Source organism: Haplochromis burtoni, unplaced genomic scaffold (assembly GCF_018398535.1).
Source record: "Haplochromis burtoni strain Fernald_Lab_line unplaced genomic scaffold, NCSU_Asbu1 Contig_136, whole genome shotgun sequence".
NCBI lineage: Eukaryota > Metazoa > Chordata > Actinopteri > Cichliformes > Cichlidae > Haplochromis > Haplochromis burtoni.
In genome coordinates this window covers 393,725-465,813 of record NW_024582497.1, presented here as the reverse complement: position 1 = coordinate 465,813, position 72,089 = coordinate 393,725, and the positions used below count along the sequence as shown (strand labels likewise).

At 40.5% G+C, this 72,089-nt stretch overlaps 1 protein-coding gene across 6 annotated transcripts; it reads left to right on the top strand.

Annotated features, from left to right (window-relative positions):
- Window positions 1–36,568: 36,568 nt before the first annotated feature.
- Window positions 36,569–67,332, top strand: elavl2 (ELAV like neuron-specific RNA binding protein 2). Of its 6 annotated transcripts, none has more exons than XM_042224369.1 (8): window positions 36,569–37,052; window positions 50,769–50,859; window positions 51,915–52,155; window positions 57,735–57,838; window positions 59,998–60,151; window positions 61,944–62,169; window positions 62,734–62,772; window positions 64,571–67,332. In XM_042224369.1, the coding sequence occupies exons 2-8, from the start codon at window positions 50,788–50,790 to the stop codon at window positions 64,899–64,901; spliced, it is 1,167 nt and encodes a 388-aa protein (XP_042080303.1). In that variant the 5' UTR covers window positions 36,569–37,052; window positions 50,769–50,787; the 3' UTR covers window positions 64,902–67,332. The 6 variants fall into 6 exon arrangements, with proteins under 6 accessions (XP_042080303.1, XP_005930941.1, XP_005930937.1 ...); XM_005930875.3 differs by having other exon boundaries at window positions 36,572–37,052; window positions 51,912–52,155; XM_005930876.3 differs by lacking the exon at window positions 36,569–37,052 and adding an exon at window positions 37,082–38,483.
- The last annotated feature ends 4,757 nt before the right edge of the window (window positions 67,333–72,089 follow it).

Below are 72,089 nucleotides of genomic sequence, written 5' to 3'. Positions count from 1 at the left end.
TTCGAAGAGTGCTAAAGCATAACGCGAGTCACTCCATTTGAACGTCGCACAAACAAAATGAAGATGACATCAGCATTTACAATTTGATGCCAGCACATGTCAGAAAGTTGGGACAAGGGGCACGGTTGCCGGTGTCTTGCATCAACTCTGCTTTTAACCACACTCTGTAAGCATTTCATTTCACAATGCGTCAAATGTTTGGCTGACAGGTCTGTCAGGCCAGTTTAGCAGCTGGACATTTTTGAAATATTTGGCTGTAAAGTGAGCAGAATGCAGTCTGGGATTGCCTTGATGAAGTAGGCAAAACCTTAAGACTCTTAAAAATCTCATCTGGATGGCAGAATACGTTGCTGTGTATCGTTCACCTTTAAAGGTGCCTTCACAGATATGCACTAATGCACCACAGTATATAAAATGCAACAGCCATTATTTCATAAAAATGTTTTGTTTTTTGTTGACTCAGTCAGGCAGACCTTGAGACCAGTTGGTAATGAAGCACCACTTGCTAGGAAGAAATGTGTATTCCCTGATTGGTTGGGGAGTGGTTGCGAGAGATTGCTTGCTATCAGCAGGTGACATTAATTCTAAAAGGGTTAGTGCTGCTCTAAAAAACACACCTTGTGATTGCTTTGGTTGGTTGCAGATTGCAATGGTCACTGTAGCCTGCTCTGCAGATGCTGACTTGTCTGCAAGTGCTTGGCAAGTACTCGCTAAGCAGTAGTGATACAGTGAAGAGGGTGATGCAACCCAAAAATGGAGATCATTTGCCTTCAAAGTAAAAGTTGTGCCTTTTGAAATATGTTAGTTGCCGCAGAAAAGCACAACTTTTTCTGAATTTGGGAGTAGTCATTTCTGAATTGCATCCAACTCAGATAGTTGGATAGTTACCAAGTGTTTGCAGGCAAACGCAGTGTCTTCCATAGAAATTACAGGCGATCATGAGGAGGTTTTTGGTATAGTATCCTCTTTATGAAGAATTTCCCCCAGGCAGCCTTCTACAACCACTTGCATTGTTGGGGAATGCAATTTTTTTTGTCTAGGAACTGGAGTTTGCCAGGTGGTTGCTGACCGGTCTCTAGGTCTGTGCGACTGAGACCTGATTTGAGCTCAGTCCCAGACGAGGTTTTGGACAACAATGAAGTTTGTTCACTGAAAAGGCCGTGCAGCAATTTCCTCTTTGGATTTGTTCAAGCACAGTGCCACCTGAAGACCTGAAGCCATCTGCCATTCAATACTGGTTTTAGTTTCAATGCGATTATTATTCTTAAACTGCCAAGCTAAGTTTCAGTGACATCTCTATTCATTGCTTTCTGTTTCTTGTCTTTGTTTGTTTTTAATATACATGTTGGAAGAAAAGACGCACACATGTATGTGTGTGTAACATTTAGTATGGTTGATGCTAAGATATTTACCTGTAGAGTTATTTTGTAGTTCTCCAAGTTTGTTTGGTTCCACTTAAATCCTCAGGAAGTTCTTATGTGGTAAAAGTCATAATCTGTGACGCGAACATCTGACTCTGGAATAGATCTTTAGCTCTTTAGTCTCTGTATGTCCACCTGTTGACTTAGATATTGTGCAGATGAATGTTTTAGGGCCACAGTACATTTTTTTGATCTTCTTCTCCACGACGAGCCGTCAAAGATCTCTCAGGTCATCCAGGGTAGTTCTGCTTGTAGTGTCCTCACACGTGAGATCGAGAAGCAGAATTACTTTTTTATTTTCCACATATCTGGAACAAACTTGCAGAAAACTGCCAGGTTTGGTCCGACTCTTTTCTTTTCTTTCAAAACATTCTGTTTACTATTGGATTTTATTAAGTTAACTTTAAGGCCATTCATTAATGTCTTGCACCAATTCTCCTGACAGCGTTCTTCAGTGATTTCATTTTTTTAAACCTTTTAAAATCTAGTCACGTGTGCTTTATTATAGTGTCTCTTTCATGCGTTCTCTTAGAGGCTTTTATATGTTATGCAAAGCATTTTGTATTGCTTTGTTGAAAGGTGCTATACAAATAAACTTGCCTTGCCTTACCCTTTCTCTATGGAGAAAGGAGTTTGTTGCCATGACAATCGTAATGTCACTTCAGCGGCAGAGATGGTAAGATGGCGGGTGTGTTGCCTTTCATATGCAGGTGCTATGCACAGAGGAGAAGTGATACAGATAATGGAATCAATTTCCTGTGATTTCTGAAGCAGAGAGGTTGCTGAGAAATAATAAAGGAATTAAATGAGCTCGTGCTAAACATCATCCATCGGTTAGCGATGGCTGTTTGACTTCAGATTGCTACTTACTCGCTAGAATTGAAAAAAGCCAGACTTTATTTGCTGTAATTTCTTATGAGCTCCTTTTTTTGCCATAGGAGCAAAATGCACAAGGGGCTGGAGCCTCTCTTTTCAAATGCTGCAGAAAGTGCAGGTATCATGGACAAGCAATGATGTGTGCAGGGGTGGGGGGACTGGAAGAATGAGGAGAAAGGCCTTCAAGACAAGAAACAAAACCACCTTAAACCCCCTGAGCCAAAGCAACGATCCATAATTGACTCCACAATAGTGATAATGTTTCCCATTTAATGCACGGCTAAGTCGCAGGTCTTATTATTGCACATACAGTCGCATGTAATCTGATAGGTTCGGTGCTGTATTTGGCTATCTGATAGTTTGTTGCAGGTCAATAACAACGATTTTTTTCTAACCATCTGCCTGCTCAATACTAACATGCTTATCTTGTACTTTTGACCTGCACGGCCTTGTGAGCAGCAATGTCCCCAGTAAAACAAGCATCTGTCACGGGTTTAATTTTCCGTGGAAAAACGGGGGAAAAACTCTCTAAAGGCTCAGTTGTATGCACTTCTTATTGAATCGGCTGTCAAGTCTGGGAGGTCAAAACATGAGGTATAGAAATAATCGTCGAAATCTTTGGGATAGACAAAACTAGACAAAATACATACTTATCAAACTGATTAGTATGATGGTGGACTTGTTTGTTGGGGGGCTGCGGGAGAGGGGGGGCTGTACTTTCCCATATTTTCCTCTCATGCAGCATCTGTGCTTCACTGCACACCAGCATCCACTTGTGCCTGGATCTGTCTTTAAATGTCAGGCTGCATGCTTGTTGTTGTGGAGAGCTGTCCCAATTGGATTTCTGCGTTCTTGAGCTAAACCAAAGACCATGTCCACCGGATGCTTTCTGTAGTAATATATAGTGAGATAAAACCACTCTTCACTGGCAAAAACAGTTGTACAAAGTTAACAACTTACTGCTTAGCAAAGCGAATATTGAATTTAAATAGATAAAAAGGCTGTTTTTGGTGCTTTTCTTGAAGCTCTATCCTTCTGATAGAAACCCAAGCTGTTGGCATTAGTTTTACTACAGTAGAACAGTCAGTAATAAAACCTCTGTACTTGAATTAATAAGTATTGGTATCGCTGCTTATTCCGACTTCTGGAGTCATGTAAAATGTCATGTATGATACAATGACTTATACCTTTACTCAACAGATTTTGGTCCCATTCAGGTAGACAGTCTACCTGGAGAACAGCACATCGTAGATCTTAATGCATAGATAGATAGATAGATAGATCACTGTTCTACAGCAACCACGTTACTATTGGTGATTTTCAATTTTAAATCTTTTAATTTCTGAGTTTTGCATAAACAGTTTGCATGTAATTGCCAACTCAACTCCATTCAATCCCAGACTAATGGCAGACTGACTCAATTTCATTGCTGTTTTACTGCTGTTTTGATGCACCAAAGTCTTTAGAGACAAGTACATCGGTGCCTGCAAGTGGTTGTCAGTCTGCAATGTACAAATATTATCTTCACAGCTTCTTAAGCTGCCATCTAATGGCTGAAAATATCAATGAATGCACTTTCAAAAGAAATTTGACAGTTACGGTGATTGCGGGTGATATATGAGGAACAAATGAGACGTTTGCGTTTAATGATCAGCACATTCAGTGTATGTCTTAAAGGATAAGTTATACATATGCAGACATGAGCATTCATCCTCATTGGTTCAGTGAATTGTTTTTGTTAAATGTTTTCTCGTTTTTCTCATTAATCTAAACCTTTTGTTTCCAGAAAAAACTGAATGTTTTAGCATCTTTGTGTTTGCACATTTTCCAGCCTTTTCAGTGAACCTCTCAGTTCTTCATTAGCCCAATATACTTAAATCTGTTGTGTTTTCTCGTTGCCAGCATTTTCAATTATGCCCGCACTGTTTGTTTGTAGCTGAGTGAAAGCTATCTGCTTCATCCGTCTCTCAGACTAAAACATGCAAAGACCAAAATCGGGTGCCGTAATACATTTAGCTAACCATTATGAAACACCGACCCAAGGTGGCCCGGTCTCCAATCGCTCGACAATCCCATTGATTGATTCCTCCTCTGAACATAATTTTAGACATGTTGAAAGGGACATTAGCTGTCTGTGCAAGCTGTTCCAGGGAATATTGGCCCCCTCTGCATCAGCTCAAAGAGGCTGGGCAGCTGGGCAATTTTCTCTTCCTATGCAGTGACAGTGAGCCACATTACAGTAACTTAACGTATGACGGTTGCTATGTTTACTGCATACCCACACATGTCACATCAGTGAGTGACTGGTGTGCCAATTAAGCAGCTGACACTAAATGTCGCCGTTGTATGAAGTGCTTTCTTCATGAATATTTTTACTGTTTGCCGCATGAATTATCTAAATTAAATTTATGAGAGGCAAAGTGGGAGGTTTTCAGTTGGAAAGCTCCTCTTGCCTTTCCTTGATCATCCATCAGATTTTGTGTTTACTGCATCAGTCAAAGAACATGAAATATTTAAAAATCCATGTTGTATCAATTGATTTCTGCATCTGGCCATATCCGCCTGTAGAATCTATAATGGGCTTATAGTGTGCTTCATAACATCGCCTCACTCAGTAAGCCGGGGATTATCTTCTGCGGCGTCATATATAGGCTGCTGAAATGTATATGTGAAGAAAATGTCCATTAGCAACACACTTTTTGGTAATGTTAGTATGACCATAACCCTAAACTAAAACCACAGAAGAAAAATGTACAAAAAATGTAGAAAAATGCAAGTTAGAAGAAATTTATACATTTCTAGCAGCAGCAAAAAACTGTTATTGTGCACCGGAATAGTACATTACAGCAGCTGCTGTACTGTAAATTGCACGTAGTTGAAACAAGCTTCTGATTTAGACTAAGTTATCTGCAGCAAAATGACCTTTATGGTATAATCATGTACTCAGACGTTTTTACTGCAAATATAAAGAGAGAAAAACTAGTGGTTTGTTATTCTCTGCAAAAACTGAATGTGGTGATTCACCCGTCAACCACACCCCAGATTAGAGTTAATATAACATTTTCTCGTGGTTTTTTTCTCATGACATTTCTGTACATGATAGACAACAACAATAGCAATAAAAATAATAATAATAATAATGATGATCCTAATAACAATAATAATAGTAATAATAGGGATGTGGATGAATATCACTGTTTGCTATTAATGGCTTTTTAATGTTTTGTTCTTGCTTGAAAATCCTTGGTATTGTGACATTAGACATATTTTAGGTTTATTCTTTTAAGCTCCTTCTGCATGCTATATCCTATCCTACCACACTTAACTACTTTCACACAGACAAAACCTCAAGCAAACTCGAAGTCAACCAAAATGCATCACATCAGAATATTCTGACCACTTCCATTTCTGGAGCAACAAAAATAAATACAGCAAGACTGTGAAGTGTTTGCTAGTAACATTCATATTTATCTATCTTTCACAGTTTGTGCACATGTGTGGTACACTTTGGCTTCCCATAATGCAAAGCACACCCGGCTACAGTAAGGCATTTAGCCATAATTAAGCCAAAACAAACTAAAAACTGTCTGATTGTTATATTTGCAACAATATCCACCACATTTATATTTTTTTATAGTTGCCCCACCTGTCGGATCTGCCGTCAGGAAGATGCATTATTTCCCTGCTTTTCATAAACTTTAAGCCTTATTCATTATTTGGATCTGTTTGGATTAGTTTTCACAAAGTGGCTGCTATTCTTCCAAAGGGAATATAAAATGGTAATAAAAATAAACATCACTGTAAAATGATCCAGAACCAATGGGCCCTCGAAGATCTTTTACACATGGAAAACACATTCCTCTCAGTTAGAACAAGGCAGTCAACGCTACAGTGCAGCTGAGCACCAGGAGGTAGAATGGGTGTCTGACTAATCGGATGAACGCTGGGTATTTGGATCCAATATCAAGTACTTACTTGGCCAGTATTGCCGATACCAATACCAGTAATATTATTAGATATCTTTTATAGTGCATGTTTTAGGTGTATGTTTTCTTTTCCCAAAACGTTATTTGACACAATACAGTGGACTACATCCTGAACTTTGAGGTTAGAAACAAAGTATTGATCCTATCCTGTTAGTATTGATCTGATACCGATACCAGTGTTGGTATCAATACTAACAATGTTGGGCTTGATCCGCCAACCCCTACAAGTAGGCTGACCTCTTGCTCTTCCGGTTTGCATGCTCAAGTATCTTTTGACAAGTTGCCTCCACATTATCCAGTGGAGTATGTGTGAGGATCTTGCACAAAGTATCTTAAAGGCATAGAATAAAAGTGCTGTATGAATGCGTGTGTAAGCGCTTTGAGTGTTCAGCTAGAGTAGAAATGCATTAAATAAGTGCGAGTCTATTTACCATCTCACAAAAATAAACTCAGAGTCAGTCCAATATCAGGGTACCAATGCCACGTCTTTGTCGATGACTATTCTGCTGCTTCTAGCTGGTGTCATTCATGAACTAATGATGTACTTCCCAGCAGAAGCTCAGCAGTTCTTTACTTTTAAGTAATCTTGAGGTAATGAAGCGTTCTCAATAACAACTCACTGAGATGCACTGCTTTAGAAAACGGGACACACACAAGAAAAGAAGCTCGAAACTACTGTGCAGAAGAACTAGTGATAAATCACTTGCAGTTTAGCAGCTGGTTCAAAATAATTGGGGAAAATTCATTACGAGGTTATTCACCATGTACTTGTAAGAAATAATTAGACAAAACATTAGACATTGCTTTGTTAATGTGGTATCTAACAGTCTGTTCTAGGAGTTATTTGCTGTAGTTTTTGATTTAAAAGTTACTTGTTAACCATCCGTCAGTTAGCAGCGAGTTCCCATTCATGCAGATTTTGAATACCTCACTGCAAAAAAAGTTACCTGATCATATCTGACATAAACCATTCCTTGAAATAATCTCAGAACATCTAAGTCAGTGAGAGGGATAACGCCTGCTTGTGCACGCGCTATATTTCCGCGTTTGTGTGCGTTAGCAGGGAAAAGGGGAAGGGAAAAATGGTGAAGGAGAATAGGAGAGATGTGAGTGGCCCATCTATGAAAGCGCCATTAAATTGTCAGTTATGATGGATGTTCCGCCTTTTCTGCATTAACTGGTACATTAGAAGTCATTAATTCTTCAGGATGTGCACTGGAGATCAGAGCCTCCCAGGGGGTCTCACTGCCTTGATAAAGCAGGGAGAGGGAAAGAGAGAGAGGGGAATGGAAGTAGAGATAAAGAGGGTGGAGTGCACCAGCTGAAAGAAGAAAGAACGGGAGAGGCACGCTTGCAGTGGCGGTGACCACTTTCTAGTTCTGATGTCTGCTCGGTTTGTTTCTGTGGCCTTGAGCAGAGACACTAGTGCGATGGTGATTCTTTAATGGACATGTGGGAAGCTGCCTTTTGTCTCGTCAAGAGGAGGCAATAAACACAATTAGCACCGTTTACAGCACTTTTCAACCGACGAGAGATAGCTTTCATTTTGCCTCGAAGAGCTGAAGGATGCTTTAAAGATCGCGTTGTATCCTTGCCCTTTGTTTTGTCGGTTGCACCTACAAATTAAACTTCGAAAGATGGTAAATAACAATGCTGCATTTTTCTCATGAAGCAGTCTTCAATTACGCAGCGGTCCTCTCAGGAATTATGTTTTATTATAAAGCAATACGTTTTCAGAAAACAGCAATTAACTCAGAGAGATTTTCATAAGCATTAGAGGTGGATGCAGTGAAATCGGCAGCGGCGGCGGCGGTACTTCCCTCCTGACATCCTTTGTAAATTGTCAAACCAGAAAACAACATTTCACTGCCAATTAAACAACAATTACTGGACACGGCACACTTTGATGGGCGACTCGGAATTGCTCACAACATTTCTAATGTGTGTGTGTGTCTCTGTCTCTCCCACATGCAGGCCACCAGCAAAGACAGCCAAGATCAAACACCACAAAAAGCAATAAGAAGAAGCAAACGAATAGAGATTGAGCATTTCTCTTGCCCACCTCCGTGCACAAACGGAAAGCTAAATAATATAACACCCTCAGGATTCGAAATTGTTCTCTGGCTCCTTGAGACTTTATTTTTGTGACCTGCTTCGAACAAAGGCAACCCCGCCATCTGTTGTGTTTAAATGCAGCAAATATGTTGAATTAGGGGTCAACGGGGACAAATAGGGGAAGTTAGCCAAGAAGACACAAAGCTCCCATCCGTTTCCCACAGTCTCCCAGTTCTGTTCCAGCAGACCAAAAACCACCGGCAGGTATTTATCATGCTGTGACAGGAGGTCACAGGCAAGTGTCACAACTATTGTTACTATTCTCTGAATGAGGTGTCACACTCTCTGGGCCAAAGCCACATTTGCTTTTTGGATTAATGTACCATCTCATGGGGGAAGAAATGGGGGGGGAAAAAGCAGTGCAAAAATTACTGCAACATTCATAATGATGAAAACTCCAGGAAAAAGTAAAATGCAAAGTATTCTAATGCGTTTATTGCCTTAAATAAATCAAACACTCGCTGTACGTTAGGTACACTTTGCTAGTACTTGGCCTGACCCCTTTAGAGCAGCCTTAATTCTCTCCTCGAAGGGAGGATGTGATTGGCTTGTTTGTTTTGTTGCCTGGTTGTTAGCAATCTGACAAATCTTGTGTGATGTTAGACGCCAATAACCCCTCGAGTTGATTTTATTTTAGTGAATATCGCTTCAAGGTCACACAAAATGTGAAAATCACTAAAAACTTTACCCACAAATTTTATGGATCATCTTGAAACTTCACAGCAATATACTAGCCCTTGGGGCACCAGGTTGGCTAAACATTAGACTTTAACCTTCACTGTTAGCACCCAAGGTCAAACCCAACCTTGAAAAACGGTTTAGTTTTTCAGTACGACTCCCTATGACATCACAGTGACCCCATAGCACGCTGATGGCATAATAACAACAAGCTGACTTTAGCGTATTGTAATAAAAACATTATAAAACATCAAAGTTTTAGTACAGACTTTACTTTTGTTTACACTAAATTCTGATCCTACCATCCAGTTGTTACAGCAGAACTTTGAGACTCTCAGACAGGGGCGGCTCCAGAATATTTCACAGGGGTGGCCATATGAGGGCCACTAAAAGTATTGGGGTGGAACTCCAAAAACACAATTTCCAGTTTTATTATGCTGCTGTAAAATATAGGTTACTTGAAAAATAGGTCAAAAAAGAAAATAATTATACGCCTAGTTAATTTTCTGCTCTTAAAGTTGATATCAGTGAAAATAGGTACAGATGAAAATCAATTATAGATTTTGAAATTCATAATAATCTGTTTTAAGCAAGAATAAATAACAAGTTAATGTTTCAACTCATTGTAGGGGGTCTTCCTCTTCCGTCCTCGTGTTTATCAGAATTATTACCAACATAGGACAAGGGGGGTGGCACCAATGGGGGTGCAAATTTTGGGGGGGTGACCAGTGCCTCCTGGCCCCCCCTTGATGGCGCCCCCACTCTCAGACAAAGCAACATTTTCAAACATTCTTGTCCTTTCTCGCTCCTCTCACCCCAACTGGTCATGTGATGTGGCCGCCCCTCCCTGAACTTGGTTCTGCTGGAGGTTTCTTCCTGTTAAAAGGGAGTTTTTCCTTCCCGCTTTCTTCTGACCATCTGCTTCAAGGTTCAACATGTTATTCAGAGCTGCTCTGAGGTCTGGCTGTTCTTCTCTGAACTCTGGCACCAACAAGGCATATTCACCCACTGCTACTCACTGAATATTTTCTCAAGTCAAGTCAATTAAATCACTTTTCTTTCACACTTTAATGTTCAGTTTGAACTCAAGCAACTTATCTTGACCGTGTCTACATTCATGCTTAAATGCATTTCTGCCATGTCACTGGCTTATTAGATATTTGAAATAAGCAATTAAACAGGGCTAGTTTCAAATGACATACATCATTACTGTATGACCATCCAAAATCTAAAAGATACTATATTTCATTGTTGTCAACTGATTTGTTTTAAAAACAACAACAACAACAACAACAACAACAACAACAACAACAACAACAACAACTCCATATTAAGTAAAAAACACATAAATTCTACATAGAGCAGAATATAAAGTCTAAATTGACATTAACACAAACTTTATTTACCTGAACTTCATCTTGCGTTCTATAAATCTTATCTATGCTCCCTCTTATTAACCACTTCTCCAATCCATCCCAAATCCAGAAAAGGGTTTTGAGCCTAGTTCCTAATTTGACTCCCGTTTTAAACCGTCTTGTATTTAAGTTCTCAATTTAGAACTCCAAACATGACTCGCTGAGAATCGCATTCTCCACAAATTGTCTGCTCTTTGAAAGCCTATGCTAATTTCCATATTCATCACAGAAGAAACCGCATGATTCAGATCCATGAAACACGACTGCACGGCTCTCTTTGTAAATCTATTATACTTTTCCCTTTCGTTATCCTTTGTCTGCTTTAGCTTGTTGTTTTTCCAATTTGTAATTCTGTACACCGTTGACACCTTCTCTGTCAGACCTTGGTACGGTGCTATGTTTTCGTCTGTTTTTTCCTCTCTTTACATTTGCTTTTATTCAAATAAGTACTTTGATTGTTGTTGGACTTTTCAAATTGTCAGTCGTGTGGAAAAATGACAGAGTTTAATGAAAAAAATAGCTCAGATGTTTAAAATGTTTCTAATCCAAGTTTGATTTCCATCAGAGGATTGGTTATTATAAAAAAAAAAAAACGGAGACCGAACATACGTCCGTCTCGTTCGCAGTCATTCTCTGATAATGTCAGAGCACGTTCATGCATTCGAGTGCGAGCGCTGCTTTTCTCAACTCATACAAAGTGTGCATGTACAGTGACTCTGCTCCTTTGCCATTCCTGTGGAGGCGACCGTAAAATGTTCCATTTTTATAAACAATGTGACGCGTCAGACAACTACGCCCCATCACGATCGCTCGTCTCCACCAGTCATATCGGCCTCGCTGTGTCACATCTTCCTCTGCTTTCATCGGTAGAAAGCCATATGGTGGAGAGCGAGATGTTCCCACCTATTAAAATGTGTCAGAAACAGTTCTTATCTATTACGCAAGCAGAATGAAAAAGTTATCTGCCGCGCCGACTTCGACTGCTCACCGTATGTGGATTTTCTTTCCTCGTCCTCATCTGACATATTTATTCTGTCATATCTATGATGTAGAAGCAGCGTGCAAAAAATAAGGAAAGCCCTCCCAGTGATCGTGAGTGTGTGTGTATTTTTTTTCCTTTATGGATCTTGTCTGATGATGATCGTGGTTGACCTCGGGGGGCGTTAAGCATGCCGAACCTTCGCTCCATTACTCCACTTCAATGCAGCCCACACAATCCGAGTGCAGAGTTGAATGGAGAGGGGCTCTCTCGGCGCTGAACCCTCCACTGAGCTGGCTGACCTGTGGCACATTTCTCTCATCTCCCAAGACCTTGCTGGAATAAACACTGGGCTTGACTAATTACTCTTAAAAACAAGTGGGATGTGGGTGGTTTGTAATTGGCAAGTGTCAGCATCCAGTGAAAGATCGCTCGTCTTGAGGGCATACGTGTCTGAGCCTCCCATTCATGCAGTCTCTCCTCAGCCGGCTGATTTCTGTGCTGCTGCTGCTGCTGCTTCGCCCTCCCACTGTTTTATTCTGCACACTTTAAATTTATTTAAAATATACTATTGTTGCAAAATTATCCAGCAATTCTGAGGAGTGCAACTGCAGAAAGAAAAAAAAGCTTTACTTTTTTGGTAATATTTACAACCTGTTTGCACAGTTACTTGAACTTTATAGCTGCAAATTGGCCATCTAGCAGTGTAGAAAACATTAAGCTGCACTGTGATCTCGAAGGAAGTGGGTGGGATGCCACACATTACAAGTGGCATATCCACTGACAGGAGGCATAACAGGGCCACTCTGTTTCCATTTATAATGCAGCAGTGGCCACAAAGCTAGCAATTACATGGACCGTGTTAAGAAAATGTTCTTTTATTATTTTAACTCACAATGACTGTTAAATATTTTGTTATTGACAGTGAGGAATTCACCTGAAGCTATCCGAGCTGTAGCTAGAATTCCCGCTTAGTAATTCCACAACACGGCTCCTTTGGGAACGTCTTTGTTTGCTCTGGGTTTGAATTGAAGCTGTTTTACTTGCTATGACAAGAACACGTATTGACGTTCACTGAAGCCTCCTGCCTGAAAACGCAGGACGCCCTCCATAGATAATGTGAAATCCGTTTCCTCCTTGCACCACGAGGCAGGAGCCGAGGCCCGCCGCTTAAGTCGGTGTTCATCTGTTAATCATTCTCCAAAGCCGAGCGTCCGATCCCCTTTTTGGGAGGGGGGAGTGTAATTACTGTGAATTCAAGGTTATTATGCGAGGCCTTGGGATGGCAGGCGTATATTAAAGGAGATTTCACTTTGGCTGTGACATGTCATGCTGCTGAATGACAAAGGAAAACATAAAGAAAGTATATTTCAATAGACATATATGAGATATGCTGGATACATCAAAAGCGACCTTAAACTTTTAAAGGAAAAGATATTGGAAATGGAATTATGAACTGTCACGGGCAAATCTAGTAAGTCATTTCCTTTCCCCCCCGTGGCCATTCGTGGCCTTTGCAACGGCTCTAATATTAGAAAATATTACTGCAAGAATTATTTTCTGACATTCAAATGTTATTGCTACCTCCAGAACGCGTGCTGGTGCTCCCTCGTTCATTTGGATACTTGACAAGTATGACAGGTAGAAAAAGCGAAGCCTTAGCTGGACTTTTCTGTTGTTGTTGGGGGTTTTTTAGCCAGTAACCTCACACTGTCCTACTGGCCTAACTCCCTGAAGGTTCTTGGACAGACCATAAACGTATCAATAATTGAGTGTCTCACTAAAAAGGTGGGGTGTGGGGGCATTAAAAATTTTATGGCTTGTCATTATTCCCCTCCTGTAACACCAGCATCACCACACCAAGGCTCCTACTCCCCCCCACCTTGCTGTGTCTGTCTTCCTTTCCAGCAGGAAGCAGCGTGACATGGGGCCGTCTCTCAGGAGCTAAGTACCACTGCCATGCCCCCAGTCAACTGCATCAGCTTCACGGGAGCTTTTAGGGAAGTACTAGCTAATGAACTCTCGTGGAAAACCAGGAGGAAATGTGGAAGTCGTTTTTGGGGGTTTGGCTTTGTTTGATTTGCATTTCTGTGAAGCACACCTATGAATGGATTAATATTTGATCAGCATTATTATTAAAACATGAATGTAATGTGGAAAAACTATGTGGTCGTTCATCTCAGCTGTGAGTGACCGCGGTCGTCTTAGGATACATTTCAGGATACATAAGTAGAATTTTCATGTATCAGTATTTTACTTGACTATTTGTTTTTCTGACAAATTTTTGCTTCTACATTTTCACTCTATTTTCTACTCCTTACATTTTCAAAACAGACTTAAACCCTTAGGTTAGACACATTTTAGGAAAGTTTATATTTCCCAGCATCCTGCGCTTCCAAACATCAAACTGATTTGAGCCTGAATGACAGGAACAATGATAGATCAAAGACAATCCTATTGGTGTATCCATCACCAGTGCTTAGACCTCTCTGCATTTATCATGCCTGTTGTTAATCTCTCTTTTATAGCATGTCTTTTATCCTGGCTTCCTTCTCTCACCCCAACCGGTCGCAGCAGATGGCCCCGCCCCTCCCTGAGCCTGGTTCTGCTGCAGGTTTCTTCCTGTTAAAAGGGAGTTTTTCCTTCCCACTGTCGCCAAAGTGCTTGCTCATAGGGGGTCATATGAATGTTGTGTTTTTCTCTGTATGTATTATTGTAGGGTCTACCTTACAATATAAAGCACCTTGAGGCGACTGTTGTTGTGATTTGGCGCTGTATAAATAAAATTGAATTGAATACAAAAAGCAGCCACACATGTTTGTAAGCCACTCTGCATTTAATCATTAGTCATTATTAATCTCTGTCTCTCTTCCACAGCGGTCTTCATCTTGTCTCCCTCCCTTTACCGCAAACTGCTTGCTGCAGAAATTATTTCATAATTATGAAATTATGTGAGCTCTGATTCTCTTCAGAAAGTTAGACCTTGCCTAAAACAGTTTGTTAGTCTACCAATGTTTGTATTTTCCAGGGGGGGGGTTATAAGACCAAAGGTCAAACCCGAACATGCCACCAGTTCGATAGTAGTCATACTGTATTTTTTGACTTATGAACTAGTAAAAAAGCAGAATAACTGAGAAAGACATACTAAATATGTCCCTACAAAAACCCTACATAAAATCAGTTGCTTTCTAAGTGTTCACCAAGCTGAGCTAATTATGTAAATACTTGACTGCTGGTGAGCCGACTAGTCAAGCGTCAGTAACACAATGTTGTGTCTAGACATGGCATTTTGGTGGTTTTTCTCCCTCTGTTATCTTAGAGGGGGGTTTAGTCGGGCAGACGTTTAATAATTTATAGCTGCTTTCCCATTTCCCCCCGTCTTGCCATTCCTGGCAAAGAATCCGTGCCAAAAGTCCTTTCCGTGTACGTGTTATCTTCAGCTTTTATTGTGCTAGAGAACTGTGTGAAAACACCTTGCTGGTATTAAAAAAAAAAAAAGCATACAGCTATGACTCACTCCCATGTTGTCCACGCCGCTGAAATTAGGTTGTGAATCGATGTGTTCATCTGCCATAATTGCTAATGGTACTAAATGTTCCACGTGTACTCGGATTACTGAGCTCCATCCTGTTTTCAGTTGTTTGAGATGGGACAGGAAAGCTTGTGGCCAGTCTCTTCCCACTGACCTGCCTTGACAGGAGGCCATTTTGTTTCCTCTCTGTATGTGTCAAATATTTCTTTCTTTTTCTTTTTTTTGCGTCTGTGTGTGCGTGGACACTGTGACATGGTGGTCCTTGCATGTTCACCGGAGCGAAACATTCTGTCGTTAGAGACAGCAGGACTTTGGCACAGTACCTGGTGTTTGACAGCCTCTCACACTGTCTCTGCATTTGATGATAGCACTTTCGTGCCAGCCGCTGGTTTTTGGTCTTTCACCGTGCATACAGATTGTGACTGTGTGCCTCTTAGCAGGGGTTAGTAGGACACCCCCTCCCTTCCTGGGAAAACTGTCAAATGTGGAGTTTTGTGAGGTGCGAGGTGCGATTTGCAAACTCCCACCATCTCCGGGACTGTGAGCATATATATATATCTACACACATATATACCCATATATATATATATATGCGGTGGCTCTATGGCTCTATACATATTGGAGGAGGAGGATTCCTGTGTATTCATTCTCTCCAAACTCACACTGGCTTTTGTTGTTCCGAACTGAGGGGGCGATGCCTCCCTGAGCCTGCTCAGCACTTCCAATCCCCTCCAGAAAGAGGCCTGCGAGTGCATCACTTGGGTCAGGGGGGATTCACCCAGCAGCCTGTCATGCCACAGCTTGCAATTACTTGTCTTCACCCAACCAGCCCTGCACTGAAGCTTTGTTTTACCAGGACCTGAAACATAACCGAGCAACACCGAGCCTGTCAGTGGATGAGTTTTCAGGAGCCCACTTTCCTCTTTCTGCTCCTCTCTTGTAACTTTCCTCCCCCTCTGCCTCGTTCCCAGATTCCTCCCCTCTGCCTTCACTGCCTGCGTGTCATCCTTCTGTTCTAATGAGAGGCAGGGATCAGCAACCCCAGAGTTTGACAGAGGTACCTGTTGTGCCCCCATATTTCTTCCTCTATAGCTCCCCCTCTCTGTTTCCTTGTCTCGCTCTCTCACTCCCTAAACACCAGAGCTGTCGACTCCTGGCAGTTTGATTCTAAACTGTTCCCCCACGTCGGCAGTAGCTGCCATGACAGAGAATAAAACGAGTGAAATGTAGAGTTTGTAGTGAACAACGCGAGCATTGGTTTTCTCTCTACATGGCGTGTGAAAGGCCAGAGTATTCTTTTTTTTTCATTCAGTCTAGGAGGGATTCTTTCCATTTTGTTGATTTCAGAAGAAGAAAATGGTGCATTTTTATTTGCTTTCCTTCTAAGTGTAAGCTGAGAAGATTTTTGTCAAACTTAAACTGATCAGGCATAGCATTATGACCACCTAATATTGTGTCGTTCCCCCTTTTGCTACCACATAAGCCCTGACTGATGGAGTTATGGACTCCATGGCCTCCATGGATTGGAGTTGTTGGTCCTCGATTGGATTGACATCTGATGAATTCAGAGGCCAAGTCAACAACTCAAACCGTTCCTGAACTCTGCTTTGTGGCATTATCCTGCCGAAAGAGGCCACACCATCGGGGAGTGCTGTTTCCATGAAAGCGTGTACATGGTCTGCAACTTTAGGTTGGTGTTACATGTCAAAGTAACATCCACATGGATGGCAGAGGTAAATGTTTCCCAGCAGAACATTGCCCAAATCATCACACTGCCTCCACCAGCTTGGCTTCTTCCCATAGCGCATCCTGGAAAATGTGATTCAGCAGGTTATTATTGGTACTTTCAGCAGTAGAGGTGGTGATGGTGGTGGTCACCCTGACCCGTGTGTGGTTATGCAGTCTCAGTGGTCATAGTGTTATTTTTGATTGCTGAATATCTGTGTATTATGTACAGCGCTAAAGCTATGCTTAGTAAAATAAAGAGGGAAATAGCTAAACAACTTTTAATCATTGGGATATTCATTATGATACTTTTAGAATCTAGCTCCTGTTTTTATATAATTATGCATGTTTGAGTTTTGTTTCCTCTGCCCGTTTGTTAGTCTGCTTGTCTTTACAGGAGTCTGCCAGTACTGCCAGGGATTAATCTGCAATATTTGCTGTCAATAAGCAGATCAGTCTTCAAAGATTTAAACAATATATAACACCCCCAACTGCGTAATTTTCTTTTTCTCTCCAGCTTTCAAGCTACTTTCATAGTTGAGATTGCTTCCTAGTTTGTGGTGTTTTCTTGTTTGTTTGTTTGAGGGTTTTTTTGGGGGGGGGGAGGAGGGGTGTTGTCTTCCTAGTGTACATGAATCCCTTATGTTCATAGTTATATCTTTATGAATGTCCTTTCTGGCCATTATCATCTTGTTTTTTGTAACTGTATTTAGATGAGAGTAGCTAAGCAAATAGCTACCACTACTGCTGCCTAGCTAGCTTGGTTAGGATTAGTAATCAAAAGCTGAAAAAGCTAAGCTCACAAGTGAAAGCAGCCCTGTTTTTGGCATTTTAATGATTTTAAACCTTAATGTAATTCAAGCAGGAGAGAATGAATTATTGTCTCTCATTTTATGTATATGAATTGAGAGCGACCTTTTATTTACCACAAGCTAACAGTTTCAGCCTGCAGAATTCATGCTAAGCTAGGCTAAACAAACATTTACCTGAAAGATTTCCGTTTGAACTGCTGCCCTTGAGCAGAAATTTTAGGACATGAACAACAAGAAAATAAAAAATAGCTTATATCAGGAAGGACGATCAAAGGCATTCTGGTTATGTGTTTCTGCTGTCTTGCAGAACTATGGTATATACTGCTATAGCATGGATTGCCATATTCTTGCCTTGGTGTTAAACCTGGCACTTCTTCAGGATGCTTTACTGCATCTATCACCACAAACAAATAAAAATAAATACAAGCTGCTTTTATCAAGAGAATGGGTATGGCATGTGAAAATTGTGAGAATGATATTTTTCTTCGTAAAGCCAAAACCAAACAGATACAGTTTTTGAACTTCTCACTGCGTTTATAAAAAACAAAACAAATGATCCCACTGTTCTTTTACCTGCGATACCAAACAGAAATAACAAATTTGTTTTAATTAGAGTGTTGAAAACAGATTAGAGGGAAGCAAAGTTGCAGATTAGCTGCAAAACAAAAACAAAAGGAAAAAAAAAAATCGGTGTTATGTAAAATTTATCTGTTGGATCTGGCTCGTGTGAAATTCATAAATGTCACCACTGCAGTGAGAGTTCCCAAAGTAGCATGAAACGCAAACAATCTGTAGGATTTAACACCCACTGCCTCGACACTTTTTCGCTCACACATCCCAGAGATCGAGAAATCGCTCTGCAAACTGTGTCACGCATGTTCATTTGTTCTTCAAGACATCCAGGTATAGGCCGCCTGAAAAACAAAAAGAGAGGCAAAACTTTAACTTTATTCCTTCACATTTTCAGCTGAACTCGCATTTAATGGGGCTTTTAGCCTTACCAGCAGTTACCATGGCAGCCATATATTGAGTGACAGCAAAGACTGGATGCTTCCCCCTATTAATGTTGGTCTATCTCAGGTCAAGTCAGATTATCTTTTTTATTTAAAGTGTGACGCCAAAAACTGTGTTAAACTTTCTAGTCTTTATAATCACATGCATATCATTATCGTTTTAACAGTAAAGAGGTTTTTTTCAGTGGTTAACTTTGCTTTCTTTTCCTCGTAGTCAGTGATATTGTCTAATTTGACTCCTAAATGAACAAAACGAGAGCTGTGATATTTAATTAGGCTCGTGAGATTTGATTTCCAGTTAAATTAAAATGCCACTTTGTCCTTTGTGTTCGCCAGCCTCTTTATTCTGCCTTCTTCCTGTTGCTTCAGTGCACGCTGCGATTCGCGCGATGCAAAAACGGCCAAGGGGAGGAAGCGAGGAAGAGGAGACAGCGAGAGGGGAAAGAGACAGACACTGACTTCTCAGGCTCTCACTGTTCGGCTCACCACTGTCAAGTAGGTCAATGCGACAGGCTTGACTGAGTTCTCCTCTGTAGCGTTGTTGTTCAGGCTGGCGCTGAGTAGGTGCCACGCTGGATTCACCTGTTTAAAAAAGCTCGCACAAATGCAGAGTGAACGGCGTGTCGGATCCTGTGTGGCTAGACCTCTGTGGGCGTCCTGTGGCCAAAGAAATAGATCACTCGTTGACCTAAACAAGCGAAAGAAGCAGCAAATAAGAAAAAACAATCATATTTAAACAGATATATAAACTTTTTTTTTAAAAAGACTGTAATGAAGTTCATCGAAAGTTCGTCAAATGCCACTGGTCATGTGACGCTCTTTAAGCTTGGTTGGGTTTTTTTTTTTTAAAGGGAAGATAATCTCCATGGGGACCAGATGAGCTATTCTCATTGAAGTCATCTTCCCTCACAATTGCAAAATGTTGAGCATAATAACTTGCACCCTCCACTTCACAGGCTCCTCTTCCTGCACACTCAGCTGCTTCAAAAAGACCACATCTGACTCATAATAGACCTCATTAGACTTGTATTGAATAAGCTCTGAGCCGGCGTAACTTAGCCTCACTGTTAGTTGCTTTTTCGCCTCAGTGTGTATTCTCCATTAGAGAATTAAAGATTAATTGCCAAATTTTTTCCAGTTTAAAGCATTGATTAATTACAGTGAGAATCACTGGTGGATCCAGAAGATTAATGTCGTGAGATTGCCCCCCACCACCACCACCACTACCACCACCCACCCCCCTCTTCTTTAGATAGCTATTGATTTTGATTTGCTCAAAAATGCCTGTCTTGTCTTCCCAGGAGGGCAGAAGCTGAATGAAGCACAAGCGGCATGCCGGGCTGCTCTAAATTGCATTTTGTGAGACACGGCCTAAAACACGAGCGGCGTGAACTAACATTCACTTAATTGGGCAGCAAGTGATTGCGCTAAAGAGGTTACCGATTGAGAAGGAGAATCAAACGCGGCAATAAATAAAATTGTCACTTCAAGTTAAGAGATTAGCGAGGCGCTGAAAGATAAATGTACCTTTTAGACGTCGAGGAACTCTTCCTGTTTGTTTGTTGTTGTTTTTCTTGTTTTTTTTTAAATCAAGATGCTCTCTAGTCTGTGCAAAATTTCTATTTCAAGACTCCAGTCTGTCCCCTTTCCAACTTCAGCTTATGCTGTCTCCTGTTGCCCACGAGCGATGCACAGTGTACAGTAGCTCAGGCAAAGACGAAAACAATTGTCTTTTTCTGGTTGTCACATTTTTTTTTACAATCTCAGTCACAACAAATCAGAGCGACTCGAGCGTTCGGTTCGTCGCGGACACGGGGCTCTTTATCACTTTGCGCGCCGCTGTGAGGTAGTCTTCTAAACGCAGGATTACGCCCATTGTGATCTGCCTAAGCGCACCATATTAGCGCCGTATTCTCATGAAAACACATGAAAGCCACTTTGAAACGTAGGATGCCTCTGATATGCCCTGCGTCAGGGGGAACGTGCAACCGTATCAGGGAACGCGTGATCTCCGATTCAATTACGGTTCCGTTTTAAATGAGACGCCGACGGTGTAAAACGCCTGTTTGTAGCGCTGCGAAAACGTAGAGGGAGTCATTCACGAGACCTCTGTGTATGATCTGCATAGAAAGTGTTGCATCAAATGGATTTTCGATGCCGGTCTCCGCAGAGCATTCATCCTCTTTTCGCTACAAGAGCAGGTGTATTTAACATTGCATGAGAACGGGGGATAGATATGAGAGCATACATGAGACTGTATGAGACCTCAAGTGTAAAATCAGAGGGAAAACCTGTATTTGGAGGCCTCGGATTTGGGTTTTCAGCTGACTGAAGATGGCTACGTGCTTTAAACCTGTAAGAAATATCTCGATTCTCTCAGTTTTATTACTTCAGCGCTTGACTGTAATTCTGCAGTGACAACAAAGCTGTCTTCTCCTTTTCTTCTGCAAGGCCCGCCTTCCCAAACCTGTTGAACTCAATCAGTGGAGCTAAGATGCACCATTGGTTGCAGGTCACGTAAGCTATGTTGGGGAAATGTTTGTCTCTGTGATTGAACTGTCCCCCGCGCCTACGTTAATTGAGCTCCCTGTAATCACACGCAGGCCCATATGATCAGTGTCTGCAGCCCTGCAGAGGGCTGGTTGAGATTATCCACTTGCCTGGCTGTTCCATTTTGAGACTGTAATCGAAATGGATTTTTGTCCTCTTCTTCCACATCCTGCCTCAGCGGACAAGCTTGGATATGACATATTTGCATACACTAGCAGCTAAGCTCCTGGGAAGGCTGCATCCGTCAGGAAGTCTGTCATTTTAGTTTTGACTGAAATATCTTAAGAAATAAATGAAACAAATGGATATATGAAATATTGCGCAGATGCTCAGTGTCCCGCTGGAATTAATCGTAACAGCTCTGGTGATTGCTTGCCTTTTTATTTAGAACCTCCTCCACGCCAAAGCTCTCGATCCCTGTTCCCGACCCAGTGAATAAATAGATATGAATGTTTTAGAGGACTCACCTTAGCCCATTCCTCTGATTTTTCCAGTAGCGTCACATTAGTTTTAGTGAAATATTGCAAAGGTTGATGTGTGTCGTGATGCATTCTCAATAATCCAGGTAAGGAAATCCCAGAAAGTTGATTCAGTTCACTTTTTCAGTGTGAGAAATGTTTCATGACTCATCCAAGTGACTTCCTCAGCTGATGCATGCGTTACCATCAGCTCCTGGCTGGATGAAATGATGAGGTAATGAGATGAGGAATACTTTATTTATCCCATGTTTAGGGAGATCTTTTGTTAAAACAGTTAAAATGATGATTAAATACTAATAAAACAAATATCAGGCAGATCTCTCTCCAATCAGATAAATTATTCCATATAGGGTAAAAGCATGTGGTATGGCAGCCTGATAGAGAAGGTGATCTACTGCCTGTTCAGTAACTGGTGCTCAGGGTGGTCAGGTGGTCCACGATGAATAACAGTTTGATGACCATCAGCCAATCACAGATCCAGCCTTCCTGATCACTTTATTCAGTCTGTTGGTGTCATCAGCTCTGATGATGCTCCCCCAGCAGATCACAGCAAAGTCACTGTACTCGCCACAACTGACAAAATATCTCCATCATTCTGCTTTTCTATACAGCCTCAGTGTTTGTCTTCCAGTTCAGCCTGTGGTTGATGTGGATGGTCAGCTTCTTCTACCACATTAACATCTGAGGATAGACACAGGTAATGTAGCATTTAGAAACAGATCATTCCTCCTAGACCACTGCACAAAATCATCTACTAGTGCTCTGTATTTATCCTCCTGCCCGTCACCTACACAACCATAAATTCAACCAGTGCAAAACTGTTTGACTTTTTCCCCAACCCATTTTAAATCTGTTCCATTTCTGCCAACTTTGTATGAAGTCGAGGCCAAAGGCTGAACTTTCCACAGGACAGCCTTGGTAGTGCCCCAGGGCCCAAAATATAGGAGGGTCCCTGTGGACATGCCTTCAAACACACCTCTCTCTCTCACTGTACAGATATATCCCCTATAGCAGCGGTCGCCAACCTTTTTTGCGCCACGGATCGATTTGTGCCCGACAATATTTTCACGGACCGGCCTTTAAGGTGTCGCGGATAAATACAACAAAATAAAACTAGTACTGGTACCGAAAAAAATAAGATTTATTCATAACACACGTGAAAAGACCCAGGAAAACCGAGTTAACGATAAAAACGATAACAAAATAACGCTGAAAACCGATAAAAACCCTGAAAACCATACATTTCACACCTGGGCCCGGTACCAAACGACTCACGGACCAGTACCGGTCCGAGGCCCGGGGGTTGGGGACCGCTGCTCTATAGTATATGTTTAAGTCATGATTGTGAACCAAAGCCTAACTCTCTTTATGCAGTACACATTTTCCTTATAAATCAAATTCTGGCTGCAAGTGCTGTATTTTCTATCATTTTGCACATCCATTGATTAAATATCAATAGGCGTGCAAAACATTAACGCAAAATATTAGTTGTACATTCTGACCTTGCTATTAATCATTTCTGATAGATGTTTGCAAACCCGTTGATCCAAACTTAGCACCAATTAGTTCATAATTTATAATATAGCACAGTGGAATACCACTGTGCTATATTATAAATTATGCTAAGCGAGCCAAAGCACAAAAAAAGGAAATTAAGTAAATGGTGCTCAAAAGAGGACAGAAAGCAGGATGAGTAAACCTCCAGGACTTTGGCAGTGTAAATGACTGTGCTTGTTTCGCACAGTGACCCCATCCAGTCAGTTTGTGAGGGGTAAATGGGCTTTTCCCTTGTTGGTCCACGCTAACAGACATTACAAGATGATGTAGCAAGACTGAACCTGTGCTGGGCTTATGCTAGCCTAGTAGAAGATCATGATGTGAGTTTATAGAACAAGCTTACATAAATGTGCCCGAACCTCAAACTGTAGTTGTTGCCAAAAGTTGGGAGGATGATATTGATATTGATTAATGTCTATGATTATAGATGTGTGTTTATGTGTGTGTGAGAGAGCGATATCAAGAGAGAGACTATGTCAATGCCATGTTACTGGGATAAAGTTAGTTTTTGTTGTTTTCTATTAAAATAAATACAACTAAACTGGACAAATATGAATTGAGTGAGAAAAGGTTTTTCTTTGAGTTTAATATCTTTCGCAGTCTCCTCTTTCTACCCTACTCTTCTATCGTGATCGTGAATGAATGAATATAAATAAATAGTCCACGCTTCATGAGATCTTTGACCAAAGCAGCACTAGAAAAGAAAGCAAGTCCTCTTTGTCCTCTATGAATGCGTTTCCAATCACATCCCAGTAAATCCCTTTGCAATAATGAATGCGATACACGCTCAATTCATCTTCCCGAAAAAGCCGGGGCTGTCTAATTTGTACAAATATTTCTTTGGGTGGAAGCAATTAACAGCCGTGATGCACTAAGGTGACACTGCTGAGCTGAATCATACCTCAAATGGTGAACCAAAATAAGAACCAACGTGTTTCTCTTTAGTTAAATTCATTAGGGCGGAGAAGCCATTATCTCAGTAAACTGCCCTGGCTGAATAATTAATCATCCCATCACTTGTTTGTTTGGTCTAAATGTATAACATTTATTCCTCGCTCCTTCCAGCCTAATGAAATCCTTACATTGAGATGAGAAAAATGTTGGTTCTTCATGCTCAGCCCAACAAAGTCGTGGTGGAGGCTTGATTTGGTTAATGCATAATAAATTAAAGTTATTATGCACTTTTGATATAGAAGGTCAGAAAAACCTTGAGGCCTTTTGGAAGTAAGAACTAAAAGTAAAATTCTTCATCTAAAACACACATATTAGGAGTAACTAAGTTTATTGTTAAGTTGTGCTTTTTAGCGTAGTGTAGTTTTAGTGTAGTGTACTATTGACACGATCCTGCTTCTGTCATGTGACTTATTAGTTAAATAAAAGTAGCAACACTGCAATGTTAATGTTGCATTAAAGGTAATATTAAAAGGAAATTTTACGTGGGTAAAAGGCCAGATATGGAAATTGTTGGCAATGTATTTTAAATGAGTACTCATGCTTAGTGACTGTTACACTATGCAGCATACAATGTAACAAAAAGAATCAGATGAATTCAAAGTGCTTCATTCTGCAGCTGCTCACCGCTAACAGTCGGAACGCGTACCGTTAGAAAACACGGATTCGTGAGTTTGGTTCCAGGTACGTAGCATAAGGACAGCAGTGCTTTCAAAAGTGTGGTTATACTGTGGTGTGGACGTGTACAGTGCGTTTGTTGAGGGACACATTGAGCTTTAGTGAAAATTGTACGTTTTGTGTGTAAAACATAATATTCAACCATTTTTAAATTTACCGCAAGTTTCCATATCCGTTACTTTAAAAAAAGTATCGCCTCTTGATATTGGATGGTGCTCTTTTCACTATAATTATTCTTACTCATGCAATTTATTGTTGACCTGTTTTGTATTTTTTGATAGAGTGCAAGACATTTATTATTGTCTGATTTTGCTCAGCTAGTAGCGACACAATGGAAAAGTAACTCGTAGAGCACCTTTCTACTCAACCTGAGCACTCAAAGCCTTTTATACAACATATCTCATTCACCCATTCATAAAAGCACTATTTTTTTCCATGCTTACATGATCTCTGTCTAGTATTCACCGACAGTCGCACTGTGATGGATGCATCAGAGAGCAACTTGGGCTGAGTATGTTGTTCGAGCATATTTGGCGTACGGGCTGGAGCACCCAGGGATCAAACCACCAACCTCCAGATTAGCAGACGAGCTGCTCGCCATCGGCCACCACCAACTAATGTCTCAGTCACAGTAGATTTAAAATACGATGACAACCTCATTGCTATAATCAGTGGTTGCCAAGTGATTACAGTGAATCTTTTTCCTCATTCGTCAATTGATTCCAACTAAGGGGAGTGACCAACTAGCTGCCTAGAGGCGGAGTATGCAACAACTTGTGATCGCAAGGCAATTACAATGGTCACCTGGTGGGAGACAACGTGTCTCCAAACAATCATGGTATCTAGCAACTGCAGTCATTCTCAGTCAGACTGTCCAAGGTTTACAAATAATTGCCACCAAACTTACAACCAGGACAAATTGCCGCCACATTGCAATCAGTCTGAGGAACTCTGCACTGATTGCAATGCAACAGGGGATTTGACTCAACTGGTTACCAAGTAGTGGTATTCCAGAGAAACAAGCAAGGTTGCTCATCACCTGTCATTTTGCAATTAAATTACTGACTATGTCACTATTTGTGGAGGGATTTCTAAATTTCTTTGTGGCGTTTCTGGCTTGACTCTGGATGTAAGTAGTTAATGCGAATGTTTCTTTAATTATATAAATTAACTTGTTTTTATGCAGATGGCAACAGAATTCTGACTTTTGCCAATTTATCACAAACAGCTTGATCCTGTTCAGTAGTAGACCAGCTCCATGTCATTCCCATTTTATTTCCTTCTTGATACACCAAAGTCACTTTGAAGACAGACTGACTGAGTGGCAAGAGATCTGGTCCCTGTCTTTGAAGCAGCTATTTCAAAGGTAACAAGATCGCAAGCTCGTTGCTCGAAGATGCAATAATTTTGGTTGTGCCGCAGCCTCCAAACACTGTTTTCCCTCGAGGAACTGTAGAAAAGCCTCTGTTACTAGCACAGGATTATCATATTTGTACTTTTAGACTATTCAGTTTACTGCAATACAATACCAGGACTAGTAGGCTGCCTGCATTTGAAAAACTGGAGCCACGTAACAGCCCACAGTTTTTGCTTGCAAATCAATGAATTGATTACTCACTGACTAATCACTGAATCTCAAATTTCAATTACTATATGATATAAACGCATGATATCTTTTGCATGTATATCTTTGAAGCAGCTGTATTTAGCGACGCACGCCATCTGAAACAAAGTGAAAAAGTACACATTTGGTGAACACACTGAAACGTGTAAGGAAACTAGAAACATCCCGTAATTCTGTCTAAGTGCATTATTTGAGAAACTGTATTTATTCTCCACCTCTGGGTTCTTTCAGAAATACTTGGACTCATTTATTGCATTTGCAGTATTAAAAACAGACCTTTTTTGTATTTGTTTGTTTGTGAAAAGCTGACATTTTGAAGCTGCAGTCCAAGGCTTTCACATGGCAACGGCCAAAACACCACAACAATAGCACGCGAAGGTTAAAATAGATTTTGGCAAACAACACCCACGACTAATCATGCGTGTGCCTGCACTACAATGGGGGTTTTCATGCTTCTAAGCCCTAATAAAGTCAAAGTGAAACACCCTCTGTGCTCCGATGTGTCCCTCATTTTCCTAGATTGATTTTTCTTCTTATTGTAATTGATTGGTGGGTAAAATGATACAAGCGCTGGCTGTGCAGTATGTAACAAACAAACACGAGTTTTAAAAACGCAGATTGTAAATTGACCTGGGTTTTTGTTAGCCAGGTTGGCAGCTGCGAGCAAATAGCCTTTTAAGGGACTGTGCTATTCATTAGAGTGTTGACCAAGAATTGTTTAAAGAGCTTAAAGAAATGCACTGATCTGAAATATATTTGCTCATAATTAGCTTTCCACCGACCCCTGTGTCTTCAGTGTGAGCGCGCTATGATGCTCTCGATGAAGCAACACAAGCCAGTGTCATCAATTAAGGCAACAATGTGCTAAAGCTTTACTGTTCCACCGGTATTATAATGAGCACGCACTATAGAAAGCTAAATAATTCCTGGGGACACAGAGAGCTCCTCAAAGGGCTTATTTTCACCGAAGTCAGTGTCTGCCTCGTGCAAAGGCCGAGGCTGAAGGCACACACAACTGGCATTCAATCAGACAAGAGCTCAGAAACTCCTTTTTCTTCTCCGACATGTGGATTTAAAGCTCAAATTGCACTTAACGGGAAAAGTGTGAGCAGTCCAGAGTCGCTGTTTAATGATGCCCTGTGTTTGTTTTCTGGGAAATTCACTTTTTAATCTCCTGGACTCTGTGAAGGCTTGCCAGGGTAGCGGTGCCACATAAAACCCCCTTGATTTCTTATTTTATCTGTGGACAACCAAATCGATCGTTGTCTCCCCTGCACCTGCTCACCTCCCTCCTCCACAGCCCCCCAAAAGAGATAGGCCCACGCTGCCCGTCCCACTCTCCAATCAGGCTGTTTAGACCAGGCTATTTCAGGCAGAGAATGAGGCACCGGGTGGTCAAGCACTCCTCAGTGTCTCCGAGAGACGAGTGCATGTAAAAAAAAAAAAAAAAGAAGAAGAAGAAAAGCATTGAAATTTCCCAGGATCTTGACATGTCTAATTGAGATTTCATGCCCTATTTTCTCAAAGATCCGAATCCTCGCTCTGTTCTACTGCAAGCAGTATTTCCCTGAGGATTGAGATGAAAGAAATTGTTTTCAGGTTTTATTTGGTTTTTGTTCCTTTAAGGGTTTTTTTTTTTTCATTGTGCTAGAGCAGCTTTTCAATAAAAGTCCGCCCCCCCCCCCCCTTCTTTCTTTTTCTTTCTTTCTCTCTCTTTCTTTTTTAGACAAAGTGACTGCGGTTGATTTGGTTTGTCTGACAGGTAGCGAAAAAATGAAATCCAATAAAGTTTCGGTTTCTTCCATCAGAATAATTCATTTGACTACATGCATAGATTTGTCATGATTTTTGCAAAAAAAGAAAAAGAAAGAATGACAAAAAGAAGTAGTCTTTGCAGCTGCTCTCAGCTGATTCGTTTTTATTCATCTGTCCATCACAGAGTGCCTTAAGATATTATTGGTGTTCAGTCAAAAGATTTGACAGGGGACCATGAATATTTCACAAGGACATCTATTATAGGGGTAAAAAGGTGAACCCGTGTTCCCTACTTTGACATCGAGTACTGTGAAAGTCTTCAGCCAACCATCGTTTCTTTATATTTTGCTTCGACAATGAAAAACAGCTGCAGAGATTTATTATTGACACATGTGCAAACATAGAAACACAAAACATAAGACAAAAATGGAGTTTGTACACACAGCCTGAAATCTCGTAGGCAGGATTGCTGTGATTGCTTTAAGTAGTTCACCACTGGCTGAAATGCAGCCCCAAATCACGACAGAGCCTCCACCGTGTTATACAGATGGCTGTAGATGCTCACTGTGACCTCTCTCTCGATGGTCCTTAACTCATCAGCAGGACCGGTATCTGCTCCTTCGTGTAAGGACGAGCAGGATGAACACTGTGAGGTCACTGTGTGAATGTCCCTGACTAAACAATCAGAAACAGATTTCATGAGGGTGGCCTGAGGGCCCGATGTCCTCTAGTGGGCCCTGCAATCACTGCCCGGCAGCTGGGAGCCCAAATGGCATTTGCCTTAGAATACCAGAACTGACAGGTCCACCGCTGATGCCCTGTGCTTTTCACAGATGAGAGCACCCTGAGCATATCTGACAGATGTGAAGGGGTCTGGAGGGGTGAAGGGATGCACAGACTACTACCAGCTAGGCATTGGCACCCTGACTGCCATCAGGCATTAGAGTGAAATCCTTGGAGCCATGTCAGACGTTAAGCTGGTGCAGTGGGTCCTGGGTTCCTCCTGGTGCACAACAATGCTCAGAGTCATGTGGTCAGAGTATGCAGGCAGTTCCTGGAGAATGAAGGAATTGATATCATTGATTGACCCCCATGCTGGCCTGACCTAAATCCAAGAGAACAGCTCTGGGACATTATGTTTTCAACGCTGCCAGGTTGTACCTCAGACTATCCTGGAGCTCAGTGATGCCCTGCTCCAGATCCCCCAGAACACCTTCTGTCATCTCATTAGGAGCATGCAAGCACATCTTCATTTAATATTTTGGCATAAAACCACAGTAACACAATAAGATGCATCAAATAATGCATATTCAATACATCTGTTTTTTCCCCCATATCCCATGTCTGTTTATCTTGCTGCTTCATGCACCACTATGTCACTCTACCACTCTGCTCCCTGTGCTCTCACAATGACATCACCCATTCTTACATTACACATCCCTAACAGTCACAGTGGGAGCACCAGCTTCCCAGCAGGCCCCACATTAGATGGTCTACAATCAGTGACATCACGCACAAGCATCAAGCTCAATACCACGGGGAAATACACAAGAAGTGGGAGTGATCTCAGAGCCCCCAGGGCTTTTATTTATTTGTATCTTTTTTCATCTGGTATAAAGCAGGTTACATGACAGAAAGATATTAGCATCACATAAGGGAGTGACATTAAGTGATCTTGAGGATGTAAAAATGCTGTATTTCTTTTTTTCCCATCTGCTGTCACTTCTAACATAAAAATATCAGGTTACATTAAATGAGACATTTCTGTAGCCACGGATGATCAAGGCTATATCAAAGAAGACAATGCCTAAATGTGTCTACTGAAGCTTTTCCATTACATACACCATTCTCAGTGTTGCTTTTGTTAAATATATTTATATTTTGTTTATCAAGATATGCTGTATGTACCTTGATGATCCAAGGCAGCTTGTTGAAGCTTGACCTCTCTTGACACAGATAGTTTTTTTTTCTTTTTTGGAAAGGTTGCTCCCACTTGAAGGTATTTAAATAGATTCAAAAGCTTGTTTGAAGATCTTCAAAGCAATGCACCAAACCATCGTAAACAAGCAGCTTACACCAAAGCATAAATCTTGGGTTTTTCTGCTCAGAAAAAAAGTGCACTTTACCCAAGCTGGCTAAACAATGTAACCCCCTTTCATGGTCACCAAAAGTTGTTAACGGTTTCTATCAGTTTTGTTTTATCCACGTGATGGAGGTAACACAGTTGCTGCCAGTTTTAAAGGTTATTAAAAAGCTTGCAGCTGCAGTTGGTTTGACGTCTGGAAAGTCCAAACCATGTTTCAGCTTGAGGTTTCCACCTATTTTGTGATCTTTTCCCATCTAACCTGTATTAAACCTATAGGTGGCACAATGATCCACAGAGTTATTAGAGTCCTCAGCGCTCGTAGTCCTTTGCATGACAGTCTCTTCCCTCTTGGGGTGGCTGTAGCTCAGGTTATAGATCAACTAATAGGCTTTCGCTAATCAGAAGGTTGGTCATTCGACCCTTAGCTGCTCCAGTATCCAGGATGCAAGTCTAAGTATCCTTGGGCAAAATACTAAACCCCAAGTTGCTCTCCAGTGACTTCATCACAGAGCAACTTGGGGTTGTAAATGTTAGAAGCAGTGTTGTAGAAAAAAGTGCTTGTGTGAATGTGGCATGAGTGAGTGCTGAGGTAGAGTAGAAAAGTGCTAGTATTCCTGATATGATATCAGAGCTCTTGTCTGTTACCTGTGTATGTTTCATTCTTCTTTTATCTGCAGGTTTGGTTTCACACCACATTTCTTCATTCACAGATTGTATTGCTGTATTATTCTGTGGTTGTGCGTGTATCTGAGCTCTGAAGTCCTCTTGTTAGTGATACTATTTTTGGAGATGCATTACTCCATTTATCTAGAATCTACTTTAAAGCTTTTCATAAAAAAAAACTTGTATTATGTATCTGAAAACCTGTCTTTTTAACTTGACCTTTGTGAATTCTCTCTAAAAGCTGGAAATCACATATAGGGAATCTTTGTTGTTTGTAATACCGAGCATGGTGCAGAATTTAAAGCTTCTTTATGCACTAAAGAACTCCTCTAACATATTCAAAGAAATAATTAAGCTGTGGTTTCGCTCCCAAAGGAATCCTCTGCAATAATATTCCTGACATTCCAGTTCATTTAGCGCTTGGCATCTGCACTTCTTTCTGATCATAGCAATCTCTGAGCTCAAGGAAGAAAAGTCGCATTCAAAGAAATCTTTTATGGCAGTTTTGCTTATTACCCTCTTTTACAGCCTTTCAGGAAGCTCGTCTCGACACCTTTTTGTCCACTCCCAGCAGGGAGCATTAATAATCACCTCCATGCAACACTGGGACCATTGTCACAGAAGCAGCTCCAGCAAAGGGACCGTTAATGTCTCAAAGGAACCACTATTGACATCTTAGTGCTTTTGGAAGGATCTATTGGAGAGACAAAAATGCCTGTCTGTGAAAAAAATGCTCATCCTTGCAGGTTGCCAGTAAGTGTGCTGGGATGTCAAGATCCCTCACCTTTGGAGGTGGACCAGTGGATTAGTCAGTGGATTCAAATGGGAAGGAGGCTGAAGTGGGAATATTTGAGCTGAGTAAGTTTCAAATATAAATAACAATCGTGCACTTTTTATCCCCTTAACCATTGAATGGGGGTTTGGTATTATTAAGTATCTGACAGAGGGGGGTAAATTACATGAGTCTGGGGGAAAATACTACATTTCACAAGCGCTGTACTACAGTTTAATAAGGAGAGATCCTTTGGAAGAATTAAACATGATTCATTGATAGAATTCAAAATTCAGTTATTTGGCAATTAGACTCAGATGACCCATCATAGCAGAGCAGAATCCAGCACTAGGCATTAGGACAGGACACCCAGAAGTCTAGATGCTGGTGGTTGGTGGTGAAGATGAAGATGGAGGCTCGGCTGGAGCTTAAGAAATCACAGTCTGGAAAGGAGAATGACGTAAGAGCACTGAAATTTGACATACGCAAAGTGGAGGCTGATTGGCTCAAAGAAGGTGGGCAAGAGGGTGATTGGACTAGAGGAATGATGTCAGCACTGAGTTTGACAGCGTGGCAAACAGGAAGTGATATAAAGCATAAGGTTCATGTAAAAAAAATCACAAAAGTCCAGAACCGGTAAAATTTTAGCCAATGACAGCATTTATAGCCCACATTCATTTATTATACCTATCACAGTATAGGCCCTTGAAATACACATGCACCACAGGTCACACTGTGAGATGTACAATACAGACAATCAATAAGAACTGAAAATTCAAACTGATCTCTCTTCACAAACTCATCTGAAGTTTAAAACAACCCCTGTTTGGGTGCTGCGGGTGTAGCAGATGCAGCACACTGGGCTGAATGCACTCCTTAATGAATGAATTTCAATGACTAGCTACAGCCCACAGTGACGCTTTGCAACAGAAAGGGGCACCCCCTGCTGTAAGGAGTCAGCGCCTCAATTAGCGACCCAGAGGTTTCCTTCTTTACTGTCCAGTTGATGTGGGACCTTATTGCTCCACATTTCAGAGATGGATTAGGTTAATGGACCCCGCATTGACCCGCCTTCCCTCTGAGGGGTGCAGAGATTACACAGCTGCTCCTTTTTTGGGACCCTTACATATAGATGGCTCCGCTTGCACTTTCTCTCAATTAAAGCTATATTGTTTTACAATAAAGAGTCCCCCGAGAAACCAAATTTGCTAGTTTTCAGCCAAAGGTCATTAAATACTATAATACCTGGCGTAATCATGGCTGCATGAATATTGGGTTCATAATCTCTTGATATTGATTATCCTTCACTGTAACACTTCTGTCAGGCAGATGACTTTGCATGCAGTTTATTTTTGCTTGGATATTTTTATATCTTTATATTACTTTAAGTTGTTGAGGTTAAGAATTAACATGATGATAAATGGAGCATTTGGAGGTTTTGATTTTTTTTTTCCATCAGTGTCCCTTTAAGGCCACGCCCTCTGCACAGTCAGCAAATTGTTTGCCACAGCCACAGGTTTCTCTGTAATATCAGAACAGGAAGTCCAATTTAGACAAGCAATGGTAGACAGCACGAAACTCTTAAAACAGTCTGTAAAAAATATAATGTAAACCAGGGGTAAGAGGTGTGGATGAGTAGTAGTAGTAATCTGAATGTGCCACAGGAAAAGAAGAAGAAGAAGAAGAAGTTGTTAGCCTGTCAAAATACTTTGCTTTCTTGTGTGCTAAGTTCAAATGATTCATTGGTGCTTTTACCCTAAAGCTACAGGTGCAGGTTTTTAGCATCTTTCATGCAGTCCTTAAAAAAGCCAAATGTGTGAAAGAATACATTGTGCTGGGTTTGTCTTCCTGCTCTCTGGGTAAGGTGTAGCTGACCAGAAGCAGGAGGACAGTGCTGGACCAAAGCTACAGGAGTCTGGTAAGATTTGCTAATGATTGTTGCCTCGACTGCCACATGGGAAGCAGGTAATGTTTAAGTTCAGCAAGTATTTATTTGTTCAGCCCCTCAGCCAAAACCAGCAACCGGTGGACTGCAGTAATGGGATATTTAACTTGATGGATTTGAGAGTAAGCTTGGCTGTACCTGAAGTGAAAGAGCTGATTTATTTAGTTTGTTCAAACGACAGGAGAGAGCGTGTGTGTGTGCTTGTGTGTGGGGGTGGGGTCCTAAGCACCCCCTCTTATTAGGTGGTTATTTGCTGCCTTCATGTTCTTACTGTCCAATTCTGTTACTAGCACTAAGATGCTGACAGCCTTATGCCTCCAGCCTGATTTATCCTGATATATTGACCCTTTCTTGTGTCTGATCTTTAAAATATAATCTACCTAGTGGAGAAAGTCTTCCTGACATTCTTTTGGGACACACCTTTACAAATCACCATTAAAAACAGGGCCAACGGGTCCATGTTCTCTTTCATTTTACGAATTCGTATGTGCTATCTAAATGCTAATGAGCTAATTGATATTTGAAGGCATGAATAACGTCCCCCTCCCCAAAAAAGCCAGAAACTACAGTCTGCTGTCATCAAGATGTAAAGCCTGGAAACATTGTTGAGAGGATCGATTTGGAAGGGGTCTTTTTAAAAAAAAAAAAAAAAAAGAAGCTTAAAATGTTGGAGGGGGGGCATCAAAACAAGTCTTTCAAATGTTGTTTCCAGGATTTACACACTGATGACATTGAAGTTATGCTAATTATAAGTAGCCTCAGCCAGAAAACTGGAGCTACATCAAACTAAGCGATTTCCAGTGCTGCACACCAACGTTACATCCCAGGAAATGTTGTTTTCCAAAACAAAAAAAATGTATGTTCAGTAGCCCAGTGCTTGTTTAAGCATCATTAAAGGTGCTTTGTTGTTGTAGGTCCACATAAAGGAAAACTGACATTGTTCTGTGCTTGCAGGAAATGAAGCCTGGCGCGCACCGGCGGACGTCATTCACATCCTGACTGCTTACAGCTGTTTCTAATATGGAGTAATCTGCTCTCTAAAATATTTATTTGTTTCCTTTCTTTCAGTTCAGAGCCGTCACTGAAGCTGTCAGACCACCGGCGGATATCTCCCAATCTATTTTCCAGCTGTGAGGATTTCTTCCTGGAGCTGTACGCCAAAAGGCAAATTCATTTGCTCTTCTCACTGACACTCTGAGATTTTCTATGATCGGCATCACTCGGGTCCCTCATCCATTTTTTTTTTCTTTACAGTCCAGCCATGTTTTGTTTTTTTGGGCTACACATGTTTCCCAATTTGTGAATTCACCCTGAGAACAGATCATACATTCGACACATAGAAGCAGCAACATGCTGAAATTTGAGCGACCCGACTTCAATTTTTAATTCGTGAAATCCTTTTTATGTGGTTGATTCCCTGGTATGATGCCAAAAATGAAGATGCTGGAAAATGTTCACTAAGCCTCATGACTTTTTTTTTTTTTTTTAAAGAAAATGTAAAAGCACTTGTGTGGTTGAAGGCTTGCTTGTTTATTTTTTTTTTATTTTTATAGATTTGAAGACATTAGAAGTGAATCCAGTTTGTTACAGTGGGTCCTCAGTCACAACTGGGGCTGGAGTGGTTGATGCAAAGTTCTCATGTTATTTCCTGTGTCTAACAACAAATAATACAAATTTGGAGAGATGCTATATTCTGAAGGCTGCCTCTTTTTTTTCATAGGAGTTTGTGCATCCCTCTTTATTTGTTTTTGAGGTGAGGACAGTGATGTAGGTACCATCAATTATGATCAAATGTCTGTTGTCACAGCTGATGACACACACATGACTAACACTAACATGTGTTTGAGTTTTTTACATCCTATTAAGAGACTACACTAAGCTCCATTTATTATCTGGCATCTACTGGACATACACATAAAGCAAAATGCCCTGGTATGCATGTACATCTGTGTGTCAGGTCCTCTTGTGTTTTGCTAGGAGTTACATTATATACTGTGCCTGTTTGAAACTGTCTGACCGCCTAAAAGCACCGATCTCCCCTCTGATTGCATTTACGTTAGCCTAACTGTTGCTCCACCCTCTGAAAGTCGACAAAGAAGGTATGAGATAACTCCTGCTGTACATCCAGTGCACATCCAGTAAGGTAAAAATTACGGTAATATCAGTATGTCTTTAAAATAAAATAAAATATGAAAAAGTGCCGGGGGAGCCCCAATTAACGCCCACATCTGTTTCTAACCTGTAGGTCGAGGGTTGAGGGCTGACCGTTGACTGGAGAGCTCCGAGTCAGACGGCATATAGGCTGCCTTTACAGTCACTGTGTTAGAGCAGTGCGCTGTCCGCGGTGCTGAAACCTGCTGATGAACGCGGGGATTCGCTTTCAGCACCAGTGCAAACGGGGAAATGGCGCAGACAGTAGCAGGATGAGAACGAGTGCGGCTGGCCTGCTAGAGAGTGGAGGGGAAAGGCGTTTCGGAGTAGTTTTATTGTGTCTGCGAGGGCTGGAGTGGAATAAAGAAAAGAGAGAGAAAAAAAACGAGCCGTTTGCAACACGTGAAAGCAGCACACGTCTCTTACATGACTTCAGTAAGGTCGCTGATTCTTAGATGATGGTGACAGTGTGGTGATCTGCTGTTAAACAAATTTCTCAGGTTTCTTTCTTTGCTTTTTGTTCTTCCTTTTTTTTTTTTTGTTAAGGGGGGGCAAAAGAGCGGACTATGCTACTCTCGAGTCGTGGTGTTATTCCCGCCCGCTCCACAGACCCATACCACGGCAAAAAGGCGATGTTTGACTTCAAATGCCATATTTAGGAAAAATGCTCTGTCGCTTTGAGTGACTGGGGCGAGGACGAATGGCGTCTTGTGATCTGGGAAGAGACGCTCGAGCTCAGTGAGGAACGCCTCGGAGCCAATAGCATTGGAGGGCTTGTGCACGCATAAGCGGTGGATGGAGCTTCTCCGGGTATACTTCCGCGTCCAATGCATGTTCATGTGTAGGTTGAATGGATGAAACGGGGAGTGCGGAGAGGTATAGGCATGCTGTGATACGGCCCTATATATTTGCCGGCAGGACTATCTTCCTTTTAAAGAGAACCTCCTCCGTGCATTGGCTTCCACTCAGTGATGTCGCGTATTTGTGTGGCGCACCTGTAAAGAGCGAGACAGGCAGAAGCCGGCTTTTTTAATTATTTGATTCCTTTTCTTTCTTCTGTTATCTTTTTTTCCCTTTTGTTTCATGCATTTGCTGAAAGGAACTCATTTCTGTGTTTTGATTTAATAAATATTTCATTTCCCTCATTTTATCTTGTTTGTGTTGGCTTTTTATGTTCCCAAGTTTGAACTAAAGAGAGCGGAATTCGTCATTTTACACGCTATTGGCCAGGTGTTTTCATTCAGAGATTGTTTGCCTAAGGACGTCCCTAACTTTCATTTGTAGAAACGGTAAGATATTTTTTACACATTTGCTCATTCACCTGAAACATGTGAAATCGATTTCTTCTTCTTTTTATTATTATTACTAAGCCTGTTTCTGTTCGCTGAGGACAGTGTGTAGAGCAGATCATGCATTCACTGTAGTCTCAGGCTGTCTTATTGCATGCAGACACGATGGGGAAAGTCGCCGTGATGCATTCATGTTTCCCCACTCAGGGCTGATTTTCAACTCTTGAATCGCGGTGGCTTGGCATATAGGAGAGACTTACAACAGGCTTTCTCCGCACATGTGCTCAATTTTTTTCTCTCCTTCCCCCCCCCACCCCTCGACATGCATGGACGCACTATTGCTCTAGTGTGCAGAAATACAGGCCTTGTAGAGAGCTGAAACGTGGGATCCGCATAGTAGTCGTTACACTGTATCCAAAGGTAGAAATGTGGGGTGTATTAGACTGATGTCACATATAGAAATTAATATTACTGGATACATGATGGAGCCAGTGAACAAACTAACAAAATTTAAGCTGTTTGATCTTAGACTTGAGCTCTTTCATTAATATAAAAACTTGCGATTTTATTTAAGCTCTAAATTATAAAAGAGAAAAAAGCGGGTCCAATACAAATGAGATTTAAAATTAATGAGTGGTGGCTTTATTGTTTTTCTGTCTTTCTAATTTAATCGTAAGATGGTCTGTAAGGTTTAAGATGCAACGTAACTGCAAAAAGACCAATGCTATATAGGTTAAGTGCAGCCGGCTGTTGTGCTACTTAGAGTTGCCGGATGAAGTTCTGCTATCACATGCATATTCCTATGCTATTTTTGAATTTCCATGCAGCGCTTATTTGTGAAGAATACAGGAGCTTAGCTACTCGTCCCATTTTTTTTTTAGAAAAAACAAACACAAAAACCCAAAGCGATCCTAACCTTTGTCAGCATTCCTGTCTTTTGCCCTTTTTTGTCTTTAAATATAGGCCACCTATATATTAATTCCATGCCCATATGTTTGCTCTGCATGGATAACAATGGAGATGCTGAAAACCTAAAATATATATAAAATGTTTATGTTCACGTCATGCTGGAAAAGGCTATCTGTTAAAATTAGCTGATTACCCTACAAAGAACCCTAGTGGCACAATGTTGTTTTTGTTTATTTGGTTTTATTTTATTTTGGAGCTGTCGCTATTTCTTAGTTGTAATTCTCCTCTGTGCTGAGCGCTGTTTAAAGCAGCAGCCTACACCTGCAGCAAATCAATTAATCGTCTATTTCCGGTATAGAGAGGGTGGGTCTGCGCTGATTGGCCAAAAGTCTGATTAGTTTATTTAGGGTGGCTGGGTTCCCGCCACCGCTCCTTATTCTGCTGCGCAAAGACTGTGACCAGGTTTGATGTCTGCAGGTTGTACCGCAATAAATTCCCGCGACGCCGATTCAACACATCAAGGTAAGACAAGTCAAAGTGTTAGCGTGCTTAAAAACAAAGAAATACTAACTGTAAAAAGGGGTCAGAGCTGTTAGCTAGGCCAGACATGCTAGCTGAGCGCCATTAGAAGTAGTTTTGACTTGAGTAAACTTTGCCTCTTGTAACCTAACCTTAAAGCTTCTTAAGTTAGTGGGGTAACCTAATTAGTTTGGTCTACAAAATAAAATTGTGTGACCAAAAAAAAGACGCTCTAAAGCCCCTCCATCACTGGCAGAGGTTGTTAGCTAAACCCGCTCGGCTAAACCACAATTAGCAGAAAATGGAAGTTTCACCCGGATTAAACGCTCCACCTCTAACCGCTTTCTTTCGTAGCGTAATCTGTAAGTAGTCACGGTCTTTAATTGGATGAGCTGGGTTTCAGCACCGCCACAGGTGTCACAAATTAACCTAACATCACTGGGTTGCGTTCACTTGTTCCCGGTGAGATGGCTTCACTTCACTGTAGAAATGCTTTACTAACAGGAATTTAAGTTCAGTTGGTTTTAACAGTGGCCTTTGCCTATAAACACACAAAGCCTAAAAACGTAACCCCCGTCACCCATTGTTTTTGGGATTTTTTTTTTCCGTATCTAAGTGACTTATAATAATATAATTTTTTTTTTTTTTTTTACACAGGCACATTGCTAGCTGTAAGGAGTCCTATGTATTTTCAGAGTGATTTAATTATTGCCTGATCTCATTGCTAGTAAACCTTGGATTATTTTTGGGTGATACGCCGGTCAAAGTAAAGAGCCTGGTAATTTTGTCTTTGTAAGCTTGACCTGTTAAGACTTGGAATTGCGGCAGTAAACAAATGCGTTTTCACTCTACTTTGTACTTTGTGTGGCCTTGAATATTGATTGAGTGAATCTGTCGAAGCCACAGGCGTCGTGGTGAGTAACCTTCAGCTGTGAGGTCACGAAAAGATTACATATCATGGAGTCAGCAGCTAAGAGCCTGACCGGGTAATTTACCATAAATGCAGGACATCTGTGGCTAGGGGAATAGTCAAAAGGAAAGTGACATCTTGAAGCTTTCAGTTTTTGTTTTTTTTTTGTTTTCCTTTTTTAAATTTTTTATTTTATTTTATAAAAAGGAGGTCCTTAGTGATTATTAAACCTTAAATGCGATTAACAGATGAAAAATCAGTTGTCTATGCTGCTTTTTGTCTGGGCATCCGAATAAATGCAGTACTACAAAATAATGAAACGCTGTGGGGGGGAATTCATAATTTCTCTAACAGAAATGCTTCTCCCCAATCATGCTGCGTTTTATTTTGTTCTTAGTTGTACTGGCTGTAAGAACACTGTTCGCTGCACAGTGATTGCACTTAATTTTTCTGATATCAGTGGTGTTGAACACCGCTCAGGGGATATTAATTCAGATGAAGTGTCACGGCAGATCTAATCATAGGTATGTAAAAGATAGCTGCTGCTTTTAGGCATTTTTCCCCTTCCTCTCTGTTCGTGCAACGTCCACAGCTTCAGCAGCCTTCCTGAGGACAAGAGATAAGAGCGGTTGTCTTTATGTATTATTGAGCCCCCACGTCTGCCTTTCTAAATAAAGGCTGCTGACAGAGTGACTAAAATGCAGGACAGTGAGTGAACTTCCAAAGGCCACATATCACTGTGCTCTGCACGGCGATGTGTGCTGCTGTCAGAACTGGGTTAGTATACAGCGTGTAGCTTTGAGGAGAAAAGCAATTTTGCCCTCTTTGTCCTCCTTAAATGTCCGTCCCATCCCCCTTCCATGACTTCGTTGCCTAACGCCCCCCATTACAAACCCCCTTGCTGCTGAGACAGGCTAAGGCTCTGTGGCTTTTGCACTTACTGTGTGTTGGCCACAGGGTGGCCCTCCCCAGTATGTGCAGGTCATTACTGGAGATCAGCAATGCATTGTCCTTGAACCCTGTTACTGCTTTGTCAGGCCTGGATACAGTAGGTGGGGTTTTTGTGTGTGTTGAGTGCTTTATGTAATTTAACTGTATTGTCTGCAGGCCTGTTTCTGGTGGTGGAAATATGCCTGGTTTTGTGTTAGACGTGTGATTTGGATATTGGTGAACTGGATTCATGAAGGATTTTTTTGTTCTATTAAAGTGTTTTTTTACTCTTAGTGGTTTTAAGTACCGACTTGGATTTCAGCAGTCTCACTAGTGTGTGTGGTTTTTCTTTAATTTACAAGTATCATGGTGGATTATTCTTGGAGCACAGGAACAGTTTTTCTTAATAATGACTTGCACACTTTAAAATATAATGGCAGATAGTCCTATTATAGTACTGTATATTTTGTTACAGGAGGTTAGACTAATTCCACTCGTTCAACAATTATAAAATTGTCAAACTAAATTAAAGAGTCAAATGGTAATCTGTACCTTGTATAAATGTTTTATTGTACTGCTTTTATTGTACGGCTGCACGTCAGCTATCATTTTTTTTCTAATTTCATACCTAAAGATAGTAATAACAGACTGGCAAATATGAAGAATCATAAGCATCGACATATTGATGTTTGTACTCTAGCTCTCCAGCAGCACAGAGCATGAAATATAAAAATGCCTCTGGTTAGGATTTCTGAATAAGTCAATACTGATGAACATGTGTTGCAGTCTTTTGAGCAATATGAACCCAACTGAATTTTATTTCAGCCAAATTCTGCATTTTTCAAATAACGTTTTCTTCTGAGATTGCAGGATTATTGACTTTTTCCAAAAGTGTTGGTGAGAAATTGTGCGCTTGTAATCTTGGAGGCACACTGCCAATTATAACTCAGTTGCGTCACATTTCAGTATTACTGTGACATGCTCTGGCTGGCATGGGGGAAATGCTGCATAAATACCCTTTTCTCAACCTTAGGACAGTCATTACAGAAGTAATAAAAGTTCACCTATAAAGATGCTTCCCCTCCTTATCCTTAAGTTAAACTGCATTGAAAGCTGGTTTGCCAGTAAGAACACACACAGCAAAGACACAATGCAGCACTGCAGTTTTTTGAGATGTGGACTACGGAGCAGGACAAGAGGCAGGAGTGATCATGGTGGGCTGTGAGGTGACAGTGTTAATTTATCAGCAAAATTGATTGGATTTCAAGGAAATGAGTAGACCAGGGGCAATATGTCCAAGTAGTAAAATGCATGTATGTGCTTAATTTGGTAGGTGATGTTTTTGGCTATATTCTTTTTGTCAAGGACCATACAGCCTCTGAGTAACAAACCACATGAATAATGCTGCGCATGTGCAAACAGCTGCTTCACCTAACCCAAAACACACAGAGGTGTGTCTCTGGAGGGAGAGCTGGGACTTAGAAGTCGCTGCATGTTTTATTTATTTATTTATTTTTTAAATATAGATGTATGCTGTTGATTATAAGGGAGAAAGTTGCTAGGTTGGCATTGGTGAGGTGAACTGAGACGTGAGGATTACTGCTGCGAGTGAGAGGGATGTCAAACACCCAAGCTGAGATGCAGCGTACAGTATTCCCACATAAGAAAACAAATTACTTGATTTTTATTTTTTTCCAGTTCATCTAATACCTAACCAATAAATAAAAATAGTTGAATAAAACATCTACATTTTCTCATCCAGGTACAAGTAGACTAACCTTTTCCTTTTCTCCAGCATTTTCTTTTATAGCCTTATCCTTTGTACTTCTGGTGTGTGGGTAGACTAGTCTCATCTATGTTTTCAGCTGTGATATTTTGAACCGTTACTTGTGTGCTTTTAGTTTTCAAGGACAGGTTGTGCATGTCAGTGTGTGCACTCTGGAGTTCTTTACTCTGCAGCTTGTCACGCATACTTGGTCAATTTAATCCTCTGTGGAGTTGGTAGCAGAGATTCGTGCCTCCTCATTTTAAGTGCTCAGTGTCACATCAGTACATGCCGATCTAAATGTTGGCTTCATGTTCAAGTTGAAGAAAATCTATGGTCAGCCAGATCTATACTAAACTGCCTCTTGTCAAAATCACGAGGGTTTATTCGGCTTGTTTTTCCCCGATGAATGTTTTCTCATAGCAGTCTTATTGTATTTCATGTAGTATTTAATGACTGAGATTAAAACTTTGCTAATTTTAGGAAGTTTAATTAGTTAAGAGGTTTAATTAAAGAAAAAACACTGGTAAATGTTAAGATTCTTGTTTATGCAGTGAACAAAATGTAGTATGTTCAGTAGTGGCCATTTAAAGTGTAGGTCCTCTCAAAAGCCTGGATATCTTCAAGTTTCCGTTATGACTTTGTGTGTGATTAATTTAAATTTAGAACTGAAAGCTGTGGTGTTCTTCAGTAGTCTGTCAAGAAAAATCCTACCAAAAATATCAAAATGTAGAGCAGGGCGATATGACCAAAAATATTTATCACGATATACATTTGAAAATTTGCGATGACGATATAACTGATGATATAATTGACACGAGACAAAATACTAGCGGTGTGGGTTCGTAGCTTAGCAAAGTCGCACTGAAACATTTAACAGATTTTCGAGCGCCGTGTACGACATAAAATCGTTTCGAGGTCAGTAAACACAACCAAAATTCAAACATAAGGCACACGGGATTATAAGGGGCACTGTCGATTTTCAGAAAAATCAAAGGATTGATTTTAAGTGTGCCGTATTTTCCAAACAACACGGTAATAACGACGGCCCGCTAGCATGTGCTACCAAAAATAGTGCTTTGTTGTGTATCTGACGGATGAAAGCTAAACCAGTTCCACAACACTGAAGTTGCAGCATTTATACAAACCGATTCTGGTTCATCCGTTTCATTCAATGATCCACTTTTGCTCTTCTCATTCTGCGTCGCCGCCATGTGCGTATGTAAACAAAGGCACTGCGCATGCGCGTTTTACCCATATTCTATCGCGATATTTCATTTTACTATCGTTGCCCAACATTACACCGGTATTATCGTGAACGGTATGATATAGCCCAGCCCTATCAAAATGGTCTTCTTGTAAGGAACAATCTGTTGAATAAAAATTTGGAAAATGGAGGTATAAAAGCTTCACACATATTTCACGAATGTTGCTAACAGCACTTTGCTAATTGTCTGAACTTCACTCCCCAAAAATTTGCTGTGATGTAAAATGGAAACCTGACAGAAAATTGTGATATTGGATGCTAGGAGTGTACAAACGCTTTTCTTTATAAATTTACATCTGTCCATCTTCTTGGGTTTACTCAATTTAAGGTTATGGGAGGGCTGGAGCCCATCTCAGCTGCTATAGCACAAAAGGCGAGGTACATCCTCGACAGTTTGACGCAGCGCTAGCATGGCGTACCTTGCCTTCTTCCCACAGTCCAAAGACACACAGCTACTTGTGTTAGGTTATTTAACGATTTTAAATTATCAATAGGTGTCAATTGGTTTTAAGATGCAGGTATAACTTCTGTTGTACCCATTGGGGTGAGGTGGGTGGGATGTGAGGATGGGTGTGAGGATGAGCTGCTCCTCCACCCTTTAAAGCTGCAGTAAAGAGGGGAAATGCTGAGATTGATTCAATAGTAGTTGATTTTTCAGCTGTATCTCAGTGGAATTTGATCAGCTGTGAAATCTTGCTGCTGAACACCCACTCAGTCACTTTTCTATGTAATTAATTAGCACAATCAGTGAGCTGCTAAAACAGAGCCAGCACTACCAGCTTCAGAGGTTATAGAATGACAAATGGCTTAGAAACAAAAGTTTACTACCTCAGGTAACTCCCTGCATCTTTGTGACAACATTTTGAAAGCCCCTATACTTTCTACAAGGGATCGAATGACTGCTAAATTCTGGGTTGATACTGATGCTTACAACAGTTTGGCCCATGGATGACACTGATGTTTGAGTTTATTTTATTCATCATTGTCAGGGAAAATGAAGCAAAATCACTTTTCATGAAATTAACAGCTTTAAACTGTTTTAGCTCTTCTGTTTAGCCACTTTAAACGCGATCAGTCAGTAAATGTGACTTTTGTCCAAAAGTTAATGGTGGTCAACAAAGCAAGTCTTGCCAGTATTATCCTACTTTTTACATTGTGCCATAGTGACGCTAGTAAAAAAGCGCTCACAGTATTTGAATTGGAAATCTGTATTTTTCTCATAGCAGCGCTGTGCGCAGAGCCATTTTTTCCCCTTGCGAGAAGGCTGTGGGATCTGAAAGTCCCACTAACTAAACACGCTACACTTTAATGAGTCCTAAAAGGCAGCCTGCTCAGTGGGGTAAAATTGTGGAGGTGAATGGGTTTAGCTTAGCAATGATGGGAAAACAAAAAAGAACCTTGTGGTCTTTATCTGGGCCTGGTTTCTGACGAAAATTGTGAGGCAAAGCCTCTAGGGGAACAAGATGCTCTGCTCTAAGAGGAAGCTGCTGGCTGGCTGCACACAGTGAAAGCCTTGACTGAAATTTTTGGGGAGCGGCATCTTGCCAGCCTTCGTGTTCCAAGTGTTTATCTAATGAAATATTTCTGCCTTGTGGCAGTATCTCAAGTGGGACAGTAGCCAGTGTTTGTGCATTGTACTTAGAATAAAAGGTGAAACATAAAATGAGATTGAAGTAAGTCAATTTCTTTAACAACAATATGTTCTCCTGTGGGCCTGTTTTTCTGTTACTGTGCGTGTGGGGAGCCAGTTTGTAGAGCAGCTAACTAAATTACAAATGCAATTTTTGGTAAATTAAATCAAAGGGCACAAGGATGCTTGTGTGCCCTTTGTTACGTTAACAAAACGGCAAAAGTTTTGCAGTTCCCAACTGGTTTCACTTTTGACAATAACAAAAACAGAACCTTTTAGTCATTGGTTTTTAAGCTGCCGTTGTTCTACAGTAGACAAGTGGAAAAATATTATTTTAGGTGAACACTAATGAAGAGCAGGTAAGCAATAGGTAGCGCTGTATACACTGGCCTGCAGTTTGACTACCTGCAGTGTTTGGCCCTGAAACCTGCCAAGTCCCCACAGTACTGCACACAATGCTAATGCTGTCACTATTTTGTGTATCAATGTTTTACATATCTGTAGTAACACAATAACAGGTTAAAAGGGATTTTAATGATGCAAAAATAGTTTAGATCCCCGGCTAATCAGACTTCCTATTTGAGCGAATGTATAATTATTGAAAATCAGGTATGTGAGTAAAAGTAAAACTTGGACAATAACATCATGATGCAGAATAATTTTTGCTTCATTAAATGAATGATGATTTGAATCCCTCATGTCAATGACCGTTGTTTTTGTTTTTTTAATAAATACGCCCATGTTAAAAATGAGCCGCAGTATGAATAGTACTCTAAAATCTCAGTTTAAGTTGATGTTGTGATGCTCCTAACTCCATCGGAGTGCATTATGTCATATCAGCTCATGCTGCAGAATAACGTGCACACCTTGATGTTAACAAGTAGCCGCTGATTTTGTGCAACAGAACAAAATATAATTTGTAGTAAGCTGTTGTTGTTATTATTGTTATTGTGGGCTCCTTCATAACGCTAATGCAAAAACCACTAATAGGCCACTGTAACCATCTGCAGGTTCCTGGTTTTTGCATCTCTGCCACCATTTTTGGGCTCATTTGGTTCAGCAGCTTCTCTTTTAGTAAAATAACTGTTGTACAGCATTCATTAAATTTACCTCCCACATCATCCCCTCTGTTTCAGTCACAATAGTAGTTTCAGTAACTCTGCCAACTAGCATTTTGGAGGTATAATTACAGAGTGATGCGCAAAGTGTTAAAATAGGACATGCTGAATTCCATTTATGATTAAGAGTTTATTAGAACAAAACTAGTAGAGCTCATCAGGAAAGTCGGCACAGCAAACGACACAGGCTGAGAATCCTGGCTGAAAAACAGCTAAGCAATGACGCAGTCGATTACTGGTCGTCTTTAACAAAATCTTCAGTGTTTCTCTGTATTATTTAGGGTCCTTAGAACTGTTGTTTAAACTGAATTTAAACTTTGACTGCAAATGTATATCTCAAAGCTTTAAAAAAAATCATTTATTGATCAATATTTGATGATTAAACTGTAAATAAACTGTACACTCATCCAGCAAACCCCTCTCCCTTCTGTGAGGGGCGGTGCCTCTGCTCAGTGCAGTCTCACCCTCTGGGAGAGGTTGGATCTGCACAGTCAGCCAGTGAAATTCGCCACCTTAGTCATCCTGGTGACTTCTATATTTAACCCTGTGTGCTCTGTGATCAATTAACAGTTTGTGAACCTCAGAAGTTTAATCATTTACGAATGTGCTGGAAGTGAGTTTATACATTTGCATCATTGCTGAAGCGCAATAATTAAAACATTCAAGGCAAAAAATTAATGGGAAATATTCTGAGATGGATAACTGGAATGTGCTTTTTGCATGTCAGTCTTAGTTTTGAAACTTTGTGGAGATTAAAAAAAAATCATCATGGACTCTAACTTGGTTTTTCACATGCTGTGCCTGAAATATGCAGTGTCCACAAGAGCAAGCGAAGTTAACCTGTGACGTCTCCGGCAGTAGTTATTATTCATGAAATAAAGTGAAGGCTGATGCCTATAGTCATGGTTTGGGGTTTCCCCCAGTGTATTGTAAGCTTGCCTGAGTAACCTTAAGCAGTGGGGAATAATTTCGTTTTAGACTTACTGCACTCCAGTAAGCTAATGATGTTGGGCTTATTGTCACCTTGACTGTTTTTTAACTTATAAAAACACCTTATATGTAGCGATAAAATAAATAAAAATAAATCATTAACCGGTCCCTTTAATTATCAAACTCTAAAACACAAATCTGCAAAGAGATTTGCAATGGGGTGCATCTTTGTTGGAAACCATATGGCCTATTGTGCACTTCAAAATCACACTGTATAAATGAGTCTCCTCGGCCTTCAGTTCATCGTCTGTCACGGTCTGCTGAGGTTTTTCTCCTAAGTGAAATGCATCTGTGGTAATGGGTCATGTTGGTAAAAGCAATTTGCTGTGTTTTCTATTTTTGCTTGGGTTACGCAGCGAGTGGTTTCGACCTTGGTTTTGGGACATGCCAGCAAATCAAATGACTCATTTATTTGCACTTGTGCAATGCAACGTTAAAATCAACATGAATGCACAAATGTCTTGGCCAAGCTAAAAGCGGTGCTGAACTGAGTGTGTAACTTTCAGTTTAAGATATTAAACCTTTATCATCATCCTCACAAGTCTCTCTAAAAGAGATTTTGCATTTGTTTAGTGGAGTATAATTGATAATATTTTTTTTTGATAATAAAAATTGATACCCGTTAAGTTAATCACCCAAAATGTTAGACTGTGTTTTTTCTTTTGTCCAGCCTGTGGCATAAAATTGAAATATAAACATTTGATGCAGAAATGACAACATCTAATGACAGAGTTATCACTGGCCTGAAGACAGAAAAAGCCAGTCACTGTGCGTGGTTATGAAACTGCAAGTGAGGCTGCGACTGCATTGTATTCATTTGCTCTGAGTAAACTGTGCATCACACCATTTTACACATGGATTATGATCTGCCAAATATCTGGAAACAATGGGATGAGCATATTGTGCGTGACACAGGATAATTTTAAATTCAGCTGATAATGCCCCGTTCTGAGGAGGTGCTCACAGAGACTTCACTGCTCGAGCACAGCTGACTGTTGTCTAGATTTTACTGTCTTGTCATTCTGACTTTAGTTAGCTGGTAGCAAAGTAATTGCCCAACAACTGAGGGAAAGCAACTGGCTGAAAGTCAAATTAACATGTAGCCGACATATTCAAAGGTCAGGTTGATTCGTATCCTGAATATTGTCACTATAGAAGATCTCTGCTCTGTACACGAAGAGACACAGCGATATACTTAAAACCCCCCTAAATAAAACTGTCCATGAACATTGTCATTTTTAGTCAAGCAGTCGCACTAATAACACATTCACAGTACACCTCCAGGTTTTCACACTTGGATAGACTGAGGTCATAATTATTTTCTAATTGAGAGTCCACAGCAGTTCTACAGCTGTTTGATGTGACTGACATTGGGCTGTTGCTGCAATTTGTCCATGTGTATTTGTGTACATAATCAGTGTTGTGTATATTTTTTTTTGTTCTTCCTTTGTTTTGCCTCTTTAGACCCATGTAAGACCTTCCTCTGGTAATAAATCTAGAGACTTGATGGACACACTAACCTCCTTTAAAGAATCTAATTCTCAAAGATCTCAGTGTAAAGTTACTGCCAGGAGGCTTCATGTACAAGCTGTAAATGCTGAACATCTAATACCTGAGACTGCTTTTAGGGTCCCCTCAAATCAGAACCACTGTTTGAGTTGGATTCAGACGATGGACTGAATAGTCTTTCAATTTAGAAAAAAATAAAATTGAATGTAGGAAAATACTGATCTGTCCACCACTTAAGTTTCATGTAGTTTATTCCATGTTTGTTGCTGAATGGTGCACTAGTTCATGCTTACACTGGTTTAAAAAAAAAAAAAAAAGTTTGTTTACTATAATCTAGCTCATTAGCTGGTAGGATAATTAATAATATTCAGACCATTTCTACATCAGAAGATGCTGTAATAACCAGACCTTCAAATTCATTTAGGGCAGTGAACAATAATACACATCATTTGGACAGGTGTTGCATTGTTGCATGGGTATTCTGTCTCTTGTGCAAATAAAAGTACATTGTGGATGATATAAACCCTTCCTAACTACTCTTAAACGAATATTTAATTTCCCCTCCAACATCTCGGCACCCTGTGCATATACCAAACTCTTGTGACACTGATGGATGGCTATCTACATATCAGAAAACCAGAGCAGGAAGGACTAAAGGAGCTGTAATTCTAAGCCATAAGCAGTTTTATAGGGTGAATCATCACCTTATTCTACTTCAACACTGATCATGTGACACAGCTATTCCCTTAGCTCAGTGTCGTGGCAGTGTTGAGGCAAAAAGAAACATTAAAGATGCCAATAGTTCTTAAAAGCAGCTGTTTACATGAATAATATGCATTTTATTATAAAATGACACATGAAAAAGTAAGATTTAATATATTAACTTTACTACAAAATTTGGACATTAAATTGTAGACTGAGTTCATGCTTAGAAGTATGGTGAAACACTAATGGCATATTGACGTGTGGCTTCACAAGCTCGCCACTAAGAAATTGGATTAGTTTGTACCTGTCCATGTGACAATCGCAGCACTATTTTCATTACGTGAGTGGAGAAAATCAATTGGCATGAGAATGCTCGCAGGCAGATTTTCATTTGATGCAACAAACAAATTCACGAATGAGGAGCTGTCATCTGTTACGTTTACTTAATGTTTTTCAAAATTAGCCTGCAGCCAAAAGAATCTGTTGTCTCCAACTTTAATTTCACAATACTTTACCATATTATACACAACATGGAAAAATGTCCTTATGCAGCTTTGTGGCCTGTAAAGTTATCAGAGGTGGCCCCGCTGTAAATGTGTGATCTTTGATGCTAACAGAGGTATTTTTAATGGTGTGAATTAAACTAAAGTCAGTTTACACTGCTATAAATGTCTTGTTGGATTGTTGTATTATGCCCATTATTATTGGAGCTTTTGTTTGTGTCTAAATATTGTGTGTGTATATAGGAATGTAGACATGGGTCACATGGCCACATGTGTTGCTGATATTTGGCATACTGCGTCTTGATGGACTTTAAAATGTAACTTCTGTGGCTTGGATTGTTTTTGCCTCATTTGTCTTTAATTTTTAGTTGTAAGTGTCTTTGCCGCACTGTTAGTCAGTCTTTTGAATGCGCTACTACGCATTTGGGCTCTGCATGTCACCTTGATGAACTACTTTTTAAGAACAGGTATGTTAAGACAAAGTAAACATGTAGATTATTTCACCCTGGATGTTTCCACTTTTATTACTTATGTGCGCCTGGAGTTTTTAAAAAAATAAATAAATGCAGGAATGTGTTGGCTTAGCAGTCTTAGACAAATTAACTTGTGCTTTGCGGTCTTGGTGAGCATCTTTGTATAGCGCACTCATCCATTATACAAATTCCCATTCCTCATGCTTATTGTCCCCGTTGTGGCCAGGTTGCTCTGTAGACTGAACACTCTACACTTCTCGGTTTTGCTTTTCTCTCCTTACTGTAGATGAATTGTGACCAAGTGAAACATTGCCTTTTGCTTCTTCTTGGTTTTCACCAATCTGCATGGACAGCCAGTTCGAAAAAAGGGGAGGGAGAAAAATGGCCTCCTTTTTACCCCCCCCAAACGCTGACATGTGATCATCTCTGACTGTTGCTTTTGTTGTTGTTGATCTAACATGAAGTACTTTTTGTGTCCACATTTTCAGACGGCAACTCCAAACTAACATGGCAGTCAGACTGTGCGATGTGGCTTCTCTGCTTAGAAGTGGTTCGTGGGCGCCTGAGCCTTGGACTGGGGTCTGTGGCACTTTTATTTTTATTTTTGGAAATAATTTGTCCAGAGGGCCTCTTTGTCTCAGTGCTCAGGCCATACCAATGATAGTTCTTGTATTATAACATTGAATCTAAATCAATTTACGTATTAAATGTAGGCACCTTTTTGCAGTTTGTATGAGAAGCTCCCATGTTTAATGTCTCACTGTATTGGTATGGTCTAAAACTCTCTACTGCCCCTGTCTACTCTGTATTTAACTTATAGCATCATTGCTTTTAAAATTATAGCCTTGTACTCTGTGTGACGATAATTTAAAGTGAGAATAATAGTAGTGTGACTACATCGCTCTGCTTACTGGTGAATCTGTTAATTAAGGATGACTCTTCATACATTAACGTGCTGCTGGTTGCCTTAACTGATTACGCATCATTTCGGCCTGTTCCCCGATGCTAGCGTACTGATGGCTGCAGGTTTTGGGCTTCTGTAGGCTTGGCATTTTCTAATTTTGGTGAATGAAATGTTGCTACTGCAGTAGGAAGTTTAAAATCCTGGAAAGATAATTTTTAATATTCTCACCTCAGTTGTTGTGCATATGGCAGATTAATAGATTGCCTTATTGCACAGGGCGTCTCCTGTTTTCTCATAAAAGCAACAATAACAAATATCAGAGTAATTAAACAAATATGGAGGGGTCCAATCTCAACTTCCAGTATTTTTGTTGGTTATATTGCTAAAATCTAACATTTGTCCTCATACCTGAGCTAAAGTTAAATTGACATGATTAAAACCTGTACTCAGTTTCTTCTGTGGTGACAAACTCTTGACATTGACAGCTTGCAGTGTGGGGTTTCTTTATTTTATTTTTGTTGGGTTAATTACCTGTAATGCTGTGCTGCATTAAATGATTACCACTGTTTTTTTTTTTCTTTAATCTTTAAATTTCACCAGTGGTTGTTATTCCACTGAAACAGTGTTTACTGTGTGAAGAGCGTCCTTTTTTAACTGCTGGTTTTATGATGCTTTTTGTTTCATTTGCATTTAGTTTTGATTTTTTTTTTTCTTTCTGTCTCTTTAGCAGGTAATTGCTGCCATGGAAACACAGCTATCCAATGGGCCCACTTGCAACAACACAAGCAACGGTCCTTCAACTATCACAAACAACTGCTCCTCACCTGTAGAGTCAGGGAGCGTAGAGGACAGTAAAACTAACTTGATAGTCAACTATCTGCCTCAGAACATGACCCAGGAGGAACTGAAGAGTTTGTTTGGGAGCATCGGAGAAATTGAGTCCTGTAAACTAGTTCGAGACAAAATCACAGGTAACAACTGTTTGCATTGCTTACGCTGGTTAATGATTGCAGAACCACCTATGTGTGCATTATTATTATGTTGGTTTTTTTGCATTGGTACATTTTTTCTATTTAGACCATTTAGATTTTCGTTTCAGGTTAATATAGATTTTGAACAAATGGTCGGCCTGTTTGTGCCGTAGGCTTTTGTTGCATGTACAGTGAGTTTTTCCCCTTCTTTTTAAAATGATAGACACCAACAAAGAAAGACCTTAATTCTGAAAATCATTGAGCATGCATACTGTTTGATTATACAGTCGGCAAAAAGGGAACATTTGAGCAATATTAACATTCATTTTTGAATCCGGGTTGTTTTTGGCGTTCCACTGACAGTTGTGTCATTTAAAAAAAATTGCACAGTGTCATTAAAGATTTTCAACCTCGCTGTCATTCATCGAGGCCTGAAGTACAGTTAAAGTGTTCCTGTAACTGCTTTGATGTGTTGGTTTCTACTAGAGCCAGTAGGGAAATGGCATTTTCAGAAAACTCCCTGTGGGAACATCCTGTTCAGTGTACAGTATTTGGGTAGGTGGACAATTTGCAAATGATTTCAGGTTTTTAATGGGAGGAATGCAGCTGGCAGAGACACAGTGACACGGTCTATGTGACATGAGCAGCTAGATAATGGTCGAGGCTGCAGGATTCTCACTACTAGCTGTTTGCGGTTAAGGTTATGGAGACCTTTCAGCCTGTCTCTCTGCCTGAGATGAAAATCCATTTGTTTTGTTTGCATTTCCTTCTGAATCAACAGTCAGCGGAGAGAGCGAGCAGAGCTTTTCCTTGAAATGATGCTTGAGGCTGAGAGAGGGGTGGCTGAGGGATGCAGTGACTTTAGATCCTGTGACTCTGACCTACATTAAATTAACATGTCAACTGTACACCCACCCACTTTGAAATATTCATGTTAATATTTCAGTTCCTGTGTATACCTGATCATTATTCACAGGTCTGTCTTTGCAGGGTTGCTACTATTTCCAAAAGTTACTGCTTCATTTTTAAAAATGCTGTCAAATCCTCAAACTATGTCGAGCTAAATTGTCTCTCGCTGCCTCAAACTACACCAGCTGCATTCTCTTATGCTTTCTCTAAAAAGCATTTCTGTTATAGCTGTATTTGTAGAGCCGATTCTTTGGACTGCCACAACAGATGTTTAAATCAGAGAGGTTATATTGCATTGGTGTAAACAAATGATAGCAAACAGTAGACCACAAACCCAGGATGGTACTTGTGGGCATAGAAGACGGAGGGGGGGGGTCTTATTATTTATTTATTGAATTTAAAGTATTTACATGCAGTGATGATGAAAAATTATTAGTCTTGCCTGGGATAAATGCCCTCGTGTAGCCATGCATAAAATAAATGTATTTAATAATGTGTGAAATGGGTTGCGTTGACTTGACAAGTGATCCCTGTTTAAAATCAGTGTACAGCACAGCCTACTTGGGTGATTGAACATAAACAACGTTTGATAGGTTGCATATTTAGGCGAGCTAGTGTGAACGCAACACTCAAACTAATTTTCCGAGCGAGGCACTAAATGAAACGTGTTGTTTGAAATCAGCCTGCCCCTGTGTGAAAACGATTTAAGTACTACGAGGTCCTGATTCATGCATGCCGCAGCTGAAATGTAGGCTTTGATTCAGGAAACGATAGAAGCACTCTGTGGACGAGTTTTGTTTTGGGTGACAAGACATGAACCTGTATGTTGCCTCGTCTTTTCTCTTAGTATGGGTAATTTTCACTTCAAACAAGACGTAAATAGACGTTAGTCTTGATCCAGGTGCTTTGAGCTTGATGATTTGCGCTCTTAAATGTTGGTTTTATATCTTTTCCACTAGATTGGTGTGTGTGTGTGTGTGTGTGTGTGTGTGTGTGTGTGAAATATTTTGTACAAATAGACGTTCTGTGTCCATTAAGTACACTGAATCCTTGCATATAGTTTGATTTTTGATGTTAAAAGATAACAGAACTTGATTTCTCTGAACAGACTAAAGTGCCTCTTCCAAACTTTTGACATGCTTATTAGACTCTGTTCAAAGAGGTCATGCCATTAGCTAATGCTGTGGTTTTTAAATATGGTCAGTTTACCTTTAAAACACTAATTAGCACAGCCTTTTCAGGTAGCTGTAATTAAACAATTAAAACCGTTGCTTGATCCAGCTAACTATAGACTGATCTCCAGCCTTGCTTCATTTTTAAACACGTAAAACTGCTGAGTGATCATCTGCAGAGCAATGATTTCGAGTCGGAGTGCAAAGCAGCACAGATGGATGATTGTCTGATGGTGTTCTAGTCTTTGTCCTCCTTCGACCTCAGTGTAATATTCAGTACAGTTCACAACATTTACTACAGAGATTTAAAAACATGTTATTAAAGGAAATGTGTTGCACCGGCTTGAGTTGTATTTATGGATTTAGGTTGCTGAGGGAGTTCAACACGGTACTGTGCCGGGACAGGACTTTTTTACATGTTTACCAATATATCCTGAAGTAAACACTACATGCATTTAACCATAGCATGTACAGGTGTATCTTGGAGAGATTTATTTTTCTTCTTCTATGGTGGGACTCGACTGAGATGGAAGCACGGTGACTCACTTGCGGTTCTCAGTTTTCCTCAAGTACAATGGGAGGCAGAGCCTGTATATGGAACCAGCTCCCATTTGGATTCAGGAGACACGCTCCCTCTCTCTGCTTTTAAGATTGGGCTTCAAACTTTCCTTTTTCATAAAACTTTCAGTTAAGGATGTTTCATTTGACCCTGAACCATTGCATCCATAGTTAAGCTGCTATAGGTTCAGGCTGCTGGGGGATTTCTCACGATGCACTCAGTGTTTCTCCTTCACCCGCCTCTCTTCACTCCCTCTGCGTTTACATGACACTACTTTGTCTTCCTTCTCCAGTGCTTGTTGTGCTCGTCTCTCTGTGCTGTGTGGTTCTCTCCTCTCCTCTCCAATCTCCCTTAAACTGGTTTCTCCAGCTTTTTCACCCTACCATCATCAGGTTTTGGCTCATGGGGAACTTGTTAGGCTTCTCACTCTTTAACATTGCAGGGTTTTTACCTTGAAACACAAAGTGTTTTGAGGCGACCGTTGTGATTGTCACTATGAATAAAACTGAGTGACAGTTGCAGCAGGCTCTTTAGTGAATCAGTGCTTAGATGAAGTCTGTTGCTGCAAACTCTAAAAGATCAGTGTGGCTATTTTGTAATTATATTTATTTTTGTTGAAGTAGAAATGCAGCCAGCTGGAGACGGTGAATTCCTGGCTCTCCAGCTGGCAGAAGATGCATGTCAAAGAGCATGCTTAAGGAAGGTAAATTATAGGTAACTGTGTGCATTTGCATAAACAGCCCTGCCTTAAGCAAATTAAAGCTCTGAAAAGGGCATTAATCCCCACTGTTGAGCTCTAGTTTCTATCAATGTACAAGTTAAATTTAATATAGAAGCTGCACTTTTGATTTGAAAATAAGCTTTTAAAGTAGTGCTTTTTTACCCCTTTAAGGGAGCTTGAATTGGTGCTTAATAAAATACCCTTAATGTTATTCAGAACCTCGGTTGTTTCTCAGGAATGATTCTCGTTTTCAGCTCTGCATAAAACCGTATCCCCTCCAGACTCTGTTGCTTTTGTCTCTCCCTTGGCCCTTTGGCAATGGATTTAAGCCAGCCTACATCTGTGCGCTGCTGCTACATCAGATGTTGAGTAATCACCAGAGAGAGATGCATGCTTCCTCTTTGCTTTAAATGTTCACGCTTTGGCTGCTGCTGCAGAAAGCAGCTTAGTCTGTGTCATTTTCCTCCCACTATGGATAGCAGTAGGTCTGTACTGGAAGCTGGGTGCAGCTCTCTGAAAGTGCTTCTCAGCATGTCTCTGCTGCTCCTTTAATGACAGCTGAAAGCCAACAAGTTGTTTGTTAAAGGGCCTCTTGTCTTTACAGTGGATGCGATGGATGTTAGACACTCCATACGAAGGTGTCACAAAAGCTTTGCATGCTCGTATAGAGCGTCTGTAGGGGAACATTGTACAGCAAGCATTTTGCCCTCAGGGCTCAAGTAGATGTTTCATTTCACCAGCTCATTTCAAAGACTTGGCATATTTCTCCTGGCGATAATGTTCCCTGACCTGGAGGTGAAATTAAGTTTATGAACTTGGTGAGTCACTGCTTGTTCTGCTGTGATCAAGCAGTGAGATGGATTAAAAGCGGTATGGGAGTATATAGGGAGTTCAGCTGCGTAGAAAAGCAGTCTCGAGATATTTCATAGTTGGATGTTTAATTATTGTAAACAAAATTTAGTGTGCTCTGAGTTACAGTTCAGCCTGTTTAGGTGCAACACAGAAACCCAAAGATCAGGGACATTTATCAGTTGAAAATGCATTTATTATTAAATCGTTATGCTTGATTATATGACTAAATATCTTAATATCATAACAGTAATAATCCTATAACTAACCAGCAGTGGGATTTCAGTCTTTGAACCGTGCAGAGTAGTAAGGAATGGGTTCATATGAATGGCCTTTTCTCAGCTATTCACTGTAGCGATGCATCGACAAGGACAACTTACTGGTGCAAGAAAGCATCACCAGATAAATGCTGAGATAAATGTGTCCATTCTCATTACAAAATACTTGCATGAATGGGGACAGTCATTTAATATCTAAAATTTAAATTGACAGATTACTTTAAATTCAGCGTATCACCTGTGCAGTGGTGCACAGATGTGACGGTGTCTGTTACAGTATTGTGTAGTAGACATGAATGTCTCAATGAGAGCTTTTTTGGGCGGTAGGAAAAAATGTATATATTTTTGTCAGTTTGAAGCATGGAGTGAGTTAATATATCACTGAAAGAATAGAAAGTCTAGTTTTACGTGCATTTAATTAGGGGCACCCGAGAGATGGAGAAAAGTCTATATTGAAGAGAAAAAATCTGCTACTGCAGGAAGAACTTCTGCCGCAATCATTGCTTTAGTATAACTAATCAAAGTGCAGGTTAATGGTGTCATGAGCCTCACTGTCAGAGATTTAAATTATTTTTAATTTCCCAAAACTTTCCGATGCCATTCAGCTTGTTTATATATGTGCTGCATTAATATGGTGAAACTGCTCGAGATGGTGAACTTGACCGGCAGTGAAATTGCAGAGAAACCCAGGATGTGGGTGGAGGAAATTGAATTGCCTCTGTGCACATAGTGAGTGGGTGTCAATCTATTGTACATTTTAGAGATAAACTGCAGCGGGAGGGGAAGACATTGAGCCTCGGCTACTTCGCTCTGTCGTAGATGAGTTGGTGTGAAAGCAGAGCAATTGCTTGTCATTTTTAATTTAAAACCTGTTTGTCAAAGAGCGTGTTTAGTTTGTTTACAACCTGTGGTAAATTTCCTGAGATTTGTAGGAAATGGTTTGACCTCTGTGCTGTGTCAGATATGAGATTGTTTGGGGAGGGGGTAAAACCACATTTATGCTAATTCTGCTGATTCTAAAAAGACCTGTTTTTGCACACATTTGTCTTAAATTTCATGTCACATTAATTTTATTTATATTGTGATTGCAGGGCAGAGCCTAGGCTATGGATTTGTGAATTATGTGGACCCAAAGGATGCAGAAAAGGCCATCAATACCTTAAATGGCTTGAGACTTCAGACCAAAACCATCAAGGTAAGACATCATATGTTATCCTTTTTGACAGGTTTGAAAAAATAAATAAAAATGTCTTACCGGTTATGTCTGGCTCTGTAGGTTGGAGTCGAGACATAATGAGGCTGGAGCAGTGTGGGGTGTAAAGGGAGCCTATTGTTAATCTGGGCACAGGCGGCTTTGCTTGGGCCTCTAGTAGAGCAGAACTGTTTCTATGGTTGCATGTGCTGTAGCACTGCTGTATGCCTTTACAGGGAGGTGGCTGCCATTAGCATTCATCAGGCAATGTAGCACTCAATGTGCTGGTGGAGAAACTCATTTGCTTCATATAGTGCTGCAGGATTTGTGGATGGTGGAGTCAGATTATTAGATGTGATACTTTTTTTTTCTTTTTTTTGTGCTGGCCTTACAAGGAGCTAGCCTTCTCATATCAGGCAGAAAGCTATTAGAGAATTTCTGTGGGCAAAAACATATTTTGTAATAGAAAATTGATGTTTGAATAGCACCAAATTTGTAAGCTGTACGCTTGATTATTTCTGTTTTTAACACTTCAATATTGTGCAGATGTGGCATGTCATGACAGCGGAAGATGTAGTGTTGTGGGCCATACCGCTTCAATTCCACAAATCGGAGCCCATCTTTCTCATGTCGCTGCCTGTCTCAGTTCATACCCCTGAAAGTAGAACATGGTAACATTGCCTTATGCATCACACATCCGAAACTCTCTAGCTGCCCTGTCAGAAGTGCAAATAAACCCAGTGAAGTGGGGGAATATACTTTGCAAATATTAGCATTAAATAAAGTGTGAAGGTTAGACTATGGAGGAGGCTGGGCAGGGGGCTTTAGCTTTTACTGTTATCACTCTACTCTTCACCGGTGGTACACGGCAGATTTTGAGGTGTGGTCACTTGACCTTTATTTATTCCCATAAAATGATGACAGAGGAATAAAGATGAGTGTGACGCTAGGGGGAACACACTCACACACTCTGTTCTTTCTTTGTCTGATTCTCTCAATTCTCTTCCACAAAACCATCCTCCAACACTTCTTATCACATCAGCTCTGAAAATTTCGGCTGCTTTGGTTCCTGCAGATTATCAGACAAATCTCGACATAACCGAAAATGAGATGGTGCATGGAGAAAAATGAATTTGACTGCTGAGGGGTGTAATGATGTATTGATCCACATGACCTGGTAGAGGATTGAGTCTACCTCTCTTTGCTATTACTTGTCTGGGTTTCTGGATGGATGTTTGTTTGCGCCCCATATTTATTCTAGCCTGTTGCTGGAGATTTTTCTGATGTAATCTGAATTCAGAGGCAACAAAACCTCTAGAGTAGTTCAGATGAAGGTAAAGAGGCAGCCACGTTGCTGTGTAGAGCGATTTTTAACACTTTGGGGTTTTTTAAAATATTGTTTTATTTTGAAAGATGAGCTTTCTTGATGGGCCTGACGTTTAAATTGTCAGGATTTTGAGTTGAGGGACAAAATGTGACAGGTTAAACTCTTTGTGGACAGGCTGGTTTGTCAGTGTCCAATTAATAATAATAAAATGTTTTAGTGTTTAGGTTTGCACTGAGGAAGGCAGCAGCAGAAACCAGCAATGCACCACCCTAATGTTCCTAAAACCCAGCTGCTAACACTTACATCCTTTATATTAACTAATATGTTACAAACACATGAGTCACTGCAGTTTGTGGACAACACTTTTTTTTTTTTTTTTTTTGCAAAGCCCTGATTTCCTTGCACTGCATTAATGGGGTCCCTCGGGTTAAGGATGGGAAAAGTTGAGCTCATTTTGGGACATTTTCAAACGTAGCCGACGGTCTGTATTGAATGTCTGGTTTGTGGTCTCACTGTGTTATCACGTGATGGTTAAAGTTGGAATACAGATGGTTTTACAAACACTGGCGGGCTTGATGTCTGCTGGCTATGATGTTAGGAGATGCCCTACACAGTAATGTAGTCTACAGAAGACGGTGTATTTAGTTTATCATGTGATGCAGTTCTGTGTGTGGCCTGCAAGTTCACTCACACGTGAGTTAGTTTATATTCTCTCCGCTATGACTCGGTTACAGCCTCTGTTCGGAGATAGGAATCAAAGGTGATGGATGGTCTAACCTGCTTGTGCGTAAACTGGCTGTAATATACTGAGGTCGACAACTGTTTCCACTTGTAGGTTTCCTATGCGCGTCCAAGCTCCGCCTCCATCAGAGATGCAAATTTATACGTCAGTGGCCTGCCAAAAACTATGACTCAGAAGGAACTGGAGCAGCTCTTCTCTCAGTACGGACGCATTATTACCTCACGCATTCTGGTGGACCAGGTGACTGGTGAGTACAGCATGACAGCTTTCCCTCGTCTTTGTTCCATCTTCACTCTGTCACGCCCATCCTCCCATTTCCCTCCTGACTGCCAGCAAAATGACACAACCAGGACTGAGAAATGCATCAGAGGTGTTGCTACGAGGTTCCCAAAAATGCAATTTTCCACAAGACGTGCTCATAAATATGCATAGATGGAATATAAAATTGAGTATAAAGTAGCAGGACTCGATGCGTCATAATTTCTCCCTCCTGCCTGCACTTACTCCCTTTTCTCTTTCCATCCCCAAGGTGTACATGCGATACCTGTTTTATGGCAAGAAATGAAATGCATTTAGAGCAGTTATATTCTCCTTTCCTCAGCTGTCAAGCAGAAGCCTTATGAAACACTGATAAACAGAATCTTTCACTGGGACATTTCCCAGTGGTTCTGTCCCACTGCTGAAGCTTATTCCTTCTGGCGTGTGTTATGGGAATGGCTGTTTTCATAGTTTTCAAACATAAAACCACTTGTTCTTTGAGGATTCAATGGTCTTACCTTAGTATTAATAACCCAGCTCAGTCTTTCTGCAACCTGCAACTTTTTTATGTATAGAAATAACAGAAATGTGTTAATGAGCTAAAAATGTAAAAGTAGCAAAATGTGCAGCAAAAACTTCTTACACAAATGACATGGGAGGCTGGCCTGATTGACCAATACTGGCAAAGACTGCGCTCATTGGCAGGCAGCAGTCGCATATGTGACCGAGGGGAATGACATGCACTGGTGTCCCAACAGGGCATTAAGAGGGTAAATAAGTCGAAGCAGCAAGTCAAGAGTGATGCAGCCCACTTAAAAGCCATTAAATCACATGGAGCCCACCTCAACTTAAATCCTCTCAAATCAATGTACAGGAGAAAGTGTTATTAAACAAATTAAATGTGCTGTCGCCTATAAATTGCTAATGCTAATCAACCATATGTAAGATTAAGGCTGATGTGTGACTCACCTGCCACTGTGACACAAACTTCAGTATAAGTGCAGTAAGTTTAGGTCAGACTGTCACAAACTAACAGCTTATATTACCAGTTTTTATTCATTTTTATTTAAATTTATTTATGTAAGTACATAACTGTACATACTTGAGTGATTTCAAACTGCATTTTATTACTATGGCCCACCTGCAGCACATTTGTAACCCAACAGGGGGCCCCGACCCACACTTTGGGAATCACTGAGTTAAACGAATAACTAAATATGAATAATTAGCTTGTGTCTCTAGAGTGTGTCAAAGACAAAGTACCTGCGTCATCAGTTTTTCTACATCTGTGCTAACATAATGTCGCTTTTTCCTAATGTTCAGCTGCTAATAACAGACAGTAAAATGTCACTTTACAGAGAAATTACAGCTGTTAAACTCCTACCAGCCTAGTTGTATATAAAGTTTACTTCATAGATGTCCATAAATACATGTCACTGCTGATGTATGTCCTCCTCCTGTGTGTGTATGTTGTGTTATTTAATGAATTTCCAGACATGGAACGCACTTCACTGTTAATACATACAAATATAAAAAAGCAAATGTTTGTGGTCACGCATGCTGTAAGGTCATGCTTTTAAAACTGGAGTAAGAAATTACTTTACAGTGTAGTGATAGACCTTGAAAGCAGTTCACTGTACTACTGGGTAAAATGGTAAAGTCATATTGGAGGGGAATAAAAATAAATAAACGAGTCTACTTAAAAGGCTGATCATTAGGTCATGTTTTGACAGTCGGGTGAAGCTCAGTATGACTAATCTGGAGTTACTGGGCTCTCTCAGGTGTTTCCAGAGGAGTTGGCTTCATTCGTTTTGACCGGCGAGTTGAGGCTGAGGAGGCCATCAAGGGTCTGAACTGTCAGAAGCCGCCTGGTGCCACCGAACCCATTACAGTCAAGTTTGCAAACAACCCGAGCCAAAAGACCAGCCAGGCGCTGCTGTCCCAGCTCTATCAGTCACCCAATCGAAGGTACCCAGGACCCCTCGCACAGCAGGCACAACGCTTCAGGTAAAAGGGGCACACCAAAAAAGTATAATGCTGCTAGTGAAGCTGATTTTGTTGACCCTCTGAGGTTTTTGGATATTAGCATTTAAATTGTCTCACTGGCAGCATCGTGAAAATATTCTGTGTCGGAGCCCGTCGGTACTCTGGGCAGAATATATCATCCCCATTATTACATTCTTGACTTTGCGGCATGTTGCAGACGTAGGCCTACCACACAATCTGGTTTAAACAGATGTTTGGCAAATGTGGAAATGAGATGAGCAATGAATGAACAAATTGTGCGAGTTAGTCCAAAAAATGTGTTAATTTTCAGTGTGCTGATTGATGTCAGTGGTTGTTAAAGCTGCCACCCTGTCAGCCTAATTGACCCTTTTTCTGTATGAACTGCAAGTCTCCTGTTGGCTGTGTTGTGAAGGATGACTGGGAAAATTTAAGTGGAACAGCAGACTTTAATCGTGGTATCAGACCCATTACTCATCTTTGTCATCCTGTCAAAACTCATCAGCTTCCTGAAAAGTTTCTTTCTTATAAAATTAATTTGTCTGTTGGTGTTTTGCTTTTTTTAAGGTTGGACAATCTGCTGAACATGGCCTACGGAGTCAAAAGGTAAATTGACTTTCTGTTTTAGATTCTGTAGTCTGCCTTAATTGATCCTTGAGGGAAATTCCGAGCTAACGTGAGGGAGCTGATGGGATACATTTTGTTGTTTATTTCCTATGAGCTCTATGGCAGCATTGTGTAGGTAGTTAACACTGCATAAAGTGGCACTGATTCAATATGGGACTGCTGCTCAAAGCAAATGCTTTTCTGTGCATCCACAACAAATATACACACAATTCAGTTGGTGTGGGTGAATCAGGCTGTTTGTCTTCACAGTAAGTCATGATGTAAATATTGAACAGCTGCTGCAGATGCCTAAAGGCAGACCTGTGTATGCTGAGAGCATAGGCTGGAGGGGCAGGGTCTCTCCATTGTGTTAGACCAGCGCAGGATGTCAAAAACTACCTGCTAAATTTATCTGATTTAAGTCGCTCTTACTGCCTGATGTGGCATCGTTTCTGGTTTGGTTTACAATTTCTAAAGCATAAATAACATGACTGCATTGTCTGTAGGTTGCTAACCGGGTCGATATCCTTTAATCTAATTGAGTATTTAGTGCGTTAATATACTAAAGAGCAGCATGTGGTCTGCTCAGCTGCCATGTTGGAGAATCTGAAGTGCAGTTTGTGGCAAAATGTGGTGACTCTTTATGGTTTGAACAAAGCAGAGTCTCTGTATCTTTGGGGACACGGAGGTGACTGCTTTAGTGGCCATGCTCAGTGTTTAACATAAACGGGTTTAGGTATTTGTCCTTTAAACGTGTTCTCTGAAATAAGGAAACTGTATAAAATCAGCTGCTGGTGATGCAGTGGAGCGCTTTAATCTAGAGCTAATGTCACAACATGTGATAGATTAAAGCACTGTCTACGCCGCTTGTCTACATAACAAAGGGCAGACTCTTACAATCTTACTCGCTATTGCACAAAATTGCACGTTTGTATTGAGCTTTGCACTCTTACCTTGATCTATTATGGACAGCCCTGTCCTGTTTTAAACTTTGTTGCGTCAGACGTCTTTCAGGATTCGCCGGGATACCAGTTTGTCTCAGTTCAGTTTTATAAGAATGTCTTCCTCGTGTGTGATTGAAGTCCAGTTCCCTGAAAGCTCAAAGAGCCGTCACCAGCAGCAATAGACGTGCGATTTCTCCTCTGCCGTGCTCGTTGGCTGACGTCTTGGTTGCCAAATTTCTCCGTGGGTCCTTGATGCTGGGAGCACACCTGTCATAGTGGATGTTCCCTGAGAGGCCAAGTGGAGCAGCTAATCTTGTGTGACACCTGCTGCAATAATTCATAGGCTTTTCATGCACTTTGAATTTTGTTTCTTAAATCTGCAAAAGCACACTTACCGAAGGCCAGAGCCTTTCTGTGCCTCGTTATTATGCTCTTGGCAACTGCCGCGTTTATATAGAATTTATTTCCCTTTATGATTTGCCAGTTTTTGATTTGGAGGAAATAATTTCCTTTGCAGTTGTGAAGCTACAAACTAAATGTGTGGGGAGTAGCTCGAGGACTGAATCTGTGCATTTATTCTGAGGGTTGCTGCTCAGGTGACTTGCTGCAGAAGATGAAGGAAGTGTGTTTTGTGAAAAATCTGATTATGTAATTCCTGAAATGAAAGAATGGCACTAGCACCATATGGCCATAGAAGCATCCATGGCTCACGATGTGTGGGTAGAGCTGATCCCTGCAGAGACTTGTCACACTCTGTTAGGCTTGTTGGTACGATCTCCTGTCTTATAAAATGGCCCGTTTTGTGCTCATTTTGGCTCTTGCCTTGAACCATGTTACTTTTTGTGTTTTAACAGCAGGTTCTCCCCGATGGCCATTGACGGGGTGACCAGCTTGGCTGGCATCAACATCCCGGGGCACGCGGGCACTGGCTGGTGCATCTTCGTCTACAACCTGGCTCCGGACGCAGATGAAAGCATCCTTTGGCAGATGTTCGGGCCGTTTGGTGCTGTCACAAACGTCAAGGTTATCCGCGACTTTAACACAAACAAGTGCAAAGGATTTGGTTTTGTCACCATGACTAATTACGACGAGGCAGCTGTGGCCATCGCCAGCTTGAATGGATACCGCCTTGGGGACAGAGTTCTGCAAGTGTCATTCAAAACCAACAAAACACACAAAGCCTGAAACTGAGATTGTTTCTAGAAAACTCACCAGAAAATGGAAACAGAAAATGGAAGCGTATTGACCGTAACTTTCTACATTAGTAACAAGAGCTTTGTAAATCAGTGTTGCGAAGAAAAACGATATTTAGCGTCCAACAATGTGATCTCTTTTTTTTTTCCTTCTCTTTTTTCCCATTGCTACACTTTGAATCTTCTCTATACTTTCAAACAGAAAAATACCTGCAGGTCTTGATGCCTGTCATGTTGACTTCTCTTGCTGTCTTTACAGATGGACCATCTAAAATGTTACTCTAGGTTTTGTCATTTTGTTGCACATCTGCTTTGAAACAGTAAGTCTTGTAAGGTTATGTGTAGTGATTTTTCTTTGTACTTCTGTGTCCTGATTTGCCACACGTGCGTTTATGCCTTCGGTGGTTAGCAAGTACTTGCGTTGAACTATTTGCGGTTCTGTTAATTTTGTAAGTATTCTGTTTCCTGTAATATCAGTTGGTTATTGGTTGGCTGCATAATGTTGCTTATTGTACAATTAACAGATAAAAAGACAAAAAAAAGATTCTTAAAGCAGTACCTTGCCAAAGAGCTAAGAACCTCTTTGATGTGGGTTTAAAAGCATCTATTTTTATAAAAAGAAAAATTTGGAGAAACTTTTTACTGGACCTGGAACAAAATATTTTGACTTGGATACTTTGAGAAATATCTTCATATGACACCTTGTGAGCTTTTGAACTTTACAAGAAAGTTTGCAGTGGTTGAAATTTCTGGAGAGATTTATGATGTAAAAGATACCTTTTGAGATCTTTGTATTACCTTTAGATTATAGAATCAGTGGCAGTGCTGGTTTCATTTGTAAAATCATCTGTGGGTCCCCCCCCCCTCCCCTCGGTCGTCTGGTCGTTACGGCTAGCGACTCGCTTTCCGGTCTGATTTGGAAACGGACAAAACTTCAAAGGTTGATCTGCAAAAAGTGCATGAAAAATTAAAAACATGGAGATATCATAAAGGTAAATGGGGGATTTAAAAAAAGGGAAAAAAGAAAAATCAGTTCTTCCTCTAAGATTCCCTTCAGATGGAGCTCATGGTGTTTTGTGGTGTATCTACAATATCATTAGACTAATTTTTGTCTTAATATCAACCAATGAGGGTTTTTACATACTTTGTATGAAAGATTGAAGACAAGCCAGTGAAGGCAGCAGCATCAAAAAACAACTAGCGTGACAAATAGAAGGGTTCCTCCTGAGCTTTGAGCTGTGTAAATAAGTCCTTTTTTATGTTGAGTACTTGGCAGACTTTGGTTTTTGTTTGGACTTCATTGAAAAGTGTGATTATTATATACAACTTTCTTTTCAGGACTGTGTAAGGTCTTTTTTTTGTTTTTGGATCTTTATTTTCAGTTTCTCTTCAGTTGAAATACTTGAGTTGTCGTCCTATGGACTAGCATTAGTGCATCAGATTTGTTGGTTGTTAGGTCTGTAGATAGTCTTGCTTCGTTAAAAAAAAAAGGTATTAAGAAACTATAGACATTTGTTTTGGTTTTTTTTATATATAAACATTATAGATATATATTTATGTGGTAAAGAATGGATATAAACCACAGTTTTGAACTATTTGATTACTTTTTTCATACTCATATCTCTATATATAAATATATACGTAATGCATATAACCTGTCTTTAAAATCGTAAAAAGGTGTATATTGCTTTATTCACTTTGGGGAAGGGCGGTGAAGCAGTTCCATTAACAATAGCAAAGTTGGTTGCAGAAGTTTGTCAACATCTAGCTCATCTCAAACACATGAATGGAGGCTGGTTGAGCCTTAGATGCACTGAATACTGCACCTGCATCCTGCTTGGTATTTCAACCGATTATTAGTCATGCTTCCCCTTAAACGAGCAGTGTGCTATGCATTATATAATTATCTTTGCAACTGCTTTTTCTTGTTTATCTATTCCTTCTTTGTGTTACTTGTACAAGTTAAACTTTAAGTCTAGATGAGTTGTGATACTTGCTGCTGTAGGGAAGAGACAACATTTGTCATGCCTGACCTGCCACTGCTGAGAATAAGTTTTGTTTTTCCTTTATGTAACCGCTTGATGTTGGGGTTTTTTTTTTTTTTTTTTTTTCCCCCCCTCTATTTATTTTATTTTTTTTCCTTTTATTTTTTATTTATTTATTTTTTGGTCTTGGGAAATTGTGCTGCAGGTCTGGCATGAGGAAATGTTTCCTCCCATCCCTCTTTTCTCAATTCTTAATATGAGAGTGATTATTTATTTGAAGTTGTATAGTCTGACTTGGTTCACAGCATTTTTGGAATAGAATCTTTTTGTTAAGTATTTAAAAGGATGTACATGTTCTTTACTTTGTGTTTGGATACTTTTGGATTTATTTTTTTTTCCATGTTCAGTACATCAATAAATAAGTTGAAGGGCAATGAAGCTTTGTGATTGGATCATTCCTGTTTCCTGTCTGACAGGAAACTGAGTTTTATTAACTACATGCCGAAATGTTTAGTTTTAAACTGTTGTGCTTTAAGCTGGAAACGACCCCCCATTAACTAGCCAGTCTAATTGCTTTGCTTTTCACTTGACAGTTGCTCAAATGTTTCAGTACTTAGGCTTCCTTAAAAAAAGCAATATGCAGTTTTTAACTTTGTTTAAATGATATGATGCACTTCCCTGCTGATGGGCAGATTTCCGGGCTTTTAAAGCTCTCTGCTTCTGTAGTAATTCTCTCCACGTACACGAGAAAGCCAAATAGATTTGCAGAATGTTTAAATGCCCAGTGACTCAAACTTTACTGGCAGTAAAATGGTAGGGTTCATCTTTTCTAAATTAAATTGGACAGGATTTATTTTGGAATGAAGTAGCCTTAAAGTGGACCTGTTATTAACGGCTCAGTCTTCCCTATTTAGTACTCGTCCTTGGTGCAGCGCCTCAGTTCATCCACCGTCTCAAACAAGCTCGATTGGTACAAAAGGCTGTGCCACGAAAATGTCCAGCAGCAGCAGCAGCAGCCTGAACTGCTCATACAAGCCCGGATGGATCCATGCTTTCATGTTCAAGTCTGACCCTGACTCACGCATTTACAATCTTCTATCATCCAACTGTATAAGCCTGTGTGAGTTGTAGCCCCAGTTTCCTGTTCTGGGATGACAGTGTCCTGCTACTTTAGTAATCTGCTCCAAGATTCAACATGTTCATTCACAGATGCTCTTCTGCAGAACTTGGTTGTAACGAGCGGTTGTTCGATGTAGTTGCCCTCCTATTAGTGCAAAGCAGTCTTGCTGTTTTCTTCTGGTCTCCACTACAATATTTTCCTTTTTGGACATTTCTCTAAAACTTAGATGGCGGTGTTGGGAAACCAGTAGAGCAGTTTCTGAAATATTCAGACCAACCTGTCTGGCATCAAACTTTAGCAGGCTGTGTTGACGTGTGACCAAACTTGCATTTTAAAGCAATTGAAAGTGAACCTAATAAAGCGGCCACCTTTTACTGAAACCTTACGATCATGAGACGACACTTTTAACCCACCCAACTGCTTCACTTTGCAAATTTTGGGGTGTGAGGAGGGGTTGCCACTGTAGCTGTACCTTCTTAGCGTTTCACTGCACTGTAGTACTGAGGTTGGAATAGTTTAGATACAATATTTGAAAGTGCTGAACTTCAAATGTTTTAAAAAAAAAAATGCTAATCTATTTTCAGGTTTCTTCTGCAGGAGGTTGAGGTATAATTGGGGCACAGTTCAGGTGCTGACTTGAATGTTCCAACACAAAGAGCAGCGCAAGGCTTGAAGGAAGAAGCCTGGTCTAGAGTATTGATTTCTTTTTCTTTCTCCCCTTCCTTTTTATTTTTTATCTCATGCTCCACTTGAGGCTGACGGTCGCTGATGAAATGGCCTGCTTTGAAGTGCGCTTCCCTACAGAGCAGCCACCTCACACTCCCCGACTGTCATTTTAGGGGCACTGCAAGGACGTAGATGGGAGCTGCTTTATAAGCCAGTTGCTTTTTTCTTCTCTCTTCCCCCTTTTTGTAAAGAAAGCATTTCTGAAGTATCCACTGTTTTTTGGGGGGAGTGGGGTTTCAGCACACTGCTCAGTTTAATGAAAACAATATTTATGGCATGCTCAATCATGTAGTCATTCTAGCTCTGTTTGGCTCCAGCAGATAAGAAGGCTGCTCTTTGAGCTCCTTATAAAGCTTCCCCTCCGATATTTACGGTTCCATTAGCCTGCGTGCGCGAGCAGAAATGTCTTTCCCTGAAAGGAGTCGTTTTTTGTTTTTTTTGTTTAAAACCAGTGTCAATATTAAGATTTCATGACACTTCTCTGGTTTGTGGATCTTTGCTGGAAACGGATGATGTGTGAGGGAGCTTTGGCTGAGCGACGGCGTGCTTGGTTTTTATCTGACATGTTAGCGGCTCTTCTCGCAGCTGAAACTGGTCTTATCGTGGCACTACAAATGATTTTGAACTGTGTGCAGTGATTACATGCTGCTAGTGAAAACAGGATTAGGCTTCAGCAGTTAACGGGCGTCACAGACGAGTTGGTGTGAGTTTATAGCACGTTGTGCTTTTAGTTGTTTGACATAAAGAAATGCATTTTCAGTGGGTTTCCTCCAGCTGTGCACTGAATCAGCAGTGTTTTGGCAGGTGCAGAAAATTGCATCTACTTCTCTTTGAATGCTCGTTCAAAGATTTCATTCAGATCGCAAGATGAAGCACAAAGGATTAAAAATTAGCTTTTTGACTTTGACGGGGATACCGTGTTATCCTCTGACACATTAGTCTGATTTTTCTTTTTTTTTGTCCTTGCAATCTTCTAATCATGCTGTGTATAAAACGTGAACATGATCAATGTGTTTTTGACTCCTCCTCCTGAAGCCTTCAGGTTAGCAGTTAGCACCTTTAGCTTACACAACTAGATTGCTTGACTGATGCACTGAAGCTTGTGAGTTTCATGGTTTTAATGGACGGTTCACTGCAAAATTAAAAACTACTCAAGACCATAAAGAGATAAACGAACTTGAGCTGCTGATGTTTCCTCTGCTGTTAAACTGTTTCTGGGATAATTTGAGTTTTCCCGAGTTGGAAAGATGATTTTTCACTTTGCGTTCGTGTGTGCAAAAATCAGCTGCTTGTAGCCATGTTTTGTGTACGACATCAACATCGCTGCATCTCTTACCAAAAGTAGTTTAGTCTACTTGAGAAAATTCATGGGAATATTCCAGCGCCACATGAATGCACAATGAAGCTATTATTCATGGACTTTCATTAGATGTACTTCCATAGGCCAGCCTGAATAAAGTGCAGTGAAAGAATTTCTACTACTTTATTACAGAAAAACAAAATGTACAAACTGGACCAGTGTGCAGGGTTTTGTTTACCGAAGCATTTCAAAGAACAAAAGCTGTAGTTTGTTGGAGCACGGCGATGTCTCAGTTGTTTTTATAGATCTGTAGTATTTGAACGCAATTTGGACCTCACGGATATTTTTATGAACCTTGTGATGCGTTCTTCCAACCAGCTTTGGAAGAACATTGCAAATGAAGGTAATGCATTTGATCACAACTGCAAGAATGATTTGATATTTTTAATATCATTTATTAAAAATAATAGTATTGGGTTAAATATTCCATGTAGGAGCCACATTTGAGCTGAAATAACCTTTTGTAGCCGTTTTGTCTCAAAATTCTTCAATTCTCCATGTAAATTAAATTCAAACAGATTCCAGAGTAGTGATTTTAAAGTTTTCTGCATCCATATGTAATCAAATCAAATCTGGGCTTTGATTGGCCCACTCCATATAACCATTTCCTCTTTCTGAGCCATTCTTTGGTGCTTGGCATCATTATCCCACTAAAAGCTTCCACTTCAGGTTCAATTGAACTTTGCGGCAGGTGGCTTGATCATCAAGCGTCTGATGACATGCAGATGTTAGTCAGTGGATACTAGTCTCTGTGGCTGTCACACACACTCTTTGTACAGCTTTATCTTTGATTTGTCTGTTCAGGGACAAATATTCCAAAATCCCCGGTCTTTGTACGTTCATAATTTTTGGAATGCAAAGTTGTTCCACTGGTATGAATCCCATTCCAGTTAAATTTCTCTGATTGTAGATGCATGCATCGAGATTACCTGCAGATGCTGTAAGGCTATTTTGTTATTATTTTATTTATTGGAGACAATTTTTATCTTTAAAGTCATTAGCAGTGATTTTCCTTACATTGGAAACATTTATTTCAAATAATTTCAGGTTTTCTCTAAATCGTGGCTCTTTTAGCTCCTGGCAAACTGATACCACACAGTTGAGCTGCAAAGAGAACAGCACAGCCTCCAAGGTTTAAATAACACAATACTCATTTTATAGATTTAAAGGTGTGATAAATGTAGGAGTGTATTTAATTCTCTTATCAGCTTTTCAAAATTTAGGGCTCTGAATATTGCTGCATGATGTCAGTTCTGTCTTCTTCAAGAATATTGTAATAGTATTTCATTAAGGTTCAAATATTTGACACTTGATCAGACAGCTGAGTCTGTAATTATTGGATACAGTTTCTATTTTTCCAAATGAATTAAGCCTTTCCCTCACAAAAAACCCAAACTGCAGCAGTGCCCTGTGGGATGCCCAGGGTTAGCCCATCATCAGGGGTAATTAGCCTAAGGAGAAATGTGCTTGATGTTGTGTGTGCCTGGTCTTTGCTTTCTAGGGTATAAAAAAAAAAAACCCTTTATCCTCTTTACCCTTGATGTCCAGCTCTAATGTGGTGCAGCTTTGACCTGCAGTCCCACAAGTCTAGTGCATAAAGAGTAGAGCTCCAGCGATGTGTCCCCTATACTTCAGCCTACATTTCAGACGGTGTTGATGAAGAAAATAGTCACACACATGCTCTCTCTCAGCGTCTCGACACCTGGTTACTGCTCGTACCCTTGCAACTGCTCACCTTGGACTTGTGAAGCCTAGCCTGGTATGTAATGAAACGAGAGAAGTAAAACTCTGGTTTTGGGTTTTGGCCAGAGCTGCTGCTGATGTCAGCAAGCTGCACATAAACACATTTGCATGTGGTCTGTCTGCCCGTCTGATTTATGGCTCACCAGGTTTTTAGTTGTGAGTTGCTTTTTCACACATGCTTTTCTCCCTTGGTTTTATGGTGGGAGTTACTTTTTCATACAGATAAATTTGGAAAATTGGAAGTTA

Coding starts and splice junctions, on each gene's coding strand:
- elavl2 (XM_005930875.3), top strand. CDS start 50,788: ATGGCAGTCAGACTGTGCGATGTGGCTTCTCTGCTTAGAAGTGGTTCG. Junction 60,152..61,943: donor TCTGGTGGACCAGGTGACTG/GTGAGTACAGCA, acceptor GGGCTCTCTCAG/GTGTTTCCAGAGGAGTTGGC. Junction 62,170..62,733: donor CAGCAGGCACAACGCTTCAG/GTAAAAGGGGCA, acceptor GCTTTTTTTAAG/GTTGGACAATCTGCTGAACA.